Below are 69027 nucleotides of genomic sequence, written 5' to 3' on the forward strand. Positions count from 1 at the left end.
AGTGGGAGCCACTGAGGGTCTGAGCAGAGAGTGCCAGGCTCAGTCACTGCTGGCCGACTGCTGTGTGAGGAGGAGATGGAGGGGCCGAGGGTGGGGGCAGGGAGAACAGCAGAGAGCAGCTGCAGTGACGGTGATGGTGGCACCAGTGATGGTGGCTCCTACCCAAGAAGGCGGCAGTGAAAGTCATAAGAAGTGGCTGGATTCTAGATTTTTTCCCCCCTCTCTCTTTTTTTTTTTCCATGTAAACATTTGATGGAAGCATTTTATAAATACAGAATCTAGATGCATTGTGAAGGTAGTGCCAACAGATTGGGTGTGGGATGTGGAATATGATAATTCAACACCCAGGTTTTTGGGCTGCAGGGACAAATGATAAAGAGCCTTCAGCAGAGATGGGCAAGGCAGGTGGACAAGGAGCTTGCATAGACATATGCTGCTTTTCTCCAGACCTCAACCTGGGAGGCTCTGCATGGCCCCACCGGCCCTCCTAACTCCTCCTCATCTTCAAGTCTCAGATGAGATGTCAGACCCCCAGCAGTCCTCAGGAAAGCTTCCCTCATCCTCCAGGAGGTGGGCATTGCTCCCCATGCCCACCCCAATCCTGGCACCCCCAGCTTGTTCTGCAATCCCCTGCTTACTTGTTTTCCCTTTGGTCCAAGAGCTCCGTGGAGTCTGGTGCAGAGGGCCTGGCTTGGAGTAGGTCTTCAGTAACATGTGCTCATGGAATGGATGATTTCCCTTCGAGGACAGTAGGCTTTCCCAGAGAGAGTCTGCCCATTCTTCTACACTCCCATCTCAGCTCTCCAAGAATCAGGGCATCAATGCCAAACAAATGGGGCTTGCATACCATCAAGGGCCCATCATTTCTGTCTTATAGATTTAGGGGATGGAAGAGAGGAGGGAGTGAAAAAGATGGCCTGGGGCTGGGTGCAGTGGCTCATGCCTGTAATCCCAGCACTTTGGGAGGCTGAGGTGGGTGGATCAGTTGAGGTCAGGAGTTCCAGACCAGCCTGGCCAGCATGATGAAACCCTGTCTCTACTAGAAATACAAAAATTAGCTGGGCATGGTGGTGGGCGCTTGTAATCCCAGATACTTGGGAGGCTGAGGCAGGAGAATCACTTGCACCCAGGAGGTGGAGGTTGCAGTGAGCTGCGATCGTGCCATGGCCCTCCATCCTGGATGACAGAGTGAGACTCTGTCTCAAAAATTTTTTTTAAAAACACGGCCTGGATCTCACACGGGAACCCTATCCCCCACCCTAAGCCTGGCCCTCACCCCTCTTCCTCCATTGTGTCGGTCAGCCAGGCACCTTCACAGTCTGGAGCTGGTCTCTGCAGTGGTCAGGATCCCCAAGGTGGGGGGGTGCCTGCTGGCTTGGGCCTGGCCACCTTGGTTCCATGCCCACCTTTCTACAGCTGCTTCCCTCATGGCCGGCTTACAGTCTCCCTGATGTTCGTAAACCTCAAGCTGCCCATCTGCAGTTGCAATTTCCACCCATGTGTGTGGGACAGAAGAGCAGGCCAGTCACCCACATGATAGTACAAGCTGAGCCAGCCAGAGCGCAGGAGCCTGGGCCCCCAGACCCTCCACTGACACTCCACATCTGGTGTCTTTTTCTGTCTTCACATCTGTCCATTTTTCAATCCAGATTTTGTGTCTGAATTCCTAAAAGCTGATACCACTCTCAGCATTCTCCCCAGGAGTTTTGGACCTGATTTTTGTTTGTTTTCTTTAAATATCTGGATCCCTACTGCCTGGCACTGTGCCTGGCACATAGCAAGTGCTCAATAAATGTGTGTTCCCTGAACAAGCAAACGATTACAGCTGTGTGTTCTCCATTATTCCATGAACTTGACCTCCTTCCACACCTTCAAGGTAAGGAACAAAGGCCATGTCCACTGCATTTCCATGGCCTCCAAGTCCAGCTCAGGGCTGAGAACCCATCACTCTCAGTGAATAAGGGAATAAGGACCAATTACACCTGTTAGTTATGGCTGCCTAACAAACCATACCAAAACCCAGTGACTTAGAACAGCAGCCTTTATTTAGCTCACAATTCTGCATGTTGGCAGTTTAGCCTGGGCTCAGCTGGACAGTTGTTTTGGTCTCAGCCAGGTTCCCTCACACATCTGTAGTCAGCTACAAGCTGAGTCTCGCTGAGCTCTCTCTCACGTGTCTGAAATCAGCTGAGACAACTGATCCAGGTGGGCTCTCATCCTCCAGCAGGCTAGCCCAGGCTTTTTTGCAGGGTGGGGGCAGCTGTCCTAAGAGAGAGTAGACATGCCCTAGACCTCCTGAGGCCTAGCTCAAAACTGGTAAACCATCCCTCCCACAACATTCTATTGACCAAACTAAGCCACAAGACCAGTTCAGATTCATGGGATGGGGAAAACAGATTCTGCCTCTTGATAAGAAAAGCTAAGAATGACATCATAAAAACTGAGGACGCAGAGGGGCAAGGAAAGTGGTGGCTTTGTTGCCAGCTAGAGCTGGGCATGGGCCTGGCGCTCAAGTCTGCTCTGTGTCCCGGTTTGCAGTGGGGGTGAAGAGAGAGTTTGGGGTAGATCCTGGGGCTTCTCCCCTCCTGGAAACCCTGGGATGTGGGGTTGGGTGCATCTCTATCCCGTCCCTTTGTTTTACTGCATCATAGCACTTACTACAGTCTAATGTGTCTCTTACTTCTATATCCATGCATTTGTAGTCCTCCCCACTCCACAGAATGCCAGCTCCTGCAGGGCAGGCATCTCATCTTTCCCATTTCTGCTCTCCAGCCCTCTGATGCTGAACGACAGGGAGTCCCCTTGGTCAGAATGCTGAAGGGTGAGCTGCCCTGCGGGAGACATTTTGTCCTCCCTCCCAGTGGAAGAACAGGGGCCTGTTGGGGATGATCTGAGAAGGCTTCCTGGAAGAGCAACACTAGAGCGGATGCTGGATGATGAGAGGGACCCTGTGGTGTCCCTAGCACCAGGGCTTATGTCTGCCACACCTGGGCTGGCTGGAGAACTGCTTGAAGTTTTTCTCATAGGTGGGCAGGCTCTCTTTGAAGCAGTGCACGGATTGCTTGTCACACTCACAGGCCTTCAGCCTGCAGTGGCAGCTGGCACCAGGACCAAGGGTGCATCCACCTACAGAGACACAGAGGGTCACTGGGGGCTCCCAGCCCAGCCCCAGGGTTTGGTTCTAAGGCTGGGGAGAACTGGGAGCTCACTGTAAGGGGCCAAGGGTTAAGGACAGAAAGGAAAGCCACTGAAAGGGATACGTGTATGCATATGTGTGCATGTGTGTGTGTGCATATGCATTTGTGTGCGTGCATATGCATTTGTGTGCATCTGCGTGCATTTGTGTGTGTGTATGGTCGTGTGTGCATGTGCCTGTGTATGTGTGTGTGCGTGTGCATGTGTGTGTTTAGGGCTCTCAGCCACAGCTTCCCTGCATCCTCAAGCCCTTCCCTGATCACATCTGGGCATCCCACGAGTGCTGGAGAAGCCTAGAAGGAATCAGGAGGCAGGGGCGTGGGCTGCGTGGAGGGCCCTGAATGGGTGCGCCCAGGCAGCACACAGGCCAGGGTGATGGGAGCATTTTCCCAGAGCTCATCTCCTATTTCCAGCTGCCTGCTTGACATCTCACTTGGATGTCTCAGGCATCTCCAACTTGAGGCGTTCACAAGGGAACCCTTGATATCCTAGTGCTCCCTCTGCCTGTGAGCCCGTGATTCACCCACATTCTCAGGAAACTAGGAGCCGACCTCGCTGCCCCCGCTCCTTCCACATTTCATGTCCGGTCTGCCAGCGGGTCCCGCTAATCTTCTCTGTGTTTAAAATAGCCCATGTTCTGCCCTCTTCTCTCTATGTCTTTGGCCACTGCCCAAATCTCTGTCATCAGCAGCTCTTCCTCCTTCACGGAAGGAAATAAGCAGGGACCTTCTCAAACTGTAACCCGAGTTACGTTCACTCTCTGGCTTACAGCCCCAGTGTGGTTTCCTATTCGGGAAAGACATGCTGAATCCTTCCGTGGCCTCCGTGGCCAGGCACACTTGCCGGGATGCCACCCTCACCAGCTTCTCCACCCTCATCGCCCTCCCCCTCCACTCTCCCAGCCTCCCTGCTCTGGGCACACCAGCCTGTTTCATGTCACAGGTCTTGCTCTGTCTTGTCTCTGGGCCTTTGGACTTGCTGTTCTTTTTGTCTAAAATGCTTCTCCCCAGGATCTGCAAGCAGTGGGATCCCTGCCACTGTTTGAGGCTTGGTCAAATTTCACCTCCTCAGAGAGGTGCTCCCTGACCACCTGAACTAAAGCTCTCTCTGGCCATGTCCTCCATACCCGTTTGTCTCACTCACTGTGCTTTTTACTTAACTTCTCTTATTGGTTTCCTGGCTTGTGTCTGCCTCCCCTCAAAGAAGCATAAGCTGTGTGCGGCTGAGACCTTGTCTAAGTCATCACAGTATCCCCAGCATCCAGGACAGATGCTGCACAGAGCAGATGCTCAATAGAATCCATGAATGAAGAATAAGAGAAGGGATGAATGAAGCCTCTATGGGCCTTTGGGGTTCAGTGTCTGCACTTTGGCCGAGTCACCACTAGATGGGAACCTTTTATTTACCTACTAATCAGAGCTGTCGCACTGTGTGCATGCACATGTGTGTGCATGTGTGTGCATGCGCGTGTGTGCATGCGTGTGCCTGTGTGCATGTGTATGCTTGTGTGTGCAGGTATGTGTCCATGTGTGCATGTGTGTGTATGTGCGTGCGCATGTGTGTGCGTGCATTGTGTGTTTGTGCGTGTGTGTGTGTGTGCGCGCGCGCATGTGTGTTTAGGGCTCTCAGGTACAGCTTCCTCTTTCCAGATAACTCCACCCTAGTCCGCTCTCAGGGTTGGCAGTGAGGAGGGGAGGCCACCAGACGCCCGGTTTATGACCTTGGGCAAGTTAGCTTCAGCTTCCTCATCTATGAAATGGTGCTAAAACCTAGTCATTTCAGAAACACATGACACTGTCCCATTCCTGGGGTGGTGGTGAGGGTCACTGGTGTCTACCGACAAGTGGTCCGGATGTGCCTGGCACGCAGAAGGTGCCCTGTGGGCGCTTGCTGCTGTTCTCAGGGTGATGCACTCCAGCTCCACGTGGAGAAAAAGCAGCGCCCTGTGGAGCCGGCAGAGCTGCCTGCAGTCAGTCTGTTTGCCACTCTCCCTCTGCAAAGTCTGCGTCCTGCAGAAGCCGTCCTCCCACGCCTCCCTGGAACTTCTCACGTTGTGCCAACACCACTGAGCTTCCTGCCCTCCCTGCTCGCCCGCAGGGAATCTGCCAGGGATGTTCACTCCTCTGGCTCTCCGGTTTTGCGGCTCCCGCCACTCCCACTGTTCTAGCGCCTGGGTGCCCTCTGCCCTCCCACTCCCCCTCCTGCCTCTGTGAAGATCCTTCCAGATGCATCAAGCCCAGCTCCCCAGGTAGCCCCCACTCTCTCAGGGGACGAGGGCTACTTGAGCTCAGGCCCCCCAGCCAGCCTCACTGTCCAACTAGAGGGCCTGGTCCAGTTGCTGTCGCCCTGGAAACACTTTTCTCACCTTCCTCAGCCACCTTCTTTCTCGTCCCTCTCTCTTTCTGTTGGTCTCACTGTCTTCTGGTCCTCTGTCTTCTTCTATTCCATCTCTTGTTTCCTTTGCCTCAAGTCTCTAGCTCTCCTTCCTTTCTCCCTGCCCCCTCTCCCTTTCTCATTTGGTCTTCCTGTCCTTTCTAATGCGTGCATCTGACATCCAGTTCTACTTCAGTGGCCTGCCCCATTGCCAGGCCTTCCAGAACTGATCTGGAGCAGCAGTCTTTTGCAGTGGACTGTCACTTCTGTGGCATTCCTCAACCATGGACCGGGCCTGTCATGACCTGGATGATGAGACAGCCCCAGGCCAAGAAAAACCGTCTTTGGAGGCCACCTTTTAAAAACAAGCTTAACTCCAGATCTTGCATCTTTTAATGTGCTAATGGAGAAACTGAGGCATGAAGAAAGGAAAGGAGGGCTTTGGAATGACTTTCTTGCTGCATGAACTACATCTCCACAAATAAGAAGAGGCAGCAAGTCTGCATTCCTGCCTGTGGCTGTCCCAGGCCCCAGTCTAAGCCCCTCGCCTCAGCCCTGGTTGTCTCTGAATTCTCTGAGGGGTGTTCTTGGTCAGTGTCAGAACTCTGAATACTCCCAACTTCTCCGCTGCAGCCCACACCTCTCCCTTGGGCTCCAGACTTCAATAAGCACGTGTCCACCTGCCTACCCCTTACATGTCTGACACGTGTCTCAAACTCAAGGTGACTCACACCAAACTCTTGCTGTCTTCATCATCAGCTCTCCCCCCATCTTCACAAGCTCAGTATTTGGTGCCACTATCTACAGCCACTCAGGCCAGGAGCCTGGGGTGCAGCCTCTGTTCCCTTCACACCCCACGCTGAACCCATCAGCAGGTCCTGTCGGCCCTGACCCTACCCGCACAGCATTGCCGACATCTGACACTTCCCATCCCCATTGTCACCATGCTGATCTTGGCTGTGGTTGTGCCTCCCTGTGCTTTGCAACAGTCCCCTAATGAGGCCCTTCTTTCCTCCTTGACTCTCTTCTTTCTCTGCACTGTAGCCAGAGTGATCTTTCTGGGGCAAAAGTAGAGCATCCTCTGCTTCACATGCTCCAATGACTCCCTTGCCATTGACATAGAAGGCACGTGTCTCATCCTGTCCAACCTCATCTCCATTCTTCCCCAAGGCTCCTCTGCTCCTAGCACATTGGCCCTGAGGTCTCAGACCAAATGCCACCTCCCCAGAGAGGCCTTCTTCGACCACCTAAAGCAGGCACCCTTCTGTCTCCTGACCCCCAAACGCTGTCATTTTGCAGCCTGTCGCTTTGTCTGAGGTGCTTCAGAGCACTTGGCCCTGTTTGAATGTGTCTTTATTAATGAATATGCTGTGGTCTCTTGTTCTTTTTGGAACACAAGCTCCTTCCAGGCAAGGATTTTGTCCTCCTTATTGCTGATCTTCTGACCCCAACATGCAGTAAAGGCTCTTTGCTGACTACATTGCCACACTCACATGGCCTACAGGCCAATGCCAGCAGCTGACCCCTTGGAGACAGGAAGCCAGGTTCTTGGGCCAAATATGCTGCTTCTGTGCTTTGGGGTGTCAGGCAAGTTGCTTCCCTCTCCAAGCCTGTTTCCTCAGCTTTCAAATGGTGATAAAGATACGTGCACTGCCTATTTCATGAGTGCTTTTGTTCATCTACTCATTAAACAAACAAGTATTGAGTTCCCAACATGTGTCTGGTCTTTGGCTAGGAGCTGGGGGCACAGGTGCAAGCCAGCAGACCCCACACTGCTTAGTCCAGGGGCATCATTCCCTGTGGGCTCTATGAGAACCAGTGCCCTCAAACAAGACAGGCTTGCTCCTTGCTCTCACGGACCTTTCTAGTCGGTGGGGGAGAGTCGAGGCACACAGACACAGAGAAGTAAACAAGATCATTTCAGGTAGAGATGAATGCTGGGAGAGACAGTGGGTAGCGTGTCAGCGAGTGGAGGCTGAGATGAGGAATATATTCAGCAGTAAATGAGAAAAGTCTTTGCAAAATACAAATTCCAGCAGTTACCATTTTCATCTTCCCGCTTTGGCAGAGGGAGGCAGTCAGAGGCCGGGAGATGCAGATGATGGAGTTTCAGTTGGCTGGAACCCCATCTCTGCCTCCCACACCGGGTCCTCCCTGTACCACACATGTATGTGCATGTGGGCGGAGGGGGTGTCACTGCTGAGTGAGCTTAAAGTCCCTTGCAAAAATGCCAAGTACTTATGTAAGCCCACTCAAAGGAGGGATAACCACCTCCCAGGTGGCCTGAGGGCAGCTGTCCCTACCACCAGGCAAATTGGGCCCTGGGCTCTGGTGACAGGCCTTTCTCTGCACTGATCTCTCAGTGACATTTAGAGTCGTGGACAGACCAAGTTGTTTTCTTCCTCTCCCTCCCCTGCTTACCTACTGCATCCCAGAGCAGCCCCCGGTTGCTAGGCAACCTGGGACCAGGCCTGGGTGCAGGATTTCAGAACTCATGGGAGGCTAGGGAGTTGGTTAACTCTTGCAGGGGCAGCTCTTTGAATGGAGGTGCAATTAGGATAGGGAAATAGGTTTTTCTGTTGTTGCTTTTCTTTTTTGAGGTAGGGTCTCACTCTGTTGCCCAGGCTGGAGTGCAGTGGTGCAATCACAGCTCACTGTGGCCTCATCTCCTGGGCTCAGGTGATCCTCCTATCTCAGCCTTCTGAGTAGCTGGGACTACAGGTATGCACCACCACATCTGGCTAATTGTTTGTATGTTTAGTAGAGACAGGGGTCTCACTGTGTTGCCCAGGCTGGTCTCGAACTCCTGGGCTCAAGTGATCCTCCCGCCTCAGCCTCCCAGAGTGCTGGGATTACAGGTATGAGCCACCACACCTGGCCAGGAAAGGGGTTTTATTCCATAAGGGGTTACTGACCATAGCCCGATGGGCACAAGTACAGAGCGGACTCTTCAAAGAAACAGTAATAAAGAAAATCCCAGTGCCGTAAGCAAAGAGGAAAAGAAAACTTGGACAAAAAGAGGAATTTCCACATCTAAAAGGAAGGGCATTAATGAAGCACCTACTGTAGGCCAGCCACTGTAGCTGGGTTGCTTTAGCTAATCCTTCCAGCAGCCTTATGAAGTACAGGCGATTCTCTCCATTTTACAGATGAGGAGATTAAGGCCCAGCTATTAATACAAGGGGTGGAGCTGGAATTAGACCCAGTGTTGCCCGACTCTGAGGCTTCTCAGCAGGAACACAAAGCTCCGGGGCCTTACAGCGAAGCAAACTCCATCTGCCCCTCTTTCCTTCCCTGGGCCAGGGCAGAGCATTCTGACCAGTTTGCTGCAGATCCTGAGACTTACACTGTGTGAGGGCCTCCAATCATGCACACACCAGCACCCTCCACAGGGGAAGCTAGTGTGAGACAGGGCACCCGGGGTTTGAATTCCAACTCTTCTTTCCCTGGCTGTGTGGCCTTGGCCATCGTGCTTAACCTCTCTGAGCCCCAGGGTCCTCCTTGATAATGGGAGATAATGCTCACCTCAGTGGTTTATCATGTGAGTTCAGGTGCTGTGCGTACAGCATCTATCACAGAGGCTCATACACTATAGCTGTTGTTATTGTACCCATTTCATGGATGGGAAAACCAAAGCCCAGACAACTCCGGCCAGACGGTATGTTCCAGAGCACTGAAAAGGTTCAAGACACATGCATCTTAATCTTGTCTGTTTCTTGGATCAAACTCATCCCCTCTGTGGGTCTCAGTCTCTTCATTGCTACAAGGAGGGGCTGATCTGGATAATCTCTAAGGGCACTTTAGCTCTGGAGTTTCCACAAGACTGTGAATGCCAGAAGAGCAGGGACTGGGTCTGCTTTATTCTGTGCCCCTGGCCCCTGGCACAGCACCGGCACTGGGCGGGTACCCAGTGGATGCTCGCTCAATACTGGGGCAAGTAAACCAATGGGCCTGGGGCTCAGCACATGTCAGCAGCAGACTCTGGATTAGAACCCAGATCACCTCGCTCTCAGCCCTGCTCCTGGGGGCAGGGGCTTGGCAAGGTGGGGGTGGGGATGACAGGGGCTGGCCTGGTCCTCACGGGCTGGGTCAGCTGAGGAGGCGGGTGCTGATGCCCTGGTACTGATGCGGAAGCCTCCTCCCACGCTAGTGCCCTGAGCAAGGCTCTGGACTCAGGAGCCCTGGTCAAGGCTTCAGGAGCAACTGGCTGCTTCTGCTCTGAAGGGGCAACGTGGGAAGAAAGTACAGCCCAGGCCACGTACTTTCGGGTCCAACTCCCAGCCCTGGCTGGCACCTCCCACCACTGCCCAGCAGTGCCACTGCCTGGGGCTCCAGCCTCTGCTCCTCAACCTTTGCTCCACTCTCCCTCATCTCCTGGGGTCCTGGGCTGGGAGGGTGAAGAGCATTGAATAGAGAAGCTTCCCTGGGTGCAGAGAGCCTAGGCCAGCCCTGGCGAGTGCAGCCAGCCCACAGGAGCCCAGGGTGGAGGCTTGGGCTGGGCCAGCCAGGTGTCCCCACCCCTGTGGCAAAGACAGGTGGGAAGAGGCCATGGGAAACTCGATCCCTGGAGGCCACCTTCTCCAGTCCCCTCTCCCCATCCCTCCCACCAGGCCCTGATCCCTTCCCCTCTCCTGAACATGGCCTTGGAGGTGTCACAGAAAAGACACTTTGCTTTAGGCCTGAGAAGGACCACACCAGAGAGCTCCAACTCAGGAAGTCTCCTTGAGCTCACGTGGGGAACAAAAGGGGGTTCTTTCCCTGTCAACCACGTGCTGGTGGCAGTGGGCAGGGCAGGCCAAGAGCTGAGGCAGGTCCTCCCGGTGCAGGGGTCCGAGCCCCCAACCCACACAGCTGGTGCCAGGGAGACCTCACAGTCCTAACTCTGGGTATTGGTGTGTGCTGAGCTGAAGTGGTGGGTTGGGGGAGCTCAGGAGACCAGGGTTCTGAGCCCTGGAACCCACTACGGGATGGAGGATGTATCTCCCGCCATAGGGGATGAGTGGCAGAGAGGTGGTAGTTCCCTGACCTCAGGAGGAAACAGAGGAACTCCAAGGTGCACTCACAGCTCTGAATAAATACACCTGGGAAGGAAAGTGATTCATGCAACCCCACGAGGCCAGGCAGGAAGTGAGCCACACACTATAAGAAGCCACTTCTTCTTTTTTTTTTTTTTTTTTTTTGAGACGGAGTCTCGCTCTGTGGCCCAGGCGGGAGTGCAGTGGCGCAATCTCGGCTCACTGCAAGCTCCGCCTCCCGGGTTCACGCCATTCTCCTGCCTCAGCCTCCCGAGTAGCTGGGACTACAGGCGCCCACCATCACGCCCGGCTAATTTTTTTTGTATTTTTAGTAGAGACGGGGTTTCACCGTGTTAGCCAGGATGGTCTCGATCTCCTGACCTCGTGATCCGCCCGCCTCGGCCTCCCAAAGTGCTGGGATTACAAGCGTGAGCCACCGCGCCCGGCCAAGAAGCCACTTCTTTATTTGTTGCTCTTCACCCTCCCAGCCCAGGACCCCAGGATCCACCCTGGCTATGCTGGAAAGGATGGTGCTCACGAAAGACTACTGTCCCGTGCCTCCAAATGTGCCTGCTGTCTAGGCCAGGATTGCCCTGCACATACCCATACCCTACCAGCCGCAGAACACGCTCCGGATGCCAGGGCCACGCCCCATGTGAAGGGCACTTGATCCACTTGCCCACATGGCTCCTTGAATGGTCTCAGTAACATGTGAGTCCCCCTTCCCTTCCCACCTATTTGCTTTTGTGGCCCTGGCAGCACCTATCTTAGTGCTTGGCATGCAGTCGCCCTTAATAAATATTTGTCCAACTGGAAGACAGCTGAGCCGTTTTGTTAACAAAATCACAGAAACAAGGAAACATGTTCTCAACAGCAGCAGTTGTCAAGGGAAGCTTCAAGATTAGCTCAAGTGAACAAGTATTTACTGAGCATGTACTATCTGCCAGGCTCTGGGCCCCCAGAGAGTTCAGGAGGTACACTCATGGGTGGGAGAGACCAGGGCAGGATGAGCACGGACACTCTGAGAAGCTCTGGAGCATCAGGAGAAAGCTCAGGAATATCTCCTTCCAAGCACTTGGAAGCATTTCATTTTCTAAAAGATCTCTGGGTCAAAGAGGAGGTGAACGTTAAGGAAAGGCCCAGGTTAAAAGACATTTCCATACAGAAAAGGCTACTCACAAACCACTGCGCCATTGACGATGTGGAACTGGTAGCTGTTCAACACAGGCTGGCAGCTGAACTCCTTCAGCTTCTCGTAGGGAGAGGGAGATGAGGGGCTGTGCCTGGAAGTGGGTCCCTCAGGAATCTGCTGGAGGACCTTATCTGGGGACTAGAAAGGGCTCACCTGCCTCCTCCTCTAGGCAAGAAGGCATTGAAGGTGAGGAGGTGAATTATCAATAATATTAAACATAGGCCAGGTGTGGTGGCTCATGCCTGCAATCCCAGCACTTTGTGAGGATAAGGCAGGAGGATCGCTTCAGTCCAGGAGTTTGAGACCAGCCTGGGCAACATAGGGAGACCGCCTATGTTTTTTAAGTTTAAAAAAAAAAAAAAAGCCAGGCATGGTGGCACCAGCCTGTGGTCCCAGCTACTCAGGAGGCTGAAGTGGGTGGATTGCTTGAGCTCAGGTGACGGAGGCTGCAGTGAGCTCTGATTGAGCCTCTCCACCCCAGCCTGGATAATAGAGCAAGACCCCGTCTCCCAAAAAATAAATAAAATAAAAAATAATAATAATAACCAGTAGCATTTCCTGAGCCCTCTCTAGTATCTGTTGCTATCTCATTAGCTACTCATAGAAACCTATAAAGTACAATCATTGCTGCCCTTTTGTAGGGGAGGGACTGAGATTCCAAGAGGCCAATTTCCCAAACTTAGGCAGCTGGAGAATGATAGACCCAGGACACAAACCTAGGCCCATTCATTCATTTAACACTTTTTACTGAGCACCTACTGTGAGTCAGGCACTGTAACGGTCTCTGAGGAGACAACTGTCTGTAAAAGCCGACGTAGTCCCATTCATGGCACCCAGAGTTGGCTGGGGGCTGGATGGGAGAGCACTGGAGGAGAAATACCATCTGGAGCATGGGCTCAGTCCATGTCCTCAACCACTACACAAGGGACAGGAAGGCAGAAACTTAAGCTTGGATTCTAAGGCCTGAAAGGCCAAGAAAAATGTTTCAGTCTCCCTCTCTCACCATTCCCATCTGCAAGTGGGGGCTCTGCTGTTGATCAGCTTTGGCTAATGATGTTCAATTTCTAATCAGCCTTTGGACTTTGACAGGGGAGGCACAGACCATCAAGGAGAGGGGACAAACTTTGAAATAGGCAAATTCTCGTTCAATCCTAACTCTGCCACTTAGAAGCTGCATTGCCTTTAGGAGGTGGTTTAGCAACTCACTGTCCTCACCTGTCAAATGGGCTGGTATCACTGTCTCGTGCATTCCCTGCGAGAATTAAATTAGGTTTGTATGCCAATCGCCAGTCCCAGTGCTTGGCACATAAGGGCATTTCATAAGCGTCAGTTGCCCTTCCAAGGCTCTGAGGTCCTCCCATGGTTCCATGAGCCCCACCCACAAGACTCGAGCTCCAGGAGTGATATTTAAGGCCCCACTGTGGGGACATGTTTCTCCATACTAGGTTAAATGTGGCAAGGAACATTTTGCTTTCTTATGTCTTCAAATGAATTGACACGCAAACTGTCCCGTTTCTTACCTCCCCACACGTACATTCACCAGATGACACCCACCTCTACTTTTTCTAGGAACTCACACTCCCCCACCCCCATCCTTTGGAGTAGGCCTGAAGCCAGGTTTGTGCCATGCAACCTCACCCAGATGGACAACTTCTCCAAACTGGGCCACTTGGATTCCCTCTCCTAGAATATGGAATTAGGACTAGTGAGTCAGTTGTGCTGTGCCTATAGTCCTAAAAGCTGGAGAGCTGAAAGCACAGCACTTTTACTATGAGGATGAAACAGCTTCTAGAGCTCTGGGCAGGACCAACGGCATAATTGCAGAGACTAAAGCAAAATGAAAACATGAGGCCCTTTATTAAGAATTTCAAGATGGTGGCAGCAGAGCAGTAAACCATGTTTAGGCCCTTATGAGTGCCAGGCCCTGTGAAACTTTACAGATCACACGCTCAAGAAGCTGGCCCTGACCCTTATGAGTGTTGGGCCCTGTGAAACTTCACAGGTCACACACTCAAGAAGCTGGCCCCGACCCTGGGTTTCTCAAGACCCATCCTCCAAATCCCGTTCAGTTCTTCCTTCCATTAGCCTGAGTTGTTTTCTGTTATTTGCCAGGCAAGAATCCTAACACCCTCTCTCTGGCTTTGAGCATGAACTTTAATGCAAAACAAATGATAAGTGGCCTTAGAGCCTCTGCACCCACCTGTCAGTGTCATCCACGGGGATCCCTTTATCCCCAAGCCCACAGTAGCAGCCATATCCGTAATATGAGAAGAAGGCACTTCGCCCCGTGATGTGTTTGACCCTCCTCTGAAACTGCCAGAAACTGCTGTGGGTGGGGGCTGCCACCACCGATGAGAAAAAAAGGAAGAAGGAAGTTGCAATGAGCATGATGCTGCCTTGATGTCCCCTCCCCTTACTAGAGTGCTGAGCATTCGAAATATCACCAGATCCCCAAAGCGAAGTGCAAGGGGCATGGCTGGAATCACCAGCCTCTTTCCTGGGGAATAAAATAGGTTCAGATTTGCCCCTGTAACACAGCTAGTTTTTTGCTAACCCAGATGAATACCCAGTTTCCATGAGGTTCAGAACAAGGCTTTCCCATCAACCATAGTCTTCCCCCTCAAAGCAAGAAACCACAGTTCTAGGCAGAACACCCTCGGGTCTGATGCAACATGAATGGCAAAAGTTCAAAGCCAGAAACGCCAGTCCCTCCAGATGTCATCAGGCCTTTACTATCTCACAGGAGAAACAAAATACTTAAGAGGCAGGAAAGGTATCCTCAATTATTATTTTTTTAAATGACAAGTACACATGAACTCAGCTGTTTTTGCTTCTACAAGATGCTTATGAGAGTGGGCACAAATGCATACACAAAATGGTTTCCTGAAGCATTATCTGTGATATCAAAAAATTGGAAACCACCCACATGTCCACCGACAGGGGGATAATAACAAAATTATGTGTCTCAAAAATAAACTACATTTGATAGCACTATCTCTAGGCAATTGGGATTGAAGAGAGAGAAAGAAACAGGCAACATTCATTTTATACACGTCTCCGCTGTCTCATGTCTTTTCATAATAAGCGTGTGTTCCCTTTCCTTCTTTTTTTTTTTTTTTTGAGACGGAGTTTCGCTGTTGTTACCCAGGCTGGAGTGCAATGGTGTGATCTCGGCTCACTGCAACCTCCGCCTCCCGGGTTCAGGCAATTCTCCTGCCTCAGCCTCCTGAGTAGCTGGGATTACAGGTGCCCACTGCCATGCTTGACTAATTTTTTGTATTTTTAATAGAGACGGGGTTTCACCATCTTGGCCAGCTGGCCAGGCTGGTCTCGAACTCCTGACCTCAGGTGATCCGCCCGCCTCGGCCTCCCAAAGTGCTGGGATTATAGTCATGAACAACCGCGCCCGGCCCAGCATGTGTTCCCTTCCTATTATGGTGTTTTGAATGTGTGTGGGTAAACGCTGTATAGAGGATGTATATCAAACTCTTAAGAGTGGTCACATCTGGATGTAGGGAAAAAACTGGGGTCTGGGGAGGATGAGGAGGAGCTTTACCTTGTTGCTATATACTCATTTATTTTACTTTTTAACTATAAGCATGTAGTAAATTTGCAATAAAAATACAACAAAGACATGAACTTGAAGAAGAGAAACAGAAATAGAGTTTGGGGGAGTTTTCTCAGGTGCCTTCGATCTCACTATCGTGTTCAGTCTAAACGGGGGTGTGGCGGAAGAAACCCATGGGCGGTCACTGCTGCCCAAGCAGTCCCTGGAGCCGCACTGAGGGGCTGCAGAGGCGGTCATCCCTGCGTACAGGTATCCTCCTGCACTATCACCTTGCAAAGTGTAAATTCCACCACTCACTGTGGGGAAAGGAAGTCTGTTTTTGACATCTTTGACTTAGGGACTCAAAAGTTATTGTGACTCAATTGAAAGAGACAGGAAAATGGATCTGGACAAACCTCCACTCAACGAATCCAGCAAAAGAGTCTATCAGTCTCCAGTAGACCCCAAACTGTTTCCCAGTAGGTCTTTCTTCACTTTGCAGAGGTAAGCAATCGGATCTCCCGGCAGCAATGACTTATAACTACCAATTATCCCATAAGTCACCATAAAAATGTCTTTCTGATAAGCATTAATCATTCTTAAATTAGCTGGATATATGTCTGCATTTTTGTTCTGAATCCAAATGGCCTTAAATAAAGGCTACTAGCATCCAAAGGAAAAAAGACTCTTGAGGGTGAGGGGGGTAAAATAGTAGTCAAACTCCCTTTCTAGCAAATGGTTGGCAACCTCTGATTTCCTAGACACTTTATAAGATCCCAACACTGGGATCAGCCCATTTTATAGCAGAAACAGAAGCAAGAGGACGTTGGTGGGAGCCCGTTCCTTTCCTGATTCTTTTCTGCGGGACTTGTGACTTCCCTCACCTGGTGCCACCTGGAGAGTCCCCCCTCCCACTGACATAAACAGGAAGACAGAAGCTTGGTGCTGACCCACCAAGCTCTCTACTTACAGCAGAAGAGGAGGAGGGTGAGGATGGCAATGACCTTCATTCCTGAGGAGACCAGGGGGTCTGAGGTTCTACAGCCACGCCTTCACCTGTGTGTGAGGGGTCTCCCAGCTGAACCTCTGTTCCAGGACAAAATGACCAAAATGAGGCAAGGGTATTTGGGTGCAAAGCCCTAATTGTAGTGCCTTGGAAAGACCTCAGCAGAGGACTCAAAGAAATCATTTTCAAATCTCATTCCCTTTGAATGTGGTAACCTTTCTGGCATTTAGATCTGAACATATAAAAATAAGAAGGGTTCCATGGTTTTGAAAGTGCAAATGTTGGTTTGGTTTTTTTTTTTCCAAATTTCTTTCTTTGGCAACATCATCCCTTCATCTCTTCTTTTTTTCTTTTGAGGAGTCCATATTTCCTCTGTTCCCGAGTTGGAAAGGCACCTATGTTGTTCATAATAGAAATCCCACACAGGAATTCCTAGCTTGGTTTGCATCTAGTCCCACAGTGCCTTCCTTCCTTGATACCCAGGCATCATATTCATCAACTTTACCTCTCTGCACCTTGGTTTCTTCTCTTGCAGAGTGAGACTAGAAATTCCTGTCAATAATTTCAAGCCTTTATTTTAAGGGCTTCACAGGTATTACATGGTTTGACCCTTACAACTCCTTCTGAGGTTCTATTATCATTTTGAAGTTGGGTAAACCGAGACCCAGAGAGGGTGAACAAATTCCTCATGATCACATAGCTGTCTACTTCACAGGCCCATTGTGGGACCTGCTGGAATAATGAAAGTAAAACTGTTTTGTACTATCAAATGCAGTCATAGGTAGACACAGAATTCATATTCCGATTAGTATGGGTAATGATACCCATATTAGAACAGTAGAGAAGAATGTGGGTTGCAGCCCTGCCATGGAGCTGCCAGGGATCAGCCAATGGCTTTCTTTACATACAAGTGGTCTTTATAGCCCCCATCATAAATCAGGCTAAATCTGGTAACGTCAGGACTTGGAGTGTGAAACAATAGCTCGGTTGAGCCTAGAGAAGTTGGCAGGTGCAGAGCTTGGGCTAGATTTACACCTGGTGGCAAAGCTTCCAAGGAAAACTTCAAAATGACCATCCTGCTGCAGATCCCTGGGAGAGTTAATCAGGGTGTCTTTGCTATCTTCCCCCTTTGGCAACATTCTGGTGGATGCTGCGAGGTCGGGCCCTGACCAGGCCTGGTCCCAGCCAACCTTCACTTCAATTGCTGTGCGGGATGTTTTTTAATTAGGTTCTGTCTCTACAGGCTTGCTTCCTTTTTCTCTTTTGAGTCTAAAAAAAATCATGTGCAAGTTTAGCCCACGAAAAAGGGGCTCAGTTCTTTTGAATGAGCAGGTGATACACTTTAGAGAAACAAAGAAAGGGACCTGGGTGCATTACTGGTCATGAAATCCGATAGACTCTTATTAAGCACCAACTATGAGCTCTTCTAATGAGAACATTCTGACCCAAGGAAGCTGCCAAGCTGGCTAGAGAGACCAAATAGGTAAACAGAGACCAAATATAGCCCCAAAGCCCCATGTGGGCTGCAATTCTGTTTGGTTCTCCATTAGTTCTCGAATGCTTCACACAGTCCTGGCAGGCCCCCTCTTCAGGGCTGGGGTACCAGCTGCTGCTGACGCTGTCCCTCACTGAGAACCACTCTCTGCTGCAGGTACCGCGTGGCCCAAGGTTATGGCCCCTCCCAGGGAAGACAGGAGAAGGAGTCTCTAGCCAATCCCTGGCTGGGGTGATAGTTTAAAGGGCCATCCCTTGCCTTTTTCAGGATAGCTCTGAAAGGCGGTCCCAGCCCCAGAGCTCCCTGTGGCCTCAGCAACTGCCTCTGTGTGTCAACTTCCCCTCTATGTCAGTTTCTCTGTGTGTGTGTGTGTGTGTGTGTGTTAGCTTGTTCTTCTGTGTCAGCTTCTCCCTCTATGTCAGTTTCTGTGTGTGTGTGTGCGCGCGCACGTGCGTGCTAGCTTGTTCCTCTGTATCAGCTTCTCCCTTTATGTTGGGCTCTGTGCGTGTGTGTGTCAGCTTCTACCTCTGTGTCAACTTCTCCCTTGTGTGTCAGCTTCTCTCTCTAGGTCAGCTTCTCTGTGTGTGTGTCAGCTTCTCCGTGTCAGCTTCTCCCTTGCATGTCAGCTTCTCCCTTTTGTGTCAGCTTCTCCCTCTATGTCAGTTTCTGTGTGTGTGTGTGTGTGTGTGTTAGCTTGTCCCTCTGTGTCAGCTTCTCCCTCTATGCTGGCTTCTCTGTGTGTGTCAGCTTCTCCCTCTGTGTCAGTTTCTGTGTGTGTGTGTGTGTTAGCTTGTCCCTCTGTGTCAGCTTCTCCCTCTATGTCAGTTTCTCTCTGTGTGTGTCAGCTTCTCCCTTGTGTGTCAGCTTCTCCCTCTATGTCAGTGTGTGTGTGTGTGTGTGTGTGTGTGTGTGTGAGCTTGTCCCTCTGTGTCACTTTCTCCCTCTATGTTGGCTTCTCTGTGTGTGTGTTAGCTTCTCCTTCTGTGTCAACTTCTCCCTTGTGTGTCAGCTTCTGCTATGTCAGCTTCTGTGTGTCAGCTTCTCCCTCTGTGTCAGCTTCTCCCTTCCTTGTATGTCACCTTCTCCCTCTGTGTCAGCTTCTCCCTCGTGTGTCAGTTTCTCTCTGTGTGTGTGTTAGCTTCTCCCTCTATGTCAGCTTCTCCCTTGTGTGTATGCTTCTCCCTCTGTGCCAGCTTCTCCATTATGTGTCAGCTTCTCCCTCTGTTCCAGCTTCTCCCTTGTGTGTTAGCTTCTCTTTCTATGTCAGCTTCTCCCTTGCATGTCAGCTTCTCCCTCTCCCCATTCTTCCCTTGCTCACTTCCCTACAGCTGTATCTCCTGGAGCCTCCCAGCAACATACTTTTTTTGCATCAGAGTCTGTTTCTAGGGAGCTCAGCCTGCATCCATGTGGAATGATAAGCACTGCTCCAGTGACTGTATAAATGCCTCTGAGCTCAGAGGAAGGAGCAGTGAACTCTCTTGGGAAGGTCACAGAAATCTTCCCAGGAGAGGTGGTATTTGAGAAGGCCTTAAATTCCCCTTAAGTTTATGCTCTGCTCCTGTTTACTCCTCACTACAACCCTACCAGGCAGGTTCTATCACATTCACATTTGACAGAGGAGGAGACCAAGTCTCAGAGAGCGGAAGTAACCTGAAAAAATCCACACAGCTATGAAGTGGGCCAGGACTTAAACTCTGGTCCCTTTCTCCAAGTCCAGTGCTCTTTCTCCTTGCCAGTCTCCCTGCCTAGACCTCTTGTTCGTGTGGCATTTTGAAGGTTTGAGGGCATTTTCATGCACTGACCTTCACAGCTATGACTCAGGCATGGTTCTCTCCATTTGACAAGTCATTTGGGGCTGCCTACGATTGTGCTGAAGCTAAAGCAAGAGCACAGGACCCGAGGGCCCGAGGCTTGATGAGGGGCAAGAATGTAGAAAGCATGGCATGGCCTCCCACGCCAGCCCCTAGGGCAGCAGCCAGTAAGTTGCAGGGTCCCTAGACGCCACCATCTGGGTCCTTTCCTGGACCCATCAATTCAGCTTTTATCAACAGTAATGAAACACTGGTTGGCTTTCCTCCCCATAGAGAAAATAAGATGGATGGAGCCTGCAAGCTCATTAAGGACAGAGGTCAGGTCTGTTTTGTTCACCTCTTTATCCCTAGTGCCTTCTTATCAGTGCCTGGCACAAACTAATACTACCCACGATGATGGCTAACGTATATATCACACTTATGCCTTGCAGGGGTTCTGAGCACTTTACATATATTTACTCACTAAATCTTCACATCCCCTAGCTAGATAAGTGCCATTATTACCCTCATTTTGCAGATAAGGAAACTAGGCATGGAGAGATGGGCAGTAAATAAATATTTGAGGCATGAATGAATGAGTGAATGAGTGTTAAGAGTCTTATCATACTTCAAGTTGCAGAAATAAAAACAATAACTGCAACCCCTTGAGTACCAACAGGAGGCTAAGCACAGGATGTGAATTAGGATTCTCCTTGAATCCTCCCGAATCCTCCCGATGAGGCATATACGATTCATTCCAGTTTACCAGTAAGGGTAATTGAAGCTGGCACAGGTCAGGTCATTTGCCCTGCAAACTGAGAGGTCCCAGACTTAACCCCAGGTGCGTCTGACTCCATAGCTGGCAATCCTAATCCTTGAAAGCTCTCCTGCTTCCGTGCCTATCCAAAACACCACCGAGAAGGCAAAACCCAAAACAGCCCAAGCAGCGAAGCAGGTATCACAACACTCTTAGACTCTTGTTTTAGATGCAGTTCTAACAAGCTGCTCAGCTTCATTTCTCAGGCCCAGCAGCCGGACAGGAATGGAGTCAGAGCAGCTTCTCTTAATAGGAAGGTAAGCAAGGGGTGATTAAAGCGATAATCAACGAAGCCTAGAAGCCTGGGTCACTGTGTGCTGGGGCAGCTGACTCCATCCACATCAAACTAGTGCACCTGGAGCACAATTATTGACTGCGAGTTGCCAAGGAAAGGTAGCATTGTGCAAGAGACTGCAAGGGTGGAGAGCAACTAACTCAGGGGCCTATGTCAAAGAAGAGGGCTGGAGTTGTTCTGCCACTTCCTGACAGATTTAAACAATCTGAGCCTCACCTTCCTCCACTAGAGAGGTGGAGACAATGATTCTGGCCCCCCACAGAATGCCAGCAAGATTCCACAAGCTCCTGAAGGTGAAAATACTTGGTCAACAGTAGCCAAGGTGAGTTACAGTGTTTGATGTGTTCTGCTTAACAAGACTGGAAAGCAGGCTATACATTTTTGGATATTTTCCAACAATACGGGGAAAATAATAAAAAGCTGTGGTACAGTCATGCACCATATAATGACATTTTGGTCCAATGACAGACCACACATACGATGGTGGTCCCATAAGATTATAAGGTAGCTGCGCTATATAGGCATACCATTTTTTTTATCTTTTATACCATATTTTAAATTGTACCTTTTCTATGTTTAGATCTGTTTGGATACACAAATACTTACTATTGTGTTACAATTGCCATTGTGTTACAGTATTTAGAACGGCAACATGCTGTACAGGTTTGTGGCCTAGGAGCAACAGGCTATACCATATAACCTAGGTGTGTAGCAGGCTAGACCATCTAGGTTTGGGTAAGCACACTCCACAATGTTTGCACAATGAAAAAATCACCTAGCAATGAAGTTGTCAGCATGTATCCCCATGGTTAAGTGACCCATGTCTGTACTTCAAGGGTTAAGTTTCATCATCCAGAAACTTCCCTCTTGCAGATCCCCTTAGGAAGCTGATCACAGGAGCCATGACTAACTGCCAGCCTCTTGGCCTTGCTACTAGAATATCCACCTGGTTCACCTTCTGCTTAAAGGTTATCCATGATCTCAATCCACATGTCTAATGAGACCAAGGACAGGCAGAGCAGGACACTGGCTATAGACTCTGAAATCTAGAAATCACTAATTCAAAATGGGGCCAAACACTCTGTGGGGACAAGCCGCTAAGAAACCGGGGCCCCCGCCTTCAGCAAGCCCCTGGGGAGGTCATTTGGACCCCAAGCCAAATATGGTTGGGGAGGATACCAGTTAGCAGCTTGCTGGATCGCTCAGTGGAAACGCTAGCCTTGGAATCAGCACCACCATCATCATTGCCGAGCACGTATCACAAAGTAAGCATTGTGTGGACAAGGCAGGGGATTCCGAGACAGGCAAGTTCCTGCCTTCAAGGAGCTCATAACCTACTGAAGGAGATGTACACTGTAAGTGAAGATGATGCAACAAGAGTTAGTAGCCCTCACTAAGCACTTGGCACGTGTGTTACCTCATTTCAGCCGCACAACAATCCTGTGCTTATCATCACCATTCTAGAGATGCGGAAACTGACATCCAGCGAAGGTAAATCATTTACCTAACGTCTTCAGCTGGCAAGTGGTGGAGCCAGGATTGATACTCAAGCTTTGACGTCAGAGGCCATGCCTGCAGTCCCCACGACCAGTGCAACGGACAGCACAGATAAGGGCCATGGGGGAACACGCAGGTGAGGAGCTTGGGGGTGGGACTCTGGGGTCCAGGGTGGGCTTTGGAAACTGCTGGATGCAGGTTGTAAAATTGCTCTGCTGCTCCTTCACCAGGGGGAACCCTGAGGCTCCACTGTTTTCTAAAGCAAAGGAGGGCTATGATGCCTCCATTAAGGAGCGTTGTGAAGATGAAGGGAGCCGACCTAGGGAGGGTGCACAGCACCATCTTGGGCATGTTCCACTGGACCAAAGGCGACCAGAGAGAGCACATGAGCTTTTGTGGGGAGGCTGTGGTCAGGAAAGGGCTTCACGGAAGAGGTGGCTTTTAAGATGGGCCTTGAAGGATCAGTCATTTTGGCTTAACTTCAAGGAAGAGAGCAGGGTGGGGCAGGCATGGGCAAAGACACTGGAGATGAAAAAGCTGGGGCCCATCTGGGGAGCAAGCTGGCTGCAGCCCAGGGAGAGAGCTGGAGAGTAGATTGGGACATGGCTAGAAAGGAAGGTGAGTCCACATTTCAGCTGGCAGGGCAATGACCTCTGCCCATGTTTACTGAGATCCACTCTGGGTATGTGCCAGACACCAGGCATTATCAGGTCTGTCCTTTGAAGACATCCTCTTTATAGAAGGTCGGGCACAAAGGCAGCAGAGGCACAGCAATGGACTGGCGCCTTCCTTTCCTCCTCTCCTGCCTCCCCCTGGGGCTGGGCATTACACAACACTGGAGAGCAAAAGGCAGGTACTGCTGACGTTAACTGCATGTACTGCTGACATTAAACAGACCGCCATTTCACTGTGCACTGGCAAAGGCGCGCGTGCGTGCGCACACGCACACACACACACACACACACACACACACACGGTGAGAAGCCAATTTGATTCTCCAAAGGATTGTATAATTCTTAGGTGATTTTAAAATAGCTGATGAAGAATCCACTTTAATCTTTTTTGGGTGGGTGATGAAGGGCTGAAGAGCATCGCTAAGACACTTTTGACAGAATCATTAACAAGAAATAAGCCGTCAGCACTCAGTTGCAAAACCAGCAGCTCCTAAAACCACCATCTTTTACACATTCCGAGGGCCACAGAGGCTTCCTGGATGACCAGAGTGTGTGAGGGGGCAACCCAAAGAAGAGGCCTGGCCCAGACCAGGCCCTCCCCAGCAACTCCCACGGGTCACAGACTTCCCTTCTGAGACGAGCAGAAACACCACCACTGACATGATCTTCTTTCACGACCCATGGAGGAGCAATTCACCTTGGAGAGAATCAGAAGACATTAGAACTGGAGGGAGGGAGGAAAGCAAGGAAGTGTAGGCAGGCAAGTTTGCAGGTCTGATGGCAGAAGGCTGAGGAAGTTTCCATATGATGGCTTCTATTTTCTCTCTGAAGAGGGCAGTAAAGGTATCTTCTAAGAGGGAGGAGGGAGGGAGGTGGGAGAGGGAGAGGTGGGAGGTTTCGCAAGCAAAACAACGTTTTGAAATAGCCATTGAGAAGAAAGGAGAGGCTGGGCGAGGTGGCTCATGTCTGTAATCTCAGCACTTTGGGAGGCTGAGGCGGGAGGATCACTTGAGCCCAAGACTTCAAGACCACCCTCAGCAACATGGCAGAACCCCATTCTACAAAAAATAATAAAAATTAGCCAAGCATGGTGGTGCACGCCTGTAGTCCCAGCTACAAGGGAGGCTGAGCTGGGGAGGTCCAGGCTGCAGTGAGCTGTGATTGCACCACTGCACTCCAGCCTGGGTGAAGGGGCGAGACCCTGTCTCCCCTTAAAAAAGGAAGAAAAAGAAGAAAGGAGGGAGAGAGAACCCAGTGGTCGGTTGGGGATGGAAGTGCAGGGCTGAGAGTCTAACTGAGGTTAGAGACCTCGTGTTTCTGTTACACCAAGGTGTGTGGCTGGCCAAGACTTCTTCAATACCCGTGTGTAGGTGGACTGGTTTGGCTTCAGGTTTCATCAGATGGAAGGAGAGTAGGACTCGGGCAGGGAGGATCCTTTTGAGAATGCCGAGGTAATGGGCCAGGATAGGGAAGAAGCAGATTGATATCGAGGGGGAAAGCGGAGACAGCAATGGACAGGAAACCCAAAGATGGTGAAAAACAGATACAGCGGAAGTGACTCAAGTGGCTGGAAGTGGAAGAGATTGTGGCTGGGGACATCAAAGGAGGTGCAGATGCTGTTGATAAGGTTCCCAGTGTGGCCCCGGAGTGGGAGGCTGATGTGAAAAGAGGTCAGGGAACTGGCGCTGAAAGGGCTGTACTGAGGATGGGGGCCCTGCTCCCCGCAACTCAGATACCCTAGAAGCATCCACTCAGAGTTTAGGGTTCCGAGAATCCATCAGTCCCACAGCCTCATTTTAAAACCAGGGACACTGAGAGGGTCAGGGCCTGACCCAAGGTGAGAAACGGATTTTGAGACTAGTGGTGCTGCTCCCCGCTCCTCCATGCCCCGGCCAGGGCTCTCCCTCTCCCAGACACTCTCCCCCAGAGAGAAACAGAGGCGGTGACGCTAGGAAGAGGAGGAGAGAAGGAGGCCGCGGGTCCCTGTCGCCTCCAGGCCAGGCAATCCACTCCAGGCTCGCAATCCACCGACCTGGAGTTCACGGCCTCCGCCCTCCTGGCCCAGCGGCCCCCACCCGACCCCACCCGACCCCACCCGACCCAGGCCGGTTCCGGTCACGCCGGAAGCACGTGGCCCCCCACCCTGCGGCGTTGCCCGGGAGACCAGGGTTGTTTACCAGCAGGACAGAGCCCGGGCGCAGGCGGCGGATGGAGCGGAACGGCTAGGTGAGAGCGGCTGCCCGATCCCGCGGCCTGCCCTTGGCCTCCGCCAGGCCTGGAAGGGGCCGGGGGAGGCCAGTCCCCGAGACCCCAGCACATCACCCGGGAGGGCCTCCCCAGACCCAGCCCGGGGGACGCAAACCCCGGGAGACAGGCGAGGAGCCTGGAGAAAAGTCTGCTCCCGAGGCAAAGCAAGCCTGGCCAGAGCTCACCTTTACCAAAATAGGGTGACTCCCGGGCTCTGCAGAAACCGAGGGACCTATGCAACCGCTGGGCCATGCCCTCCAGGCTGGGATGTAGCGACGGGGACACAGACCCAGGGAGAGAAAAGGATGTCCCAGTCTCCGGCAGGGCAGAGACGAGAACCAGAGGGCCCCTCCCCCAGTCCTGTGCTCTTTCTCTGAAGTCAATTCTCGCTTTCTAAACGCTCTTTCTCGCCCCTCCCCCAGATCCCTCCTCTGCCTCTTAAGCCTGTTGCCTTCTAGGGCGCTGGAACTTGGACTTAATTGAGTTATCCCCACCACCTCCCTGCCCTTCTGACGCTGGAATCATCCCCAGTTCTCTATCCAAACATTTGATCACTTGGTGGCTTGTGGTTCAGTGTGGCACTCTGCATAGGACAGTGTATTCTAATCCCTAGTTTGGGGTAGAACTGGGAATGGTACCAGAGTTTTTTCATTCTCAGGCCAACCACCATCTCCTGTTGGTTCTTCAGAGCATTTTTATCCTGAAAGCCTGGTGGGGGTGTGGGTTGGGGGGGGCGGGATGGCAACGGATAGGATTAACTGATACAGTTTTAAAAGACCAATTCAAATGTATGTATCTTGGTATATACCAGCAGATGGTATGTAGGTGGTTATATTTTACTGCATATACTGTAGGCTTAGATTTGGGTTGTGAGTGAAATAGGGTGGTCTGACCCTGTGGTGGGTGGTGGGCACCCTTAGAAAGCAGGAGCCCTGCTTTAGCTTCTCCTATCCACATTTCCTTCTTTCCAGTTGATTTGGTGGTGAATCTTAAGGAATGGGCACCTGCCCTTCTGGCAACTTCTTGGAAACAGTTGGCAGTGTTTGCTTCCTGACTCCTAGCAGGCCGCTGGGGTGCAGCTATTGTGTTTAAGTAAACAGGCCACTCGCCTATTCAGCTTGGCAGCTTGATAGATGCCTACGCCTAGATCTTGTCAAATCGGTTTGTGGTTGAGTGGCTGCCAGGCCTAGAGGTGGTGAAGTGAACTGAGCAGGGAGAATCATGGCTGCTGCCTCAATCCTGGACTGAGGGTGGTGGGCAGAGTTCAGGACCTGAGGTGTGAATATAAAGGCACAGTTGGCCCAGATCCCCAAACACCTGTTTCCCCCACCGCCCATCCCTGTGTGATGGGTGCTGGGGAGAGCTGGTGTTCCCTCCGTGTAACAGATGGTCCCTGTGCTCGGGAGGAGGCAGTGGGTTATGAAAGCAGGTTGGATATAATGGTTTTACCTGAAGGAGGTGTTAGTCTCTAAATAACCATGAGTGGGCTCCTAGGAATTAGTCATAATTGAGGTTTTTCTCTGAGATAGCTCACAGTCATGTTATCTTATGACCAGGGTGTCTTGAATATGACACCCCCTGAACATGGATAATTATATGGAACCAAAAGGTATAGAAAGTGCATGCACATACTCAAGTTTTACTGTTAAAAATAATCCCACAGAGAGCCTGTGAGAACACATGACTCTCCTCATCAAAGTTGTTAAGGAAGAGGTTTCTAAGTTACCAAACTCACTGACAGTTAAACCTTCCTGAGGCATGTGTGGGTGTTGGAAGCCAAGCCTGTGATAATTCTGTAGAAGCTGTGGCAAATTAATAGCCATTCCACAAGTGGGGAGGGTGGGCCGAGAGGGGCGTGGGTTTGCCTGTGGAGCTTATCTTTGGCAGAACAGTTGGACAGTTATGACCTTCTCCTGCCATCCTGAGTGAAAGTGCAGAGCTGCTAATTGCCAGAGAAAGACTTGAGAAGGAGACTAAAGGGGGAAAAACACATTCTTCACAGTTGATCAGAAAATAGATGAAATTAACAAGGAGATGGGCAGTCTTTTTTGATGCCAAAAGTTTGCTAAGGAGAAGGCTCCTGAGCTACTAGCAGCCAGACTGGGTGTGAAAGACGAGGGAGAAGTGGAAAATGGGAGTGGAGAGAGACTCAGGCTGTGAGTGGAATGCAGCAGACATAGAGGCCTTTAAAAGAGGGTAGCTTTGTCCAAGATTTTGAATTGAGCAGGACATCAGGAAGATATAGGGATAATGTGTTGCGTTTGGTCCTGGTCTGAGTGGAGAGGAAGCAGATACTCCTTAAAATTAGGCAGCAGTGGTTACATGTGCAGAATGGTGAGGTTAGAATACAAACCCTGAGAGGCTCAGATTACATTGTTCAAGATTTTGTGATGAAAGGAGTGAATTTGCAGGAAGTGCAAATCATTCTGCAGGAAGTGAATCTGAGGTAAGTAAAATGTGGAATTAGAAGAGAAGTGATCAACTCGGGATTTTATTTTCACATGTTTTGAGGCAACTGCGTAGGTGGTAGCTCATTGCAGTCCACCTCCCTGCATTTCTGTGCAGTGGACAGGGCAGGCATGAGTTTCAGGACTCACCCAGCTGGTTAACCAGGAGTAGAATCACCGAGGACACACGGGGAAAAGTTCTAGAGCAAAACAAGGAAGGCTTTTGAACTTAGCACATAGGAAGCACTAAACAGACAACCCGAAGCAAACAACGACGACAACAAAAAACGCTTAACATTTAATTAAGTTTCTACCATGCACTAAGCCTGGTGCTTCCCACCTTACCTACATTATTTCATGTTATTATCCTCATGTTACAGACAAAAAGACTGATGTTCTGAGGTACTTAAGTAATACCTCTAAGATCATTTAGCTAATTTGATAGATGAGGAAAGTTTTGTGCCAGAAAGGTAGAGTGATTGCCCCTTGATCAGGTAGCTAGCCAGTGGCAGAGAAGCTGAAATTGAACCCACACTTTGTGACACCTGGTCCTCTGTCCTTTGCTCCCAAATATGCTGTTTCTTGGGGACCATGAATCACTGGAAAGTCACCAGAAGGTCTTTAGAAGGCTAGGAGAGGCCAGGTCAGCTTTCAAGCAGAGAAGGCAGGAGTCACAGTGGTGGTCAGGATTCAGAGGGAGGCAGGGAGCCCAATAAGATGTCTGCAATGTTTAGGGAAAGATGGAACTGGAGATTGGGAGGAGGAGGTGCTGGTAGTAGTGTTAGTGAAGTGGCCACCAAGATGGCAATGAAAGAGGAGGTGTCATGGTTTAGCAATTCCGGGTCTGCACAGAGAAATGTTCACGCCTCCCACCATGCTTCAGTTCATTGCTCCTGGTGGATTTAACCAGCACTCACACAGACTTTTGGTGGGAGATCCAAATACAGAGGCCCCAGGGTGCCTATCGGGTAGCTGGGAAGACAGAAGTCTGAACAGCTCGGGAGGCTGAGGCACAAGAATTGCTTGAACCTGGGAGGCGGAGATTGCAATGAGCTGAGATGGTGCCACTGCATTGCAGCCTGAGTGATGGAGTGAGACTCTGTCTCAAAAAAGAAAAAGAAAAAAAGAAAAAGAAAAAAAGAAATGTGAGCAGCTAGCAGACATACAGAATGTGATGTGCTGGGCTCAGGAAGCAGCTTGTATGGGTACAGAGGACACAGGATCGGGTGTCACAAGACCTGGGTCCTATCTCCAGCTCTGCCACCAGCTGGCTGTGTGACCATTGGGAAATCACTCTACCTTTCTGGCTCATACATCTGTAGAATTAGCATGCGCCCAGAGTTGCTGTAGGACAGGGACCAACAAATGATGGCCCACAGCCCAAATCCGGCCCGTCACCTATTTTGTGTGGCTCATGAACTAAGAATAGCTTTCACATTTTTAAATCATTGAAAAAGAATCAAAAGAGAGTATTTTGTGACACATGAAAATTATCTGAAATTCAAATTTCAGAGTCCAAAAATGAAGTTTTACTGAAACACAGCAGGTTTTCTGGTTTTTACCAGAAACTTCCCCCCTCCTAAAAGAATAAGAATTAGTCCCCCACCTTAATCACGCTCTGGTGCAATAATTTTTATTTTCTTCATAGCGGTTGTTACTCTTTGAAAATATCTATTTACTTGTGGGTTTTAACCCCTGTCTTTCCTCACTATAATAATTTACATTGCAAGGACTTCGGTTTGCTGATCTCTCGCAAGTGCCTAAAATAAATGAATGCATGCCTGAATGAATAAATTGCAGCTGGTGCCCCTTACTAGATGCCAGAAATTTGTGCTTATTCTGGGCACTCAGGGAGGGAATGGCTTGGATCTAGGAGTCCCAGGAAGTTTAACCCACGGACTCCTGTTTTTTTCCTGCTTCCTTAGGGGTCTTGAGAAGCAATGGCCACAGAAGCCCCTGTGAATATAGCACCACCTGAGTGTAGCACTGTTGTCAGCACAGCAGTTGACAGCCTCATTTGGCAGCCAAACTCACTAAATATGCACATGATAAGGCCCAAGTCCGCCAAGGGACGGACAAGACCGAGTCTGCAGAAATCCCAGGGCGTGGAGGTGTGCGCTCATCATATACCATCTCCGCCTCCAGCCATTCCCTATGAGTTGCCAAGCAGCCAAAAACCAGGAGCCTGTGCACCCAAATCTCCAAACCAGGGAGCTTCTGATGAGATCCCTGAGCTGCAGCAGCAAGTACCCACTGGGGCTTCCTCTTCTCTCAATAAGTATCCAGTCCTTCCTTCCATCAACAGAAAGAACCTGGAGGAGGAGGCTGTGGAAACCGTTGCCAAAAAGGCCAGCTCACTGCAACTGAGCAGTATCCGGGCTCTTTACCAAGACGAGACGGGCACCATGAAGACAAGTGAAGAAGATTCCAGAGCTCGAGCTTGTGCCGTGGAGAGGAAATTCATCGTCCGAACCAAGAAACAGGGCTCTTCCAGGGCTGGAAATCTGGAGGAACCATCGGACCAAGAACCAAGGTTGCTGCTTGCTGTTAGATCACCAACAGGCCAAAGGTTTGTACGCCATTTCCGGCCAACAGATGATTTGCAAACCATTGTTGCTGTGGCCGAACAGAAAAACAAAACCTCCTACCGACACTGCAGCATTGAAACAATGGAGGTGCCCAGGAGGCGATTTTCTGACCTCACCAAATCTCTGCAAGAGTGCAGAATCCCCCACAAGTCTGTGCTGGGCATCTCACTGGAAGATGGGGAAGGGTGGCCCTGAGTCCACAGCCACCCAGCTGAGGTCCTGGGTCTCTGAGCAAAGGAGCATGCTTGGGCGTTGTGGCCTCTTAGGCAGCCTGTTTCAAGTGCCATGTGGACCTGGTGCAGCTGGGAAGCTTGGGACTCTCGTCTGCACTGCGTGTCCTCTGAAGCAGTGAAGTCTGTGCCTATGCCGAGCGCGCTAAGAAGTCTCCCTTCCAGCTGTTCCATTCTCTCCACCACCAGCGTAACTGGCAAGTTACCAAGGTTGTTCCTGAAACAGCAGTGATCATGACTTCTCCTTTCCAGAGTTTTGGGTCCTTCTGAATTAATGGTCCTTTTCGAACACCGGCTTGCCTTTACAGTGAACTGTGATTCTCTCGAAGCCAATGCTTTCCTGTCTGTATTTGATGCAGGATTAAACACTTCCCAGAGAGGATTCTAGTCTGGTAAATAACCACAGTGTAGGAACTATCTAACTGGCATTTGTGTTTCTTGCGAGTATTTTGAAGAAACAGGCCGTTGACCCCATCTTTGGAAGTAGCCCTTTACCATGCATGGTCAGTTTCTTAGGGATTTACTATTTGTGTGAGGTGGCATCTAAGGGAAGAATGGGTTTTCTTCCCCAAAACATCAGCATTTCTAAAATAGTCCTAAAGCTTGAAAGTAAGTTGCTTCCATGAGCATGGATTACCCAGTAGCTACTTTTTAATAGAGACTGACTAGGTTTACAACTTCTGGGAGCTACTCTGTGGGCTGAATTCTTCCAAAACCGAGAAAAGCCAGTGCAGTCTGATTTCTTTTGCTTTTGTCAGTAATGGAATCTTTTGTTTTTAAAATGTACAAACCTATAAGTTTAAACAGGTTTGTACTGACAACCTCCTTGGCTTATTTGGGGGTGGAGCAATTGTTTTATTCCCCAGTTTCAGTGCGTTGCCCACTTCAAACATGGTGTGTCCTTTGGAGCTGTGACAGAGGTGCCTGTTCTGACTTAGAACCTCTGGAGGAGGAGGGGGGTGCCTTGGTCTCGTGTTACTTTGCTGTGCCTGTGCTGAGAGACCATGTGCCCGAGCATCTGGTTGACCGGCATGAAGTACATCAGCCTGTCTTAGCCTGAGCTGCTTTGAAGACCATGGGGTCTTGTGTTTCCAACTTCGAAGTGCTGATGTGGACAGTTTGCCAATGTTCTCTTCTATTGCAAGTTCAGCCAGACTCCATGACTCATCTGATCCCTTTTATGGCCAAATCATCCTTCAGAGTAGGGAACACTCAGACATTCTGTGCATGTTGTTCCCCCAAAGCATGGTCATCACAAAGTCCTGAGTTCTGGTGTGTGCTCCCGCCTCCTGGGTATACAGAGAGAAGGCAGGAATCAGGAGTTCCAGAAGCATATACATGTGGCTACCCCAGCAACAAGCGCATCCTGTGCTCAGATAAGCTGCATGGTTGGGAGTGTTTTTTCTCGCACGTTGAGGCTTAGTGGAGATGGGCACCACTGCCATTTGCTCAGAAGAAGGCTGGTCTGGTCCTAACTGCATCCCACACTGCCCAGATCATTCTAGAATAGGTTATTTCTGAATGTTTTATAGAATTTCTTAATACCATCCTGGTTTGGTCAGCCATTCCTTTGATTGGAAAGGTCAGCTGGGGCCAGTGGTGCCTCAGGCAGGCCCACACAACTGGCCACCTCTTCCCGTTAATGACCACAGCAGACAGAATTTGAGCCCAGCACCTAAAAGTACAGGAATTTCACTTCCCACCAGGACTTGAGCACATAACTCTATGTCTGATCTAGGAGGCTGGGGGAAGAGCCTCCCATAAAATCACACCTACTCTGTGGTAAGAATAAAATCCCACCCACCTGGGACTTGGTAATTTCTCCAGACAGGAAAGCTTTAGAAAACTTGAGTGAAATGGAGCAAGCTTGAAGGAGTTAGAATCTTCTGTGCTTAGGGTTTGCTGCTGCTGGTGAGCTTAGAATTTTGGGGTTGGGAAAAAGTGGAAGGCATAAGCATAGAAATATTTTAGGATATTTTAGGATATGTGAATAAAGCTAGACTCAAACCATCATAATAAACATTTTTTTTTTGGACAAAAGATGATACGATAAAAACCAACTTGTGTGAAACTGAGTCAGTGGAGAAGTGCATCTCGTATTTTAACCTAAGGCTTCAGCTCCCACACACGACTGGACAGAGGGGTGTGTTAGCCTGATCTTCAGTTTTCTCATTGGGAAAGCACTTGTTCCACTGTTAGAACCAAGTCCTCCTCCCCGGACACTTCTGATGCCCACTGCAGAAGCGACGGGGCTCCTGCTCTCAGCTTCTGTCACAGCACTTAGCTTGTCTGGATAAGAGTCACCTGAATTTTTCCTAAACATCATTCCAAGTACTCTGATTTTGGGGATTGGCAAGAACAAACTAAATCAGAATTCAGAGTTCCTGATGGCTCCACATGTTGCATTGCAGCTGAGGCCCCCTGTCCTAAATGGGCTCAACCGGCCTAGCACACTCCTCTTGGTGGCTTTGGGTGGGTCAGCCTTGCCCAGTTTGGGGTCATAGACCTCAGTTATTCATTTAACCGATGGCCATTGAGGGCTTACCCAGTGCCACACTTTGAGACAAGCATGGGTGTCCTGAAAAGAAAGTGTTGGCAAGAAAACATGAACCCACCATTGGACTCTCAACTCAAACCTTACTGAAGTCAGTGGCTATAGCTTTATCTGCAAAGGACCCCAAAGTGAGGATCCCACATTGTTACTGCTGGCTCTTCATCCCACCCTCTGGAGATGCTAAGGAAGCTCTTGCCCACCTTTTCTAGTGATGGAGTAGGAACTTTGCATAGGACAAACCTTCATGATAGGTTACTCTAGTATATTCCCTCATAAAGTCCAATAGGTAAATTAGTCTTGGCAGCAGAAGGAACAGCAGGAGAAGTAAGTGATTCATCATCTAGAATCCAGAAAATTTGCACCAACAGATGGCAGGTGGTTATAACACAACAGATCTTGCCCTGAGAATATCTGGGGACCCAGCCAACAGCCTTCAAGGCAGGGCACTCCTGCGGAAGAGATGGCTTGTGAACATGACTGTGGACCCAGAGTCACCCCAGAGCTCCCATATAAAATGCTTCACAGAGAAACTAAGAGCAGCCTTGGGGCATTCATTCCAATTAATAACCTTAAAGACTAGAGCCAGATCCACCTGCATTACAAAAGCAGGCATTCGAGGAACTAAACTTTGCTTTTGTTCATGCTCTTACCTGCCGTTTTAAATGGGTTTCTAATGTCAAATAAAGCCACCCTGCCTCTTGGGACAAAGATGTTTCTCTTTACTTAGTTTTAAAAATAAAATCCTCATAATAAGTTCGGATAAAAGAGACTTTTACATGGTAAGAGGATCTACTTTTCTACCTTTTAAACGGAATAAAGAAGACAGCTATATTATTTTGCTTTAGCATTAGTTTAGAAGTCATTCCAAGAATTAAGCAGGAACATCTGTTTTCTCAGTCCATTAAGGCAACACCCCACAGTAAAGTTAAAAGTTCACGAGCCTATTGACTCTCATCCAGAAACCAGAACCAACCAAACCCCACCATATAACAGGGAAGGCCTGAGGTCGCTTCGGAGGAGTTAGCAATCAAAGGAGAACAGACTTTTGGTGACTCAGTTACCAACACACAACACTCATAAAACTAAAATTAGGTGTTTTATTTTTTGTCTACACGGGTGGCGTGCCACTTTCCTTTCCTGATTAGGGAAGCTTCTCCCAGCCCTTTCTGACGTTCATCTGTGTGCCTTTATGTTCAAACAGTTTAGGAAGCAGCAGCCCTCCTAACAGTCGACGCGGAAGCACAAATCTCTGGAGGTATTTTTGGACACACTTAAATCCTATCCCAAGAGACTGAACGACTGTGGTGACAAATGCCCACGGGTAAAACTGAGCAAGCCTCATTCAGACTGTCCTGCTCAGAGGCGCCCTCTGGCTGCCGTGTTGAGGGGCTGGGGTGGAAGATGGAAGACTTGAGTGCTGGAGGTATGAAGGTGACCAGAGAGAGGTGATGGTGGTTCGGGCCAGGGTGGTAGCCAGAGATGTCATGAGAGGTGGCCAGATTCTGGACATATAATCCATTTTCTTAAGGAGAAAAAAAAGGATAGTTTGACAAGTTGGGATTCACCCAGGTGGACTTAGCTTGACCAATATCGCCAACGTGGATTGTTTCTGCAAAAACAAACAAGCAAACAACCACCACGGCAGCAAAGCACATGGCAGGCAGGGGAAAGACACTGACCAGCAGGAACATTCCCATCAAGGAAATGCACGAGTGTTTTTGGACAAAGTGTACAGAGAAAATCAAAGCTATTCATTGTTTTAATTAAGAGATAAAACTAAGGTCACTGTTTCACTTAATGTTGAGATATAAGTTAAAAGTATCATCTACCTCTAGGGGTATGATATGACTGCTGACCAAGGTTACTTAATAAGAAATCCTTGTTCTAGTTAAATACACTGTTTATCTCTATCTCCTGTCCTTCATCCCTCCCTTTCTTGCCACCCTTCCCTCCATTTATTCCAGTCCAGCAGCTGACTGGGGATGCATTTCTTCTTGGGAAGGCAAACAAAGCCATCATTCTGGGGCTTAATTAATAAAGCTCCTAGTTTCATAGTTTTCATGCTCACCTCGTGTTTATATGAGGGGATCTGTGCAGTGGGGCCTTGGTCCCTTTTGTGACTGGCTAAGAGCTGCGTCTCTCTGACATTTGTTCTCTTTGATAGGAGATGTAGATGTCATGGGTCCACTCTGGCTGGTGAGCACCTCCAGCAGACAGCCTGGGTCTGCTCTAGCTCTAGCCACTGTTAACAAGAATGGCCAGCCACCTGCACACAAACCCTGGGAGAATGGCGGGGGTGCCCACCCTGCCAGCTGGGACATATTCTCTGGAAACTTGCTGCCCCCACCCCACCACCTGCATACAACCCTGGCTGATCCTGCATCAGCCCAGACCAGACATAAGCATACCAGGTCCTGAAGACTCTGGATCTGGACTCTTGGCCACTCTGTAGAGGATTTCCCCAGCTGAGGCCTGGGCCTCAGCTCGTTCTTTTCCTTCTTCTTCTTCTTTTTTTTTTTTTTAGATGGAGTCTCACTCTGTCACCCAGGCTGGAGTGCAGTGGCGCAATCTCGGCTCACTGCAACCTCAGCATCCCGGGTGCAAGTGATTCTCCCATCTCAGCCTCCCGAGTAGCTGGGACTACAGCTGCGCACCACCATGCACAGTTAATTTTTTGTATTTTAGTAGAGATGGGGTCTCACCATGTTGTTCAGGGTGGTCTCAAACTCCTGAGCTCAGGCAGTCAGCCCACCTCAGCCTCCCAAAGTGCTAGGATTACAGGCTCGAGCCATTGCGCCCAGTGCTCTTTTTCTTCTTAATGGAGTTCCCAGCAGGCTGTCACCTGATTCAAATCATCTGTAACAAATTTATCCAACAAATATATATTAAGCACCTAGATGGCAGGCACATATCAGGCTCATCAGTGAACAGGCCAAAACTCCCTCCTCCCACATACTAACGGGAGGAGACAGAAAGTGAATATACATAATTAATGTAGAATGGTAGAAGAGGATACATGCCATGGAAAAGAGAAAGTAGAGGCCGGGCGCGGTGGCTCAGGCCTGTAATCCCAGCACTTTGGGAGTCCAAGGAGGGAGGTACACGAGACCAGCCCGACCAACATGGTGAAACCCCATCTCAACTAAAAATACAAAAATTAGCCGGGCGTGGTGGCATGTGCCTGTAATCTCAGCTACTCAGGAGGCTGAGGCAGGAGAATCGCTTGAACCTGGGAGGTGGAGGTTGCATTGAGCCGAGATCGCGCCACTGCACTCCAGCCTGGGCAACAGACCGAGACTCCGTCTCAAAAAAAAAAAAAAAAAAAAAAAAAAAAAAAACGGGAAGGAAGGAAGGAAAGAAAGGAAAGAAAGAAAGAAAGAAGAGCAGGCTGTGGGGATCTGGAGAGCATGGGCGGGGCAGGGAATTGGCAGAGGATGAGGTCTGACACGGATGGTCAAGGAACACCCAAGTGAAGAATCAGAAGCAAACAAGGTTGTCAGTCTGTAGATAGGTGGGGGAAGAGGGCTCCTGGAAGAGGGGGTGCAAAGGTCCTCAGAAGAGAGCACTTCCAGCCTGTTAGGGGAAGGACCAGCAATGGGTGTGGCTGGAGCCAGGTGGGTGGGGCAGTCAGAGATGGGGGCAGGAGACACACAGTGTCACTCTGGGTCAGATGCAGAGCCACTGCAGGCAGCTGAGCAGAGGAGTGGTGCCCGATGGATGTCTTCAAATCCGCTCTTGGCTGCCGAGTTGAGATTAGGCAAAGGCAGAAGACAGAAGACCAAGTAGAAGCTATTAGCATAATCTAAGTGACAGATGATGACCAGAGTGGTCCCCACAGGTGTCATGAGAAGTGGACAGCTTCTGGGTATAGAACCTATTTATTTTTTTAAAAAGTGATAATTTTATTGTAAAAGTAGCATTGAAGTAAATGCTAACCCATAATGTACATCATCATTATACATTATTTTTCCAGGCACAAAAGGCTCATTCTTATAGAAGTCATTATATTCTTCCCCAAAAACAAAAGCACATGCTTTTTTTGAAAAATGGAAAACTTGGGAAATATAGAGAAGATTAAAGAGGAAAATAAAAATCATCCATAATCCTTTTGGTCAGAGATAACTGTTGTTAATATTTTGCATATATTTTTTTTCATTCTTAATGACTAAATTTATGTTGCACATTACTTTCTTGCCAGTAGGCACACATGCATATTTTTAACATTTGTAATCTTAGCAAACACAGTTAAATATTCTTTCTCCAAATATCTACAGCCTTCATAATTATTTTAAGACTGAGTAATACTTCAACATGTTGATGTACCATAATTTATTAAACTACTTTCCCTTTATGGAAGGAAAATCTATGTGTTTCCAATTTTTCTTTTTTTTTTTTGCTATAGAAGTCTATGCTGAAATCTTCATTTAGGTAGCTTTTGCATCTTTTGAATTACTTCTTTAGGACAAATGTCCAGGAATAGGATTGGTAGGTCAAATTACATGAAAATTTTTATGGATTTTGCTTTTACTTTTCAATGCATTATATAGCAAAGCACGTAACAACTTCATTGTAGCATCTTCAGTTTTGTGGTTACTGCTTTTTAAAATTTTCCCTAATTTTGTTGATTGAAAATGGAAACTAAACTTCAAAAACTTTCCATGCTGCTGATTACTGTTAAGTATTAACATTTCCCATGCCTCCCAACACACTTTTAATACTAAAATGAAAACATGAAGGCACAGTTACATTGTTGTCATAATCCAGACACTCTATTCCAATTAAAGCCAAGGAAAGTAGGACTGCTGGGGGCTGAGAGAGAAATGTCTTTGTTCTTACTATTCATATTTACATGAAGCATTACACCTCTCAAAATATGTATGGTCTTGAACATGGTCTTGAAAACGCATGCAAGATTTTAATGAATCAAATCTTATTTAAATACGTATCTTTTCGTTGAGCCAACAAACAGAATATGTACATGCAACAGACATGGGACATGACCATGACCGTGAACCAGACTGGTCTCTGCTCTCGAGGAACTTCCAATCTAGTGGGAAGAGCCATGTGAATTTCAAACGGGCATATATGGTAAGAACAATACTAGCCTTTTATCTCACTTGTCCATAGTCAAGTGAGATATTGACTAGCACAACAGTGGCAGGAGATAGTCCTTTTTATCTACAATAAACAGTCTCTGGAAGGATGTCTGATTGCTTGACTTCGCAGCAGCCTGGTCAGAGCCGTTAGCATTCAGTCTGAGGACCAGGGCTACCAAGCCATTGTTTTCTAATGCCTTTTAATTTGGACTTTAAAAAAAAAAAAAGAGTGTGGAGGAGGTGTGAGAGGCAGGTTGAGGCAAAGGCCAGCCTGGGAGCACAGGAAATCAGTTCACTCTGCAGAGAGCGTTTGTCCCCACTGCCATTGAGGAGACATTCGTGGGTCTTACTGAAAATGCTCTTGCACTTGGTCTTGCCTGTTCAGGCTACACTACCCTGCTCATATCATTCCCCACCAGGCCTGCCAGCCAAGGCATCTGGCATCAACCTGTCTAGAGTCCTCAGTCCCATCCTCCAAGAAGTCCAAGGTGTGAGTCACAGGCACCTGCTCAAGAGAGAAATTGACATGTACATTCACAGTCCACCCAAGAGGCTGTCCCTTCACATTCAGGCAAAGGAGCTGCAAGACCAGTGTGTAAACGGGGGTGTGGCTGGCAGACAAAGGCCAGGCTGCAAGCATTAGGGGAAATGCAGAAAGTCACCAGCAAATCCCAGACAGTACGCTTTCTACAGATTGGGATGGGTAACCCCCACTCAGTGTAGCCAGAAACGCCTCCCAAATGGCTTTTGAATTCTAAGACTGTCCAATGGGCAAAAATAGAATAATGGATTTTTAAAAGGGGGACTCCACATCCAAAAGACTCTGGAACTTTTAAAAAAGTTCTGCCCCAGATCAACTGAATTAATGTCTCTGGAGCTGGATTCTGGGAACTACTCTTTTAGAAACTCCCCAGGGAATGCTAAGGCTCAGCTGGGCTAAGAACTTCTGGGCTGGATGAGGTCATTTCAAGGTCCCTTCCAACACCTATGGTCTGTGACTCTCCAGGGCTGTCCTGTTCTCATATCTTTGCTCAGGCTTCCTCTTCCCCGACCCCAGCACCACTTCTCAGGAGGCCACCTTTCCGTGTCAGCTTCAGCCCTGATTTCCCTGAAGCCTTGGCCAGAAGAGACCTCTCCCTCTCTTGAGTTTCTCCAGCTCATTATCTCCCTCAAATCATTTTATAAAACACTCCGATGTGGCGTAGAAAGAGCAGAGGGTTTGGAATCGAGTGTCCCATGCTCTTCGTCTGGGTAGGTCATTGTTTCTCCAAGCCTCCATCTTCCCACCCACAAATGGAAACAAGTGCTCCGTGAGGGGTTGTTGTGAAGAGTCGGATGAAATAACGTGCATGGAGAATGCTTTGACACCTGTAAAAATAGGTACAAATGCTCATTTTTATTTTAGCAACTACCCATCTTCTATTGTGGTCATTTCTCTCTTTATTTGCTCCACAGACACTTGCTGAGCACCTGCTTTATGCAAAGCACTGGGGATACAAAAAGAAAGATGTGCGCACTGCCCTCCAGGAGCTCCCAGCCCAGTGCAGGGAGGCAGAGAGGTACACAGAAAGCTATCGTATCTATCACGAGATTAGCACAATTGTCAATTTTCTTCACTGATGCACCCCCAGTGCCTAAAACAGTGCCTGGCACAGGGCAGTTGCTCAGTGAATGTGGAATGATGAATCAATTCAAGGGTATTATGGAATCACAGACTGAGGATGGGGGAGGCCTCTGGAAAGTAACATAGGAGCTGAGGGTCGAAGGGCTGAGTAGGAAAGAACCAGTGCACATCTGGCCTCTTCCACAAGGCTTTAAGGCTCTGCAAGATCAGCTTGTGGCTAATTCATCGTTGTGCCTCTTGGTGCCTAGCAGTGGGCACTGTACTTAATAGGTGTCAACCTCTCAGAAATGAAACTTAAAGATCCTGCTTTAAAAAACAAAAAGCAATTCAGCATCATAGGCACAAAACTAACTTAGGTCATCTGAGTCACCCAAGCCCTTCAGCCAGTTCACAGTGATGGGTCTCACAATGATGCCATCCCCAAAGAGCCTGGCATGGTTTCCAAAGTTCCTTGCAGCGCTCTATGTAGAGCTGGCAAACACAGATTAATTCAGCCCATCTGCTTTGGTCCTCATCCACATATTTCAGAGCAGGTTTCTCATTACCTTAATCCAGATAATATATTCTTTGCAGCAAGAGACCATGAAGACAGGTAGGTTCCTGTTTTCTAAATAGTTCACATTTTCACAAGAACGGAAGCCCAGCCTACAAGTGAGACAGTGTTGCATAAGCAATCAAATACTCAAATGGCCCCTGCTGGAGTCCCTTTCAGGGACCACACTTCTGAAGGAAAACACCGTGGCCTGAGTTCCGAGTCTAGATCCAAGGCAGAGCTGTAACCCTGAGGACATTGGGTGAATACATTTCGGGAAATATTTATTTTGGGAATAAATTTCGAAATAATGTGCATGGAGAACGCTTTGACACCTGTAAAAATAGGTACAAACGCTCATTTTTATTTTAGCAACTACCCATCTTCTATTGTCATTTCTCTCTTTGTTTGCTCCACAGACACTTGCTGAGCACTTGCTTTGTGCCAAGCACTGGGGATACAAAAAGAAAGAGATGCCCACTGCCCTCCAGGAGCTCCCAGCCTTGAGCACACCCCTCGTGCATTGGTTCGGGGCCCTTGGAATGCAACCTAAAGGTACATTATCTAAGAGGAAGAGGAATCTCCAGATTCCTAGATGTATCTTCTCTAAGCCAGTGCTGCTGACTTAACCTCAACTACCAGAGGACAACCTGAGCCACAGAAAGTCATTTAAGTTGCAAAGGCAAAAAGAGCTCCTCCTGTAGCACGATGGGTGGTGAAGTGCATGCTGCCCAGGCCCAGACGACTATGAGCTCTTGTCCTTGGGTCTATCCAAGAAGAGGAATGGAGCCCTGGGCCCAGGATGGCTTATACATTCCCTGTCTGGAGACAGAGGCTGGGTGACCTCTCAGGACCCTCTCAGTTCTATAACTCCACAGCCCACTAGGGTTGGGGTCTTCATGGCTTGTAACTGGAGATTTTGCTAAAAGCAGGTGCTACTGCAAAGTTGTGAGTGCAAACAGGCTTCTTTCTGCAAAACGCTCAGATCTGAGATTCAACAATTGCTATCGAGCCCTCTGACCCAGCCAGTAGCCAGCCTGCAGGGGACTGTTTCTGAAGCATTTACACCGGGCGCCAGGTGAACAAGGAGGCTGACAGCCTAGCTGAGCTCCAGAAGCTCTGGCATTTGGAGAACATCTTCCCTTATTTAATGCTTAGCCTGTGCCTAAACTGACACACCTTACGTCAGGATAGGGTGGTTGGGCAAGTGGGTGTGTGTAGAGGTTGCTGTACAAGTCAAATGACATTTTCTGCCTGAAGGAGATCACAGAATTAGGGAATGTTGAGTTCAAAATTCCTACAGAACAATCTGCCTGCTGTACCAGCGTGTCATTTCCCCATTCTCCTTCCCCTTCTCCAACTACTGTTCAGTCTGTACCCCATTAACCTGCCTTTGCTTTTCTTCATTTTTTTATGATTACCTGTAATTATCTTATTTGTTGGCTTTTTTATTTATCAGCTGTTTCCCCAATCCCAATATAAGGTTCATGAAAGCAGGGGCCTTGCCTGTCTGTGCCCCAGGCACCCAGTGCCTGGCTGGTAAGCACATATTGAATAATAAATGAGCATCCCATGAACTCTAGAGCACACCCCTTGTGCATTGTTTCGGGGCCTTTGGAAAATGGCAACCTAAAGGTGCATTATCTAAGAGGAAGAGGAATCTTCAGATTCCTAGATGTATCTTCTCTAAGCCAGTGCTGCTGACCTTACCTCAACTACTGGAGGACAACCTGAGCCACAAAAAGTCATTTAAGTTGCAAAGGCAAAAAGAGCTCTTTCTGTAGCATCATGGGTGGTGAAGTGCAAGCTCCGCGGGTCCAGATCACCAGGGCTCAATTCCAGGTCTCCCACCTACCCATCAGGCCACCTTGGGCAGTTAGTTAGCCTCTCTGTGCCTTAGTTCCCAGTGTTGAAAACACAGGTTGTTAGTGTACTTACCTCCCAGGGTTGTAGGAATTAAATGTGTGGATACACATGAAGCTCTCAGCATCCAAAACGGCACCTGGACAGCATCATTGTCACCATCGTTGCCAACCACTTTGTAAGGTAGGGACTTGTCTCCATTTTAAAAACAGTGAGGTCAAGAACATGGGTGGACATGCTTGCAGTGTGCTCAAATGCAACCTTAAAGTAAGAGGAGTAGTCCTGAGCAGGGAGTCAAATGGCTGGTGGGCCACCAAGGGCTCTCTGTCCACTGCCACCATAGCCCTGCTATGGCCCTGCCTCATCGGTCAGCTTTCACCCTCTCCCCAGGTGCTTCTTCTTGGTCTCTCTCTCACAGCCAGGCCATTTGGTCACTCTACAGCACTACCTGGCATACCTCCTAGAGAGCTTACTGCCTTTCACTGCCCCCCATGGAAATGCACCACAATGCTCCCCACCTCTGCTGGCCCAGACATGCGTTCAAATCTGTGGAACCCCTTGCCATGAAGTGCCTGGTCTGTGTGTAGAGCTTTTCCCAGGCAGTAGAAAGAAGAGGAAGATGGCCTATGTTTTGCCCAAGGCCTCATTCTTTCTGTGCCGAAGCTGCACTGTCCAGACAGTGAAAGTGCCCAGAGAACTTCCTATGTGGCCACCTGGGGTGCCGTTTCTTCGGTGGAACCTGGGGGGAATTTCTAGCTAAAACAAAGAAGGGATGAGGAGAATGGAATGAACTTGTTTTTGGTGTCTACTAAGAACTTCACAGACTCTCATTTGATCTTCAGGGTGTTCCCCTGAGACAAACGTCTTACCTCCATTCTACAGAGGAGGAAATGGGACTCAGAGAGGAAGAGCAACTTGGCCATGGTGGCGCAGCCACTGAACAGAGGGCTGGGATTCAGACCCAGTGTCTCTAATGGTGAAGTCCTGCTTGGTGACAGCGGTAGGACAAAGGAGGCAAAGGAGGGGCATTTCGAATCTGGGGGGCAGGAGGGAATGGGCACCAGGATCAGCCAGCCCATCTATGCAAGAAAAACTGGCAGGTGGTTTTGAAATACTTTGATCCCCCCAACCCAAGATGAGAGCCCTTGCTACAGAGTTCAGAGGACATTTCAAGTCCAGGCCCCAGTGCTTTGGCATTTTGTTATTACAAAAATGAGGAGGTGATTAAATGGTGTTTACCATCCTTTAATCATCAATGACACAATTTTTATGTCTAGGACAAATTTCTGGTATAAATGTTCACAGTGTGCCTTTGAAGGAGGCTGAAAGAGACCACAGATGGCAAGTCCCAAAGAGTGTTTTCCAAGGCCAGGCTACGTTGTTCTGCAATACCCAAGCCTCATGCAGAAAGTGGCAGTGGGGTTGGCAAGGGCGGCTGCCTCTCGAATAGCAGGAAACATATTGGTGAGCAGAAAGTTCCTTAACAAAACAGTGTGCGAAGGCAGAGATGGAAAGTAACCATAGCAGACATTCCCCGGGGTCCCTTTCAGAGCTGGGGTGCAACTGAGTCTGAGGAGGCAACAGAAGATGGAGAAGAGAAACTCCCCAACCCCTACCTCCTGCCCATCAGACTGGTTTTTATTTCTTCGGCTACAGACAAAAAAGAAATTCCTTTACTCGGCCAGGCGCGGTGGCTCACACTTGTAATCCCAGCACTTTGGCAGGCCGAGGAGGGTGGATCACGAGGGCAGGAGATCGAGACCCTCTTGGCTAACATGGTGAAACCCCGTCTCTACTAAAAATACAAAAAATAAGCTAGGTGTGGTGGCGGGCACCTGTGGTCCCAGCTACTCGGGAGGCAGAGGCAGGAGAATGGCGTGAACCTGGGAGGCAGAGCTTGCAGTGAGCCGAGATCGCGCCACTGCACTCCAGCCTGGGCGGCACGGTGAGACTCCGTCTCAAAAAAAAAAAAAAAAGAAATTCCTTTACTCGATTGAAGCACTGCATCTTACCCATCAAGTCAGACTTTTCGAAAATTGCTGTAAACTCTGGCATTGCATACAGAGGGCACTGCATTCAACAAACACCTAATGTCTCCTATACATCAGGTTCTAGGCGAGGCCTCGGGAGCTCAGACCTGCCCTGGAAGAGGTCATCGTCTATAAGGGAGGCACAAGAGTTTTAGCTGGTGTGTGAGGGTGCCCTACCAGGTAGCCACAGGAAGGCCCTTGCTGGAAGAAGTCAGCAAAGGCCACACAGACAAGCCACCCTGCCTCTGAGTCTTGACTGGTGAAACAGGAGCTTGCCAGGCAGAGAAGGGGGTAGGGAAGGGCCTTCCAGGCAGGAGAAAGGGCATGTCCTGAGCTTGGAATGAGAAAGGGCCTGCCCTCCCAGCACATGGCGAGTTCAGAGTGGCTAGTGCCAATGCTTCCAGAGAGATAGTTAGGCAAGGGGATTGCAAAGGGCCCTGAAGACCACACCAGGGTGTGTGGATTTGACCTAGGCAAAGGAGAGCCAGTGGCGATTTTAACCCAGGGCTGTATCAGGACCCAAGTCAGAAGCTCATCTTAGAAGGGCCTCTCTGGCGGCTGCATGCAGGGGAGGCGAGGGTGAGACTGACTGGAGGCATGGAGGTCCGTTTGGAGGCCTATGCTGAGGCTGGTGCAGTGTAAGCAGGGCCTTGCTGCAGGGCACCAGGCAATGAATAAGGCTCTTGAATAAGGCTCTGGAGGCTTTGTATTTGCAACCCCACTGCTCTCTTCACATAACCCAGACCGCCAACATACCCTGGAGGGCTGCTGTTGGTGCCTGACCAGTGCCCATGGACATGCAGTCTGGGCTTCTTCCAACACTTCCTCCAACACTGTCATTGTCACTGGCCTGTGACAGGTACGCCCAAGAAGAGATGGGACCTTCTGCAGTGGCCAAGGCCACCAGTTCTCCTTGACTTCTGCCTCTATTTCCCCTTTCACACAAAGGGACACTGTCCTCCCCCAATAATGATATTTTAAATAACATAAGGCAGCAAATACCCCCAAACGCTTGCTATGTGTCAGGCACTGAAGCATAAGCTTTTTGTGGATTCTCTTTTGTTGTGATTTTTGTTTTGTTTTGTTTTGTTTTGTTTGAGACAGGGTCTCGCTATGTTGACCAGGCTGGCCTTGAACTCCTGGGCTCAAGGGGTCCTCCCACCTTCGCCTCCCAGGTAGCTGGGATTACAGGCATGCACTACTGTGCCTAGCTTTTTTAAATGTTTTTTTAATGAATTCTGTTTTTCTTTTGCTTTAAACAGACGTAGGCAGCCTTAAGTTTGTCTCATCCTCACGGTGGAACCTAAGAATTGCTGTTTATAGTGTTTAACAAGTAGGAACAACACATGCTGTTCAGTAAAGGGTAGGTGAAGCTCTACACATATTACATTTTAAAAAAAACTTTTTTTGTTGTTTTTGAGATAAGGTCTTGCTATGCTACCCAGGCTGGAGTGCAGTGGCAAGACCATAGCTCACCGCAGCCTCAAACTCCTGGGCCCAAGTAATCCTCCTGCCTCTCAACCTCCAAAGTAGCCGGGACTACAGGTGTGCACCACTGTACCTGGTGGATTCTCTCTCTCTTTTTTTCTTTCTTTTTTTTTTTTGAGATGGAATCTTGCTCCGCCACTCAGGCTAGAGTGCAGTGGTGTGATTTCAGCTCATTGCAACCTCTGCCTCCTGGGTTCAAGCAATTCTCCTGCCTCAGTCTCCTGAGTAGCTGGGATTACAGGCATAGGCCACCATGCCCGGCTAATTTTTTTTTTTTTTTTTTTTAAGTAGAGATGGGGTTTCACCATGTTGGCCAGGCTGGTCTCGGAACTCCTGACCTCAAGCGATTTGCCCGCCTCAGCCTCCCAAAGTGCTGAGATTCCAGGCTTAAGCCACCGTGCCCGGCCTGGATTCTCTCTTTTAACCACACAACAATCCTAATGGTGGCTCTAGAAGAGTAAGCAATACCTACAATGACAGAAGGGTCCTTGAAAGGAAGGGAGAGCCACTGAAAATCATCTGAACCCTGAAATCACAAACCAGCTGCTTCTTGACCAGATGCTTCGTCAAGAAGGTGAGAAGCCTCTTCCTTCTCCACCACCCTCCTCCCTCCACATCCCACCAGAAATCTGGGGCTTTTCTTCTTTAAGTCCTCTGGTGAATGCTCTTCGTCTATTAGAAACGTCTGTTGAATATTTACCACATTAAAAAAAATCTTCATTAATTGATGAGGTGAGTTTTCTTTGAGGATGTTCATTTCTCCCCAAGCTGGGAAATGGCTCTGACATTTAATGAGGTGGTCTGTGGCTTTCACGGCGTGCTCATTAGTTACACTTCTCAATTCCTGGCTTAAAAAAAAGACATTAAACTCCTACGGGCACACAATGAATTCCTTTGCCCCTAACATTTACCCCTCTATAATGAGGCTCTAGAGAGTGCCTTGGAAGCTGTTTCATGCCAAGTATCAGGTTGGTGCAAAAGTAATCGCGGTTTTTGCCATTTAAAAGTAATGGCAAAAACCACGATTACTTTTGGACCAACCTACTATTTACTGCATGGAATGCTATTTGGGGAGTTGAGGGCAGTGTGAGCTGCAGCTGGTCCAACTGGTTAGAAATGCGTCAAAGCAGGATTCTACTGTGATTCACTTAGGAAGATAACTCAGCTGGCAGTGTGAAGCAAGACCAGAAGGGTTCTAGACAATTGCTTCTGCAAACTTTCTCATGTACCATTTTAAGAAATGCTATATTTCTTAAAATGACTAGCTGTCAGCAGGTGCTTTTCATGGATGGAGGTTTACATTGCTAAGTTAAGGATGACAGTTCTTTGTTCTTTTATGAAAAGGCCAGCAAACCAGCCTGGGCAACACAGTGGGACTCTGTCTCTACAAAAAGATTAAAAAAAATTAACCAGGTGTGATAGCGCACACTGTAGTCCCAGCTACTCAAGAGGCTGAGGCGGAAGGATCGCTTGAGCTTGGGAACTCAAGGCTGCAGTGAACCATGATTGCCTCACTGCACTCCAGCCTAGGTGACAGAGTGAGACCCCGCATCCAAAAGAAAAGAAAAGGCTAGCAGAAAGTTCCGCCATCATTAGGGCCGTATGTCAAAGAGATGTCCCATGCAGTTCCTGAGAAGGTGAAGATCTTGGGGTTCAGTCAGTACTCCCCCATAATCCAGAGGTCAAAGTATGCCAGCAGGGAATGAAGCCTCAGGGGAAAGATGCACTGGAGTGAGGTCAGAGATCAGAGAGCAGAGCCTCTGAAGCCCTTTGAAATGGCAACTCTCGCTTCCCTAGGGAGCCACAGATATTTAGAAGATGCAGTTTCTCCTCTGGTCTTCTTGAAGCAGAATCAGGAACCACCCAGGAAAATGCCTGTCAGGGTTCTGTGGCTTGGGCCTTCTATGGAAGGTGGTATCCAGTGGGCCGCATGCTGATAGCAAGCAATGTGGTGGGCCCAACCTCCCTTGAGTTATTGTTAAATCCAAGTATTTCCTAGAATAAAGTTAACAGCTAGATACCGGAAATATGTTTTCACTAGTACAACTGCCCTGTCTGAGCAGGGTTCTCTCAGAAGAGCTCCTAATTACACTACTGTCTGGGGTAAAGACTCCTGGCCTCCATACTAGGAGATCTTACTCCAGTCTTGACTGTCATGTAAAAGCTTTAGCCTTTCTTGGCCAGGGGTGGCTCACGCCTGTTATCCCAGCACTTTGGGAGGCCTAGGCGGGAGGATTGCTCTAGGCCAGGAGTTCAAGACCAGCCTGGGCAACATAGCAAGACCTCATCTCTACTTTTTTTTTAAAAAGCTTTAGCCTTTCTGAACCTTATCTGACATGCAAAGATGTTAACACCTGCCCTGCCTGCTTTCCAAAACTGTTCTGAGGAACAGAGAGAGAAGAAACACGGAAACACTTTGTAAACTCAAAGAGCCTGTGCCCACGCCAAGTTAGGAGGTTAAATGTCACAGTGGCTCATATGGACCTGAGCCTCTAGACCAGATCTGAACCCCAGTCCCCTGTTTCTGCTGACCAAATCCCTTCCAGAACAGTCCTTAAAGCCTGGACATTGACCTTAATTTCAGGTTCCCTAGACACTCATGTAAAACGTCAAATCTTTACAAGTACTCTAGATGCTGAAAGTTGTGTGTTCTCAAAACATAAAAAAGCAAGAAAGAATCGAATACTTCCATGCCAAAAAATATCCAGTCCTCCCAAAACGTGGACATACAATGCCTGCACACTATCTGGAGCCCAGACCTGGTCCGTAAAGCAGGAACTGGCCTCGTCCATCATGATCATGAGACAGAAGGTCAAAGTTAGAAAGGCCTCTGAGCCACTTTCTTTTGGAGGGAAGTGGATGCCAAGACCAGCTGTCTTAGAAACCAAGGGGAGGTGCAGAGTGACCAGGTGGTCATCCTCCCAAACACAGAAAACAAAACAACTCTTTCCCTAAATCCCACTTCCAGAAGGATTCGCATTTTGCACTCGTGAAACGATTTCCTGGCTGAGAGCTGACCTACATTGCCGTTCCTACCCACACTGGTAATTGTTTACCACAGGGTGCCTGTTCTTTGGCCACTGTCCTTACTCTGGTGTTCAGCCTGTTAATTGCTTTCCAGTGGTTCTGTTGCACCAACTGTACTGAATGCCTCCCTGGGATCTATCCACTGCTTCCTTGGGCATGCTTAAGGGGACAGATACCCCAAAGGCATCACAGTGACCCCAAAGAGGCATTCCACCCACAAAAGCCATCTTCGAAGAAGGGGGTCACTTAAAACTGTCCTTGAAAAATGTTTGTGACCACATAAAAATGGAGAAGGTGGGGGTACAAAGGAAATAAGAGGGGAAGGCAGGCAGGTGAACGTGAAGGAGATGTGTTCTCTCTTCTTTCTTTCTTAAGGCCAAAGAATGAGCAAAGCGGAAAAGAATTGTGGGGGCAGAGAGGGGAGCTGGCTCAAATGTTCCACTGAAGGAGAGGCAGGGGAGCTCTAGTCTCTTGGCTGAGAAGCCTAAGAGTCTATCTAGTACAAGCCAAAGAGTCTATAGGGTCACGAATCGAAGCGCCCTCGGCGGGTCACAGTTGAGAGCCCTTCCCTGTGACCAAGTCCGATCTTTTCATTCTCCAGATGAGGAGACTGGATCAGAGAGGGAGTGACTTAGCCTCCACTCTGAGTGGAGGCATCTAGACTAGCTCCTCAGACTTCCCGACTCCCAAGCCTTTCTGCTCATTGGACAAATGCCATTTATACCTTCCCCTCTAGAGCTCCATATAAGCAAAACTTTTTCATCTGTTTTTTTGTTTGTTTTTTGAGACAGGGTCTCACTCGGTCACTCAGCTGGAGTGCAGTGGTGTGATAATGGCTTATTGTAGCCTCAACCTCCTGGGCTCAAGGGATCCTCCCACCTCAGCCTCCTGAGTAGCTGGGACTATAGGTGCACACCACCATGCCTGGCTAATTTTTTTTTTTTTTTAGTAGAAATGGGTCTCCCTATGTTGCCCAGGCTGGTCTCGAACTCCTAAGCTCAAGTGATCCTCCCGCCTTGACCTCCCAAAGTGCTGGGATTACAGGTGAGAGCTACCACAGCTGGCCTGTCCGTTTTATTCGTATCTGTCTCCTGAGAGAGCCTTGGAAAGTACTGACACATGGAAAGAACTCAACAAACATCTTTTGGGAAAAGAAATGTCCTACTTAGCTACCCTTTCACCTTAAGGCGTAGAGGATTTGAGGTATCTTCAGGCTGTGTGAGGGCTCTGACCTGTGTTACATGGGGGTTCCCTTAGGCTTAGTCATCTGTGGAGGGTTGCTGTTATGACAGTCTGAGGCTCATCACAGGGTGGATTCTGTCATGTGGGAGTTGCAGGGATGGGAAGGCGTATGAAATTATGAATTGTTCCAAAGTCTTTTAGTGAAAGGAATTCAGAGAGGAAAAGAGAAGAACCAGCCAATGCAGAACAACTAGCAGGCTAACAGCCTCAAGATCAAGGCCAGGGGAGGAGGGAAAGGGGATCCGGCATGTGTGGTTGGGGAGGGACAGGCTCAGTGCAGGACACTGAGTCACGCGCTGAGGGCCTTGCCAGTGTCAAGGACGAAAGGCTTGTCTGAGAGTTCTTCTGATAAATGATCGCAGAGCTTCCGGGATACGTTAGCTTTTAGACTATGCTGGGGATATCACCAGGATGCATTTGGAGCCAGGTCTCTGGTCAGGAGCACACCCCAGTTATGACGGTGTTTCTGTGGGAAAATATGGTCTGCATCATGAAGATATTCTTTACAACTCCTTTTCCAGGATGTGTTGGCTTGGAAAACTGAACTGTCTATGAGTCTACATCTCAACAGGCTCCCGGGCACTGAAACAAAGCCCAGTTGTAACCAAGTGCGTTGGAGGAGAAGCATTTTGGAGGGCAGGACAGTGACCCTGGAGAGGGGATAGAACCAGGTGGAGCAGGCCCTGGAGAGGGGCCAGCTCTCTGTGTAGGGGCAGCTTGGGGCAAACCTGGGGCAAACCAGGCCATGTGATGCTGCACTGTGACTCAGGCACCCGAGGGTTTGTCAAGTCTTGGCCAGTTCAGGACATTCCAGTCCACAAAGGTCCCTGAGTCAGATTCCCTAGGCTAGAAGAGAAAAGGGCATTCAAAGTTTCCCTTACTCAAATCAACCTCTTAAAAAATGAAATCAAAGCATTGAGTTTAAAGGTTAACTGCGCACCCTTCATACTCACGTATACAGCCTGAAACTCTGCCAGCAACCTTCGGTTTAAGGCAAGATGGGCTTGGTCCTTCCTGCTGGGATGATGGCCTAGGAGTTAAGGGAAGGGCCCAGGCTCTGAAGGAAGAGAATGCAGCCGAGAGATCCTTTTGCTGTTTTAGGATAGCCATGAGAAACTAGACTACGATTTATCCCAAAGCATAGCCATATGTTTCAAGTCAACATTTAGGATTTTCTTTTGAAGGAATGAAGTTAGGCATTGGTTTTAACCTTTCCCTCCACCCCTGAAACTGACACTGAATAATGCAGCTAGCATTTCCCCCTCCACAATCGTGGGCAACAGTCTACTGCGTGGATGTGCCTTTTAGCTGTAGATTGGCTGAAAAGTCCAAGTACTGCGCAGTTCCTCACGGCAGTCCTGTTTCATCCAGGTCACGGCAGTCTCCAGAGAGCAGAAAACAAGGGTGCTGGCCCCACCCCTTGTCTGGGATCTCAAGACCAGAAACCCAGAGTTGCAGGAGTTTCTAAGAAGCAGGAGAAGGAGGTAGAACTGAGATCAGAGGCTCAAATTTTTCCTTATCAGGGAAAAGGGGATAAGAAATTTTGGGGCCAACATTCCGTAAACTCTCGTTCCCTTCTCCACCTTCAGGGCACGAGTGACCCTCTGTGGCCCCTCCTGCTCCCTAACCCAGTGTAATTTACATGATCTTATCCTGTGTGAGTTTCAGGGCCGATTGGAGTGTAAGGGGCAGGGCAGATAACTGAATTTTCCCTAGCCCTGCACCCATCACCGAGAGTCCAGCCAAGGCATTCTGTAGAACAGTAAATAACTGACAACTTCTCTTTCGACATCAGCCCCCAGCATATGTTCACCTCCACCTCAGCAGAGCTCTGAAATGCCACTCAACCGAAATTAGCTTTTTCACCTTCTGGTTTCCTCACCGTGGCATGGTGCCAAGACTGCTGAACTGCGCCTCAAATGATGAGGTTCTGTAGCGTCAAAGCTGCCACTGGCTGGCTGTGTGACACTCAGGAAATCCATTTCCTTCTCTGGATTTGCTTTGGCCTCAAGCTCCTTTGGTATCAAACGAGAAAGGTTGATTCTCAGTCCATTTCAAGGTTTCTCCACTAATTTAAAAAAAAAAAAAAAAAAAAAAGCAACTGGGGCTTTTTTCTCTCTTCCACTAGATGGCGCTGTGTCTCCAACTGCAGCCGGCCAGGCCGGGAGCGCTCCCGAGGGCATTTGTTCAGGGGTTCCACTTGGCCGAGCACAGCGGAGGCGCCGGAGGCGGCTGCTCTCCCAGGACCCGGCCAAGAGGGTGCAATCCGGCTCTGCAGGTTGAATCAGGGCAAAACAGGAAATGGCCAGGAGCTTAAACTGCAGAGAGCAATTTGGTTTTAAAAGGGCAAAGCTTCGGATTGGACAGGCCAGGCAGGTTCCTGAAGGCAGGTTCCTGGGCTCTGAACCCCGTACGGGCACCCCGTTTCCCCAACTCAGGCCACCAGAGGATTCTGGCGCAGGCTATGTGCTGGGTCTTTCTTCATCTGCAGCTCACCTTTCGAGAATGTCAGCCTCTAAAAATTCTAGAATGTAGAACCAAATGCTTGAAGCATTAGAAGGGACTTTAGGGCCAGTGCCCTCCGCTGCAGAGTCTGGCCAAGGCATCCCAGAGGGGTGGCGTCCAGGTCACTGTGCCCATCACCTTTCCTCATCTCTGTTCAAGTGGAAGATGACAAGCCTGACATCTCTTTCAAGCTATCATCTTAATAATTTTTTTTTAGAGAAGGTTAGATAGTTCAAGTCAACAAATGTTCAAGAATAACAGTGTTTTAAAATGTAATCAGTAATGCTTTTTTGAATACTTAAATTAATAAAGTATCGGGTGAAAATATTTATGTCTTCTGTAGCGCAGGGCCAAGGGTGGGGGGAACTGAATAAAAGGCATCTAAAGCTACGTGAAATGTTTGGATATAGATGGGCAAATGCTAGAGTATAAGGAACAAACAGAAAGATGGTTTGGTTTGTGGCATTTCTGTGATTATGGATAATTTTTTTCTTCTTAAATTTAGAATGTTTGGCTGGGCGTGGTGGCTCACGCCTGTAATCCCAGCACTTTGGGAGGCTGAGGCAGGCGGAACTAGGGAGTTCAAGACCAGCCTGACCAACATGGAGAAACCCTGTCTCTACTAAAAATACAAAAAAAATTAGTCGGGCGTGGTGGTGGCTTATAATCCCAGCTACTCAGGAGGCTAAGGCAAGAGAGAATTGCTTGAACCTGGGAGGCGGAGGTTGTGATGAGCCGAGATAGCGCCATTGCACTCCAGCCTGGGCAACAAGAGCGGAACTCCATCTCAAAAAAAAAAAAATTTAGAATGCTCTTGGCTTTGCTCTGATGTTTGAAAAATATCAATAGCAAATCCCTAATGATTAGGATCTATTGACTTCTAAAAAACCTCCTGTATTTCCCTAAAATTTTCCCCCTTTCAAGTTCTCTGCCCAAAGGTCAGCGTTTCCTTGCAAATGTGACTATTTTTTTAGTTATTTTAAAGATTCTCTCTCTGAACTTCACCATTGATGCTTTTCCCATTGATTTGTTAAAATGTCATATTTTGGCTATAACAGAATAATAATTTGTTCTTCCTTCATTAAAATGGGGGCAATACAATATCAAAAACATTTATAAAAAATTCTTGTATAATCTCACCACTATAAAATAACTTCCTTCACTATGTATAGTTCTGTCTGGAGGCTGGCCACATATATAGGTATTTTTATATAGTTGTAATCATAGAGTATATGTTATTTTACAGAATACTTCTTTTTAAAGACTTGCCAAATTTTTATCCAGTATGTTGCCAATGCCAAAGTGTCAATACCTAATTCCAAGATCCTTCAGAAGGATGTCCAGTTAAAAGCCAAAATGATACTGGGGAATTTCATTACCTAACGTGACCTACTTAGTTCTCAGACACAGTAATACCTGTGGGTTCTGAACAGAATAAAAGAGGCATCCACATATGTGATTCGGCCACCCTCAGCTAGATCCTCCAATATCATTTTGGCTTTTAAGTGAATGTTCTTCTGAAGGATCTTTGGATTACGTATTGACACTTGGGCAATGGAAACAGAGATTGGATAAAAATTGCCCCCTCTGCATTCCTCTGAGTGTCTCTGTTTAGCACTTTAGAAGTTCTCTCTCCCGTCGTTTCTCGTTCATCTGTCTGTGTGTGGTGGAGCTGGGGTAGCATCTCCTATCTTTCTCTCCTGTCCCACTGCTAAGCACAGCACTGTCCACTCCGGAATTTACCCCATGAGAGACCCCTAGGAGTGCATCTTGTTTTGTCAGAAACGATGGGCTACAGCCTATAGCAGAAATCACGCTCCTTGAAAGAAGGTAAGAAAGAAGAAGGAACCATCCCCCAAATCCCAATGTTAAAGAAGAAGGAGAAATATCTCTCAAGTACTAAGACTTCGCCTTCCAGCTCCTACCTGGCAAGAAGCTATGGCACCAACCACCACAATCACACAGGTTTATGCACACCATTAACTGCCCCAGTCCTTCCACAAACTCAATGATATCCTTCACTGGTCTATGAAAATCTAGAGAATCCAGAACAGCTCCTTTTTCCAGGGTAGTGCTACCTGCTCACCCGCCCACACATCAGGCAGGCTCTAGGTGCTGAGCCTTCCTGAGAAGAAGCAGGAGTGATGTCAATTAAGGAGACAGGGGAGTCACTTCAAGACCAGATATATTTTTTGCTACACAAAGAGGTTCAGAAATCACTTTACAACACAGTATTTGTGTTTTAAGTACCTACAGAACAAGTCAAGATCAGTGGTAATGTTTAATGAAAACAAATACAAAATAAACGACTATTGTATCCTTCAATTTTGCTCAGAGAAGCCTTGCAGATACCAGTAACGAGACATGGTGGGGCGGTAATTAAAATGCAGACTTTGCTTTCATGCCATTACCGGGTCAGCATGTGCACGACTTGCTAAAATCCTTCCCGGTGATGGCATTTACTTGATACTTCTCTGCAATGTTATATGAAAACATTCCATGCAACCCCAGATTCCAGGACAAAAGAGGTACATTTTAATGAAGCTTTATCACATAGTCATCTATTTATACCCTGCCTTGAGTCAGAAGGGACTTAGGTAGCCAATAACGACAACAATAATAATAGAAACAGTTGCCATATGTGAGGAACTATTACATGTCAGACACTGCATATGAGGTGCTTTATTTACATTGCCTATAATTTTACAGAAATCCCTCCAGGAGAGATGGCATTAGAGAGGGAGCAGGTGCAGAGGTTAAGAACTCAGGCCCTAAAGTCTATTTGGCTTTGATCCTGACCCCACTACCTACTAGCTATGAGACACCAGCAAGTTACCTAAACTCTCTGGGTCTCAGTGCATTATCTGTACAATATAATACAGATATTAGTAACTACCTCATAAGGTTAAGGATTAAATGAGATCAGCCATATACAGTGTTGAGAACAGTGCCTGGCACATAGGGAGGGCTCAATTAACATTAGTACAGTGGCAGAGACTTTTAATGGTCACCCGTAGCCCATGTGCTCTTCTAAACTTCCAATCTTCTAGGAGTTAGGCAAAGCCATGTGGCTAGTTTTAGTCAACAAAATATCAGTGGAGGTGACATGTGTCATGTCTGGACACAACGTTTAACAGCCAGTGTATGGCCTTTTTAGTGCTCTCTTCCCTGCCTCAGTGACCCTAGAAGCTGCCTGTTGGTGGCAACACCAGATGGAAGATAACTGCATCCCGGGGTCCCCAGATGGGGCAGGGCCCTGGTGATGCACATCAGATTTTGCTTGAGCAAAAAATCAGTTTTTGCTGTACTAAGCTCCTGATGTTTCCAGACTTATTTGTTTCTGCAGCATAGTATACCTTAGCCCTGACTAGCACAGACATTGGATAAAAATTGCCCTTTCTGCACTCCTCTGGGTGTCCTCTGGGTGTCTCTGTTTAGCCCTTTAGAAGTTCTCTCTCCTGTAGTTTCTTGTTCACCTATCTGTATGTAGTGGAGCTGAGGTAGCATGTCCTATCTTTCTCTCCTGGCCCACTGCTATTATGTTCTTTTTTTTTTTTTTTTTTTTTGAGGCAAGGTCTGGCTCTGCCATGCAAGCTGTAGTGCAGTGGCATGATCACAGCTCCCTGCAGCCCCAAACTCCTGGGCTCAAGTAATCCCCTCCCACCTCAGCCTCCTGAGTAGGTGGGACTACAGGTGTGTGCCACCATGCCTGGCCAATATTCTTACTATTTTATTTTATTTGTGGAGATGGAGTCTTGCTATGTTGCCCAGGCTGGTCTCAAACTCCTGGGCTCAAGCCATCCTCTCCTCAGCCTCCCAAAGTGCTCAGATCACAGGTGTGAGCCACTGTTCCCAGTCTATGTGATTCTTATTACCTTCTTTTCACACTTAAAGAAGCAAAGGTTTAACTAGCCAAAGGGAGCACCTCCATTCAAACTCAGCTATGGGCCAGGTGCAGTCCCAGCACTTTTGGAGGCTAAGGTGGGAGGATCACTTGAGGCCAGGAGTTCAAGACAAGCCTGGATAACATAGTGAGACTCCATCTCTACAAAAAAGTAAAACAAATTAGCTGGGCATGTTTGTGTGTGCCTGCAGTCCCAGCTACTTGGGAGGCTGAGGTGGGAGGATAACTTGAGCCCAGGAGTTTGAGGTTGTGATGAGATGTGAACACACCACTGCACTCCAGCCTGGGCAACAAAGCAAGGTGCCATTTCTAAAACAAAAAACAAATCCAGCTATCTGTTTCACTCTAAAAGTAGCATCATCACATTCATACTTGCCTTTTCTTGAATCCCTGCAAACTCTTGGGTGCTATGGAAAAAAAATTAATCCTCAGTTAAGCACTGGTTAAAAAAATAAATCAGTGATGGTAACTGTTGGAGAATATGAGTATTTGGCTCCTCTGAATCTGGATTGTGACCACCTTGACAAACAACATCAGAGAAATGGGAGGGAGTGAAGCTTAGAATTCTTGTACCACCTTGAGGGGAGTATACCCTGAAACCTAAATGTGAAAGTGATCATAGATGGGCTAGTATGCTAGAGACACTAAGAGGCGTGGAAACCCAGGAAGCAGAAGCTGGAAGCGGGTAAGGGAGAGGTCTCACAGAAGAGGGCTAGGATAGTCTGGCTGTTATAATACAAGGGGCCAAGGAGAGCATCAGATGCACTGATCAGTCAGGGAATTCAGGAAGCATGAGAGTCTCTGGCTGCCAATATTCTTTCTGTCTACCCTGTCCCCAGTCTAATCTGTAAAAATTCAGGGTTCCCCCACTTTTCATTGAGGTCTTCAGCAGGAATCATGCTATCTATTAAACCAAAAAGCTCCTCTAGAACATCCTTCATCCTAAATAACAAGGCATGGGAGTTATCTTCTCAAATACTAGGCTAACTCACTGTTTTGCCTCAGTTTCCTCTTGGTGAGGTAGTGGACTACACATCATTTTTAAGGTCCCTGCCAATCCTAATCAATCATCTATGCTTCTGTGAATAAGGGATGGTGGCACCATGTCTTCATGTAGGCCCTGCTTTCACAGCTTAAAGATTTCATGGGAGGAAACTGCAGTGCTTGTTCTATGCTTTGTTTGTTTTTGAGACCAAGTCTTGCTCTATCACTCAGGCTGGAGTGCAGTTGCGTGATCTCTGCTCACTGTAACCTCTGCTTCCTGGGCTCAAGTGATCCTCCCACCTCAGCCTCCCAAGTAGCTGGGACTACAGGTACACGCCACCACACCTGGCTAATTTTTGTATTTCTAGTAGAGACAGAGTTTTGCCATATTGCCTAGGCTTGTCTCGAACTCTTGGGCCCAAGCAATCAACCTGCCTCGTCCTCCCAAAGTGCTGGGATTATAGGCATGAGCCACCACACTCGGCCTTTCTTTCATCCATAAAATCATTACAATCCCTGCTGCCTACCACAGAGGGAGGGTATGCAAATGAGCTCAGGTGCTATCAAACACCTTAAAAACCTCTTGCAAACTGTTATATAAGTGCTAAACATTAATATCCAACAGCTGCCCCTCACTACCAATTTCTAATTTAAAGGTTCCACCACCATTACTTCCCTGAAACTACAAGATTTTGTCTTTGCATTTGTTGAATAACACTTTAACCTAAATTAGAGTAATTTATGTTTATAGTGAAAAATTAGAAAATATGGGAAAAAATAAAAAATACAAGAAAAATCGTTTACAGTCCTGTGCCCAAGTGACAACTTTGGTATAATTATCAGCTTAGTACACTTCCTTACAGTCTTTTCATCTGTATATCTTTATTGATTTAAGTCAAGATCAGGTGCAACATACAATTTTGTGTCTTACTTTAACATTGCATCATAAACAGTTGCCATTAAAAACTACTCATAGACCGGGTGCGGCAGTTCATGCCTGTAATCCCAACACTTTGGGAGGCTGAGGCGGGTGGATCACCTGAGGTCAGGAGTTCAAGACCAGCCTGTCCAACATGATGAAACCCGGTCTCTACTAAAAATACAAAAATTAGCTGGGTGTGGTGGCAGGTGCCTGTAATCCCAGCTACTCGGGAGGCTGAGGCAGGAGAATCACTTGAACTTGGGAGGCTGAGGCAGGAGAATTGCCTGAACCCATGAGGCAGAGGTTGCAGTGAGCCGAGATTGTGCCACTGCACTCCAGCCTGGGTGCCAAGAGCAAGACTCTGTCTCAAAAAAGAAAAAAAAAAGCAAAACAAAACAAAACAAAAAAACGCTCTTACATGAAAATTGTAATGGCTATATAAAACTCCTATCTTATGGTGTACTCTGATCTCCTCAACAAGTCCTCGTTGCTGGACATTTTGGGTGTTTCCAAAGTTTTCCTAGTAGGAGTAATCCTGAGAATTTCTTTAGCTTTTTTGGTGTTTCTAATTATTTCCTTAGGCTATACTTTGATGTGTAACTAGGTTGTACTAAAATAGTCTCCAGCAAATACTCAATTCTGCAAAAAAGGTAAAGAGAATCCAGTCATCGTAGTCAATATTACTAATGGCCCAATTCAAGCAGCAGAGCTTTTACAGGGAGGGCCTATAAATAGCAAAGCAACAGCTTGCGGTAGAAAAGATACAAAGAAACAGCAACCCTTAAGATTGTTCTTAAACTAGGGTTAAGATACTTTTCTATGCTGCCTCTTAACCAGAGAGCTATTTAATCAAGACCAGCGTTCGTTGAAAAAGTATAATATTTCTATTCAAGGGCAATAATCTGGCCACCCACACCTTCCTTGTAATTTGACAGGCTCTCTAAAAGCACAGATTGCCTGCAGACATTGGCTGACAGACAAAAAGAGCTTTCAAAGTCTAACCTTTCTGCGTCCTCCATCTGAAAGCAGAGCTTTGGGAAGCTCAGCTCTCTCCTAAACAGTTGCCAAGGATACCCTGAGTCGCCACAGAATTCAGACCCAATTAGTCCAAGTGCCCCCATTTAGTTGGTTAAACGTGGTGTTTGGTTAAAATGTGGCTTGGCTGGTTAAAAATGTTGGTTAAACATTTTCTCTTTTTATTTTGACAGATTAATTCATATTTTTCAAACATAAAACAGACAAAAGACATAAAACAACCCAGGTTTCATTCTTTGTATGCATTCGGCTACAGGTAACTACTTATCACCCAAGAATCTATCTTTAAAAGAGACCATCCCATCAATAGGCATCACAATAGTGATACTGACAACAACAATCATTAAGGCAGCAAACCATTTATTGCACTAGACACGCCATGAAAACTGCGGAGAGACCGATCAATCATACCATTTTGGATGCACAGCCAGGATTAAAGCAAGTGAAATTGTAATGATCTCACCTAAAAACTTGGGCTTATTAACACTAAATATTTATTAGGTGGCTTCATGGGCCAGGCACTCTGCCGGGGGCCTTATATACATTTTCACCAAGCCTCACAACTGCCCTGCTAGGGAGGCATCGTTAGTCTCATTTTACAGAGGAGGGAACTGAGGCTCACAGAGGCTAAGAGAGGTTGCGGCCGGGTGCGGCGGCTCACGCCTGTAATCCCAGCACTTTGGGAGGCCGAGTCGGGTGGATCACCTGAGGTCAGGAGTTCGAGACCAGCTTGGCCAACATGGTAAAACCCCGTCTCTACTAAAAATACAAAAATTAGCCGGGCATGGTGGCAGGCGCCTGTAATCCCAGCTACTCGGGGGGCCGAGGCAGGAGAATCACTTGAATCCGGGAGTCAGAGGTTGCAGTGAGCCGAGATTGTGCCATCACACTCCAGCCTGGGGGACAAGAGCGAGACTTTGTCTCAAAAAAAAAAAGAGAGAGAGAGACAGATTGCACACTGGGCAGAGCTGGGGTTTGAACACAGGATCAAGACCTGGGTTCTTCCTCTGCCTTCTCTACTTCCTCAACAAAATTGGTAGGCTGACAAAAATTCTTGCCCAGTAGCTGGAAGGCAGCGTGGATTGTGAAGAGGAGATCTAAAGGGAAACAAATAAATGGTCCTGGAACAGGACAAATGGGCGGCAGAAGAGAATAGCCGGCCTCTCAGCCCTTCAGCTGATTCCTCCTATATCAAGGGTCACAGCCCTGCTACCACTGATGGCAGAAGACAAGTGCTTGTGGCATTTATACTCAAGGATGGCTCTTTAGAGCCCCTCTTCAACTCTTCAAGAAAAAAAAAAACAAAAAACAGAACCGTTATTCTGTCTCCAAGGAAGAGAGGCCAATTTTACCTTTTCCCTAGAGGAATTTCCTAACCCTTCTCCACACAGAGAAAGCCCCAGAGCCTTTACATTGGAATCATCCCTGGGCAAATCCTGCAAGAGGAGATTAAAAACAAACAAACAAAGCGTTTCCACCAGAAAATGTGAGAAGTGAGCCTTTTTTGAAGGTAAGAATTAGAAGTGACAGCGAATCGGTGAAGGAACCAAGGCCATGACAGGTGGTGAAGACAAGTAGGAGAGACAGTCACACTTCTACTTATGAAAAGTGACTCCAAAGAAAGCCACTTTATGCTGTGGGCCTGGTGGGTGATACTGAGATAGCACCATTTAAACCAGCGAGAGCCACCTACGGCTTGCAGACTAGGGGTTTTTTTTTTCTCCAACATGTACAGATTTATTTAGTGCTGTTAACTCTTCTTTTGGGCTTCTAAGCCCTGAAGAATGGATCCCAGGAAAACTGGACCGGAAATCAGGAGCCTGCCAGCTATAGCTGGGGCTTATCCTCACCTTCACATACAAAAGAAGGAAGGGCTATGGACTAGCTGAAGTCCCTTCCAAATTTAACTCAATGTAATTTTTAATTTATTCTGGCAAATATGTATTGAAGACACACACTGTGTCAGGCATGATCTTGGCTTGAAGATGTAAAGATTTAGTCCCTGCCCTTGAGAACTCAGGCTAGTAGGGGAGAAGTGTGTGTCAGGAAATACCCCAAGTCATCGGTGCGATGAGTGCAACAAGGCTGTTTGAAGGGAGAAGCAGGGCTGGGGAGGCCCCTGAACTGGGGGCCTAGGAAGGCTCATGAAATAAATGATGAATAAATGATGTCTAAGCTGGGTTACTAAGGGTCATGAGGCATTCACTGGGGAGGGAGAGGGGGTGTCTGGTAAAGGGCTCCTTGCTACTTCCTAACCTGGAGCAATCCAGAGATGTAAGCTCTCTAGGTGCAAAGGAACCAGGCCTTTGGTTGGCTCATGGGGGAATGTGGTGCCCAGCCTAGGAACAGAATCCAAGGTCATTCTACTCTGAGTGGCCCTAAACTCACCAGGCCAAGGTCATCCTCTAGGGCAGGGCTGTCCCAACATCCTTCCTCACAGCCTTGGGGTTCAGAGGGGCGAGGTGGAGTGCATGCAGGAGGGGAGGGCTAAGTGAGCAGGCCTTCAGTCCCAGCCTTCTGCCTTTCCAGTTGTCATCTACAGAAGAGGATGTCGTTGCTGGAGCATTTTTGGAAATCAGTGCTCTCAGGCCTGAAGTGGTTATCAATTCACAATGATCTCCTCGCAGAAACTTGAATATGAAAAGCATCATGAAAAAGGTTCTCTCCAGTTTTCTCCTCTTGTTTCTGATGGCAGCTTCTTAGTTTCCTTGGCTGATTCCCAATTTGCCCTCTTCTAAGAGTCCATTAAACGCTGGGATTCTTCAGGGCTCTGGCCTGCATTTGAGCTTCTTCTCAGGCTACCCTCTCCCGCAGGGGTATCTTATGGAGCTCCAGATTTACAGTTCACCTGTTTGGCAAGGATGCCCACCTCTCCAGCTCCTCTAGGTCCCAGATGCACCCACACCACTGCCCTCCATGACATCACCACCTGATGCCTCAAACTAAATACAGCCAAGACTTGAACTCATAACTGCCCCATCTGCAGCCCCAGTTGTACTCTCTCCCCACCACTGCGACTCTCCGCAAATGGTCCCACCATAACCCAGTTGCTCAACCCAGATCTTTAGCAATCACTCTTAACTACTTCCTCTTCCTCACTCCCAACATCCAATTAACCACCAGTTCTTGGTCATTCTGTCCTCTAACACTCTCTCAGATCTGCCTGCCTCTCCCCATCCCCACCATCAGCACCCTAGTTCAGGCCACTTTCACTTGGACAACTACAAAAATCTCCATGATCCCTCACCTCCCATCTGGACTCCCCCTAATCTGTTCTCCACACAGCTGCTGGGATATTTCAAGAACACAAATCTGATCCTAAGAATCCCCTCCTGAAAACCTTTTAATGGCTTCCCATTCCTTTACAGCCCAAAATCCTTCAAGAGGCTTAAAGGGCTACAAATGACTGGGCATCTCTCCAGCCCCAACTCATGAAATCCTCCAGCATGTGAGACTTTGCCGAGTTCCTAGCACAATACCTGCTCCCCGCTTCCCTGCCTCCCTTCCCTGTGCAGGCCCCTGTGCTACTCCTGCTGGCGGGGACTCCACTCTGCACCCCCCGCCTCCCCCCACCAACCCCGCCCCGTGCCCAGCCATCTCTTACTTGACCTTCACTTCTCAGCTTGCGCTACACTCCTCGGGGAAGTCTGCTGCGTCCGTATAGGTCAGGCCTCCAGTGCTCACGATTTATGCTCTGCAGCACTGCGCATGCTCTTATTTATCTACAATCATTAGTTTGTTGTCTGTCTTTCAAAGAGCCATGTTCTTCACTGCTCTCTAACCCGTGCTCAGCATGGTGCCTAGCACACGACAGGTGCTCCATTTGTATTCTTTAAAGTATTTTTTTAAACCACTTCTATAGCTCTTCCTGGCACCGGTAAGCGAATGCTGCCCTCAGATCCCCACCTCTCTCCCTTCCCATTCTCCTCTTTCCCTCAGTCCGTGGTCTGGTTCCTGTCACCAGGGCCTTGTGTCCTACTGATTCCAACATAACCTTCACACACTGTGTGATGATGAAACCTAGAAAGCAATTTCATTTTCTACTGAGTAATGCCTACGATGTCAGAATACACCCACTATTGTTACTTCTATAGAAATTATAATCCAAACTCTAGGGATCTGTGTCTAGAGTCCAGAATCCAGATTGGCACCAAAAAGGGAAGAAGCATTATTTAATAAAATATTTGTCTGGTTTCCATTCTCACTGTTGCTTTCTCAGAGAGATAAACATATATACTATGGGGATGTTCTGGTTAAATAGTTTGGCTTAGTTGGGATTTATAGCGATTATCTCAGAAGCTCAGTTGCTCAGGAGGGGGAACAGGTAGGCAGAGCAATCCCTTAGAAGTGTAAGATGTACAAGCATCAAGCACAGGAAAAAGAAAAACCTTGCTTTCCAAAGTCCAAAAGCTTTCCTCTGGCTGCAGTGCAGCCTCTTGCTGGTGCAGGCAACATGACCGAGAGCCAAGCGTGAATGACAGAGTCTGATTTGTTCAGCAAAGCCTGTTTCAAAGCAATTAAAAAGAGAACGTCATCTCCTGTAGAAGCTGCAAACAAAAGGCCAGGGATGCTTTTTCCTTTTTTAATTGATCTGGGCTGTCAACTACTTCATTAGCAACCTGATTAGGTTCTAATCAGCCCTCTAATTAAGTGCTTTCAAATCAGAACCTGAGAAGGGTGTGAACTTAGAAGGGGTGATGGTGCAGGTTGGACAGGACCACTTGCAAGAAATTCCAATGAGTTCCTTAACCTGAGGCAAGATTCAAACTTTATTCTTGCAAGTAGATTTCCATACAGTGGGGGGAGTCCTGTGAACATTTTGTTTCGGAAACAAATGGTTCAACTCCTTACTTTGAAAGTCTAGGCAGTAAAGCACCAAGAACTTCTTGCTTAAGAAGAACATGGAAAAATAATTGGAAAATATTTCACAAACAGGAGCAAAGGGAGAAAGCAAAATTAATGCTTTTGGCTGACAGTCTGTCTTCTAGAATGACTTTCTTTGGCCTCAGGAAACCCTTGGACTCTAGGTAACCAAGAAGTGTCTTGGAAAGACCTCTCAAATCTAAAATTCAGGGAAACCCAGCACCATTTCTTGCAACGCCACAAAGAGGCAAGTGCAGATCCTAACCCGCACTCCGCTTCAAAGGTGCTTCACTTTTGAGATGTCGGTTCTGAGGTGGTGGTGGTTGTTTGACAGCCGTATATTATTAATACCTTCAACCGCCAATACTAGGAGCTCCGATCATGTTTTGATGACCAACACGAGTCTAACATATAAGTAAGCTTGGGAATTTTATTCTTCAAAACCACAGGTAACAAATTTCAAATGCTAAATTTTTTTTTTTCAATCAAGTACAGAAGAAAGGAAACACCTTCATTTATTTTCTAAAGTCTATTCTTCAAAATAATTTCTCCTTCTTTTTCTGTCTTTGCAGTGATCATAAAAGGGCATTTTATTAGTCCATTCTCTGACTGCCATAAATAAATACCTGAGACTGGGTAATGTATAAAGAAAAGAGGTTGAATTGGCTCACGATTCTGCAGGCTGTACAGGAAGCATGGTGGCATCTGCTTGGCTTCTGGGGAAGCCTCAGGAAACTTACAATCATGGCAGAAGGTGAAAGGAAAGCAGGCACATCACATGGTCGGAACAGGAGGAAGAGAAAGAAGGGGGAAGTGATATACATTTTTAAACAGTCAGATCTCCTGAGAACTCACTATCACAACAGCACCAAGGGGCGATGGTATTAAGCCATGAGAACTCTGCCCTTCCCCCAGCAATGATCCAATCACCTCCCACCAGGCCCCACATCCAACACTGGGGATTACAATTCGACAGGAGATTTGCGTGGGACACAGATCCAAACCATATCAGTCATTAAAAGAAAAATCATTTGATGTGGCTCTTCATGGAAGCAAGAATTTTTCATGCAGATGGGATGAAAGGATACCATAAGTTAGCCAACACAAGACCTTATCTTAGCACCCAAATGTTATAACCCGGACCCCACCTCTGGAATTTTCTAAGTTAAGAAGGTAGATCGAAAGTAAGTGCAATTCATTTGACCACAATGGGCTGAAGCATAGGTAATATGAAAATCAACAGAACTGAAGCTCTCTGAAAGTTTTCTGAACTGGGAGTGTGTGGCTGGTGTGTGTGTGGTAGGGGGAGATGGTTGTGAATTAGGGGATGGGGAAGTATGAATTTACTGTAAACTTCCATTGGCTTGTGTTATAAACAAATCCAGGTTACTCTGGAACATGTTTTTTAGTTATGACCTTGTAGCACTGTCCCTCCATGTCACAAGGGTGATGACAGAAACTGAAGCTGATTACAGGTAAAGTTATGGCATCCTATGACCGCTAGCTCCTCCAGTGAGGTAGGATGTTAAAAACACAGGCTTTGGAATCAGACCATCCTGATTGTGGCTTAGGATGGGTTTTTATCTGTTCTAAGCTCCTATTTCCTTATCTGTAAAATGGGCATAATATTCTACCCTTACAGAGATTTTATGAATATTAAAGAGAAGACATTTTTAAAGTGCTGATCCCACAGTAATGACTATGACAGGTCAGGTTCCTTCTCCTCCTTCTCTCCTCACCTTTTCCTGCCCTATCTTTTCCTCTCGCAGACCCCTAACCTCCTCTTCTCCTCTTAGAACCACATTTTAAAACTTTAACCTGTAAAGCCAGAAACTATTTTTTCATTGATTTAGTTTGTAGATCAATTGAATCCAAAACACAGGCCATCAGTAGACGTTCTTGTATATCATTTTCACAGGTTTTATACTTTCCTAAAAGTCTTGTAATGGATCTGTAAAAAATGAGATTTAGGGTATTTATCAAAACAGTCTACAAAGCCCTGAGCATAATGGCTCCCTCTTTTCATCATACCAGGACTTGTCCAGAGTCTCTTTACCCTGTTTCTTGTCATAGAACTTCAAAGAGCAGTTACCCACCTCTCTGCCTCCTCTTGCTTTCTCTGCATCGGCCTTGACAATAGCACCTACTATAAGACAAGCAGGTGCCCTTACTCAAGGGCATAAGTGGCAAACAAAGTGGTTAACACAGTTCAAAAGCTTTGACATGCTGACTTTGGGAGCAGCCCAAATGGGAAATGCTCTGGTTATTCATGCAAACGGCAGGTCTGTCCACCCTCCTTAAAAACTACTTTGCTTATGGCCTGGTGGGTGGCTCACACCTATAATTCCAGCACTTTGGGAGGACGAGGTGGGCGGATCACTTGAGGTCAGGAGTTCGAGATCAGCCTGGCCAACAAGGTGAAACCCCATCTCTACCAAAAAATACAAAAATTAGCCATGCACGTGGCATGTGGCTGTAATCCCAGCTACTCCAGAGGCTGAGGCACGAGAATCGCTTGAACCCAGGAGGTGGAGGTTGCAGTGAGCCGAGATTGTGCCACCGCACTCCAGCCTGGGTGACAGAGCGAGACCCTGTCTCAAAAAAACAAAACAAAACAAAACAAAACAAAACAAACAAAGAAACACAAAAACTACATCACTTAAAAAATATATACAAATAAACTCAGTCCATTGCAAGGGCTCTTGACTGGGCTTGAGAGCTTGCAGGCCACTGACCTGCTGTGTGGAAACTAGAAAGACAGAACATGAACGGGAAAAGCAGAGGGAGCCAGAGAGGGACTGAAATTCAAGAAAAATACATTTAGAGGGCAGTGGGAGGAGGCGGAGCCAGAAAGCCAACAGAGGACGAATGTTGAGAAAAGTAGGTGAATAAGGAGGGTGTGATTTCAAGGAATCCAAGAAAACAGGGGATACAGAGAAGGAGTGTTCAGCAGGACCTGCTACTACTGATACCTAACATTACCGCCTGTTCCTATGTGCCAGGCTCTAGTTACGTGCATGACCTAAGTTTTCTCTGTTGCCATAGCTGGTAAGAGAGATATTATTCTTATGCTCATATTACAAATAAGGAAGCTGAGGTTCTGAGAAGATGAGCTAATCTGCAAGATCACACCACTGTAAGTAGTGGAGTCTAAGATTCTAATCCGGGCGACATGGTTCTAGAACCATTCTCTACCATCTCCTGTTAGCAGGATGCAGGCTTCTGCACCCAAAACTGAGACATCAGGATATGGAGATGTCCGCCAGGGCTGGAGTCCCTGAGAAACAGATCCTGAGACGGAGACTTGCATATAGGAAAGTTCATTGGCAAGTGCGCTCCAGATCACACTTGTGGGAGTGCAACGGCCGCAGGAGTGGGCGGAAGGAGAAACAGAGCTGTGATGTAGTCACAACTAAAGCCTCAGCCGATCCCACTGAAAGCCTGGAGCTGGGGTGGCCCTGCAGAGTTGTGCGGCTCTGAGGCAAGGGGATCTGCCAAGGGAAGAGAGCTGCCAGCTCCCAACTCTCCCAGCCAGGAGGGGTGTATGCCTTAGTCTAGGGGAGGTAGGGAGTGGAAGCTGCAGAGCTCCTCACAGAATTGACTACCATGTTCCGCATCTATAAGGAAGGGGTCGTTTACTGGCACAGCATTTGACAGGGGCTTGGTCAAGTGCCTGGGTTTGCCTCCCAGCTCAGTCGTTGCCTGGATGGAGAATTTTAGTAATTTCCTTAACTTCTCTGCATCTCCATGCCTTCATCTAAAATAAAGATAATACCCATTTGATGGAATTGTTGAAGAAAATCGTATATACAAAGTCTATGCTACTAAGTAAAATCTTCCTCCTCAGTTTTGTAGAAACCAATACTCCACAGAGAAGGGACAGGGTGAAGGATGGCAAAGCTAAAAGGGGGCTGCTGGATATACAGAAGGGACAGGTTCATAATTGGCCATTTAGGGAGACACCAGGTTTTGCCTGGACAACTTCAACCTTTTGAAGTGTGTGTCATGAAAACCAACTACTTTTTCCCTGTTGGATGCTTCCCGTACTGTCAGGCAGAACAGGGATGGAGGAATAGGGAGGTGGGATGAAATGGGGTTGGGGGGATGACTGTGGCAATTCCTATAGTCGCTCTGTCTTCACATTCCAAAACACTGCAAAGCTGATCTGACAAACCCTGTCAGAAAGAGACAGAAAATGCCAAACAGGAAGAGAGGTGGCCTTGGCAATGTCAGACGCCATGATGCTCCCTCTTGCTGGAGTGGCACCAGGCAGAAAGCCAAAGGTTTCTTAACAAAACAAAACAAAACTAAGCAGCTCAGCAGGCTATAGACCATGATTTGTTGGGGAATGTGAGCAACTACAAATAGCCAAGGCACTCCTAATATGTGTAAGATGTTATTATTCTTGCCACCTAGCCCAAATGTGTACTATCTCAACCCAAGTCCTCCAGAAGATGGTATCAGTTTGGGGGACGGTGGGGCTGGGTGGAAAGGGAGGATTTAAGGTAGCATATGCCACAGTGAGGAGGAGGAGGGGAAAGAGCAAACCGCCATTTAGTGAGCAGCCTGCATGTTGCTAGGTACTTAGCTAATTTCATCTTCCAAACAACTCTATAAGTGGATATTGGCATTATCCCATTTCTCAGATTAGAAAACTCAGGTGCAGGCCGGGCACAGTGGCTCATGCCTGTAATCTCAGCACTTTGGGAGGCTGAGGCAAGTGGATCACCTGAGGTCAGGAGTTTGAGATCAGCCTGGCCAACAAGGAGAAACCTCGTCTCTACAAAAATGAAAAAAAAAAAAAATTAGCCAGGTGTGGTGGCACACACCTGTAGTCCCAGCTACTCAGGAGGCTGAGGCAGGAGAATCACTTGAACCCTGGAGGCAGAGGTTGCAGTGAGCTGAGATCCCCCACTACACTCCAGCCTGGGCAACAGAGCAAGACTCTGT

At 48.0% G+C, this 69027-nt stretch overlaps 2 protein-coding genes and 2 long non-coding RNA genes across 10 annotated transcripts, besides 4 other annotated features; 2 read left to right on the top strand and 2 right to left on the bottom strand.

The window, feature by feature from the left end:
* Positions 1-2023: 2023 nt before the first annotated feature.
* Positions 2024-25487, bottom strand: PLA2G2C (phospholipase A2 group IIC). Of its 4 annotated transcripts, NM_001316722.3 has the most exons (6): positions 25329-25487; positions 16293-16408; positions 13976-14114; positions 11763-11860; positions 2988-3126; positions 2024-2265 (listed from the first exon to the last, which is right to left on the bottom strand). In NM_001316722.3, exons 2-6 carry the CDS (start codon positions 16330-16332, stop codon positions 2229-2231), a joined length of 453 nt encoding a protein of 150 aa, NP_001303651.1. In that variant the 5' UTR covers positions 16333-16408; positions 25329-25487; the 3' UTR covers positions 2024-2228. The 4 variants fall into 4 exon arrangements, 3 of the variants coding, with proteins under 3 accessions (NP_001303651.1, NP_001354898.1, XP_047276172.1); NM_001367969.2 differs by having other exon boundaries at positions 2024-3126; positions 11763-11866; XM_047420216.1 differs by lacking the exons at positions 11763-11860; positions 16293-16408; positions 25329-25487 and having other exon boundaries at positions 13976-14922.
* Positions 10427-10656: an enhancer, noted in NCBI's record as "active region_316". NCBI's record gives its function as "activates an Ori minimal core promoter by ATAC-STARR-seq in GM12878 lymphoblastoid cells {active_cell/tissue: GM12878}" and the evidence as "EXISTENCE:reporter gene assay evidence [ECO:0000049][PMID:35858748]".
* On the top strand, positions 22300-35019 carry UBXN10 (UBX domain protein 10). 3 transcript variants are annotated; one of them, XM_011540699.4, is made up of 2 exons: positions 22300-22358; positions 29516-35019. In XM_011540699.4, exon 2 carries the CDS (start codon positions 29531-29533, stop codon positions 30371-30373), a length of 843 nt encoding a protein of 280 aa, XP_011539001.1. In that variant the 5' UTR covers positions 22300-22358; positions 29516-29530; the 3' UTR covers positions 30374-35019. The 3 variants fall into 3 exon arrangements, with proteins under 3 accessions (XP_011539001.1, XP_005245799.1, NP_689589.1); XM_005245742.5 differs by lacking the exon at positions 22300-22358 and adding an exon at positions 25065-27589; NM_152376.5 differs by lacking the exon at positions 22300-22358 and adding an exon at positions 25065-25122.
* Positions 24155-25354: an enhancer, noted in NCBI's record as "CDK7 strongly-dependent group 2 enhancer chr1:20511679-20512878 (GRCh37/hg19 assembly coordinates)". NCBI's record gives its function as "activates an origin of replication core promoter dependent on BRD2, BRD4, P300/CBP, MED14 and CDK7 cofactors, with strong dependence on CDK7, by STARR-seq in HCT116 cells {active_cell/tissue: HCT116}" and the evidence as "EXISTENCE:reporter gene assay evidence [ECO:0000049][PMID:35650434]".
* Positions 34236-34295: an enhancer, noted in NCBI's record as "active region_317". NCBI's record gives its function as "activates an Ori minimal core promoter by ATAC-STARR-seq in GM12878 lymphoblastoid cells {active_cell/tissue: GM12878}" and the evidence as "EXISTENCE:reporter gene assay evidence [ECO:0000049][PMID:35858748]".
* A 1255-nt stretch (positions 35020-36274) lies between the features above and the next one.
* Positions 36275-41796, top strand: LOC105376825 (uncharacterized). The gene is made up of 3 exons (XR_947031.2): positions 36275-38050; positions 39514-39617; positions 40634-41796. It is a non-coding gene; the product is annotated as an uncharacterized LOC105376825 (long non-coding RNA).
* A 7887-nt stretch (positions 41797-49683) lies between these two features.
* On the bottom strand, positions 49684-52318 carry LOC105376826 (uncharacterized). Of its 2 annotated transcripts, XR_947032.3 has the most exons (3): positions 51747-52318; positions 50818-51328; positions 49684-50330 (listed from the first exon to the last, which is right to left on the bottom strand). It is a non-coding gene; the product is annotated as an uncharacterized LOC105376826 (long non-coding RNA). The 2 variants fall into 2 exon arrangements; XR_007065526.1 differs by having other exon boundaries at positions 50818-52318.
* Positions 49985-51184: an enhancer, noted in NCBI's record as "CDK7 strongly-dependent group 2 enhancer chr1:20537509-20538708 (GRCh37/hg19 assembly coordinates)". NCBI's record gives its function as "activates an origin of replication core promoter dependent on BRD2, BRD4, P300/CBP, MED14 and CDK7 cofactors, with strong dependence on CDK7, by STARR-seq in HCT116 cells {active_cell/tissue: HCT116}" and the evidence as "EXISTENCE:reporter gene assay evidence [ECO:0000049][PMID:35650434]".
* Positions 52319-69027: the final 16709 nt, after the last annotated feature.

Source organism: Homo sapiens, chromosome 1, assembly GCF_000001405.40.
Source record: "Homo sapiens chromosome 1, GRCh38.p14 Primary Assembly".
Lineage (NCBI taxonomy): Eukaryota > Metazoa > Chordata > Mammalia > Primates > Hominidae > Homo > Homo sapiens.

Excerpts from the sequence above, each read along its gene's own strand:
- UBXN10 (XM_011540699.4), top strand. The coding sequence starts at position 29,531 with ATGGCCACAGAAGCCCCTGTGAATATAGCACCACCTGAGTGTAGCACT.
- PLA2G2C (NM_001316722.3), bottom strand. The coding sequence starts at position 16,332 with ATGAAGGTCATTGCCATCCTCACCCTCCTCCTCTTCTGCT. Across the intron at positions 14,115-16,292 it reads CACCCTCCTCCTCTTCTGCT|CCCCCACCCACAGCAGTTTC; the intron begins GTAAGTAGAGAG and ends CGGTGGTGGCAG. Across the intron at positions 11,861-13,975 it reads CCCGTGGATGACACTGACAG|CCCCTCATCTCCCTCTCCCT; the intron begins GTGGGTGCAGAG and ends TTCCAGGCACAG.